This window comes from Oncorhynchus masou, chromosome 31 (assembly GCF_036934945.1).
Source record: "Oncorhynchus masou masou isolate Uvic2021 chromosome 31, UVic_Omas_1.1, whole genome shotgun sequence".
NCBI lineage: Eukaryota > Metazoa > Chordata > Actinopteri > Salmoniformes > Salmonidae > Oncorhynchus > Oncorhynchus masou.
In genome coordinates this window covers 44268617-44340705 of record NC_088242.1, presented here as the reverse complement: position 1 = coordinate 44340705, position 72089 = coordinate 44268617, and the positions used below count along the sequence as shown (strand labels likewise).

The 72089-nt window shown below is 40.9% G+C and overlaps 1 protein-coding gene across 2 annotated transcripts; it reads left to right on the top strand.

Annotated features, from left to right (window-relative positions):
- Positions 1–11898: 11898 nt before the first annotated feature.
- LOC135525204 (serine/threonine-protein kinase SBK1-like) lies at positions 11899–59315 on the top strand. 2 transcript variants are annotated; one of them, XM_064952936.1, is made up of 5 exons: positions 11899–12692; positions 12815–12936; positions 54399–54637; positions 56851–57053; positions 57439–59315. In XM_064952936.1, exons 2-5 carry the CDS (start codon positions 12899–12901, stop codon positions 58270–58272), a joined length of 1314 nt encoding a protein of 437 aa, XP_064809008.1. In that variant the 5' UTR covers positions 11899–12692; positions 12815–12898; the 3' UTR covers positions 58273–59315. The 2 variants fall into 2 exon arrangements, with proteins under 2 accessions (XP_064809008.1, XP_064809007.1); XM_064952935.1 differs by having other exon boundaries at positions 12810–12936.
- The last annotated feature ends 12774 nt before the right edge of the window (positions 59316–72089 follow it).

Sequence of the window (72089 nt, the reverse complement as noted above, 5' to 3'; positions counted from 1 at the left end):
GGAAACCATTACCAGTTTACAGACACTAAAGCACAGTACCAGCTGTAATTACCTGAGCCTGGAGATGAGCTCATCAGGGAGTTTCAGCCTGACTACAAAGGCACTGAGTAAAAAGAAAACAGAAGAGCATTTTATGCTATCAAATCCAAACTCAGCAATCAAAATATCCCCCCTTCATTCTGACCCAAATACTACTGTATGGTAGGGAAATATGGGGACCCATCTTTGATCATGACTTAAGCAAATGGCAAAAGGCTTCATTGAGACATTTGTGTTTGAATTTATCTAAAGTATTTTCAATTTCCACCGAAATACTCCGAACAACGCCTGCAGGGCAGAACTGGGACTTTTCCCTCTGCACATTCAAGTGCAGAATAGAGCATTTAAATTCTGGCAGCATTTAAATCAAGTTTACCAGAGCTCCATTAAATAGAAATAATTTTTGAGTAACAATTTCTCCCAAGAGGATGATGTCCTAGATCAGCTTGCTCTGCAGCTAAAAAAAAACAAAGACCAATCAAAAAACTGTTCCATTTCTAAAACCAAAATCAAACAAATTGACTACAAATTGAAAAACTACATTGAAAACTGGACAAACAAAATTATATTACAAACTAGACTTGATTGTTATCTGTCTCTAAATCTAAAAAGTACATTGGCAGAATATCTAAACCTCCAAGATGTAAAACGAAGAAAACCCTCTCTTTACCTATGTATTCTGAGAAGAAAATATCTAGGTATTGTAATTTACAGGAGGTAGAAACTGAGATGCCCTTTCTATGTTCCTACCCAAAATATGACAACATAAGAAGGGAAACATTGTCACGCTGTTCGTAATAATGATGGTCGGACCAAGGCGCAGCAGCGTATGATGAGTTCCACATATTTTAATGAAAGTGAAACTAAGCAATGACAAAAACAAACAATAAACTAACAATGACTACAGATATGCTATGTGCACAAACTCAAAACACATACATTCAAACAATATCCCATAACCCACAAGTGGAAAAAATGCAACTTAAGTATGATCCCCAATTAGAGACAGCGATTACCAGCTGCCGCTAATTGGGAATCATACACAAACCCCAACATAGAAAATAAACCTAGAACCCCACATAGAAATAATAAACTAGACTAAAACCCCTAGTCATGTCTTGACCTACTCTACCATAGAAAATATAGGCTTTCTATGGTAAGGACGTGACAAACATACTACCTAGATATAGAAAAATATATACATCAAACTTTAGACAGATCTCTGATGTACATAAACTCTCCAACCTGCAGCAGTCAGCTAAACTGGCAGCTAAATGTCAAATCAAATCAAATTTATTTGTCACATACACATGGTTAGCAGATGTTAATGTGAGTATAGTAAACTACTTGTGCTTCTAGTTCCAACAACACAGTAATTTTTTTGCTTTATTTAACCAGGCAAGTCAATTAAGAACAAATTCTTATTTTCAATGACGTCCTAGGAACAGTGGGTTAACTGACTGTTCAGGGGCAGAACGACAGATTTGTACCTTGTCAGCTCGGGGGTTTGAACTTGCAACCTTCCAGTTACTAGTCCAACGCTCTAACCACTAGGCTACCCTGTAATAACCAAAGTGTAATAAAACCTAACAATTCCAAAACTACTACCTTATACACAAGTGTAAAGGGATAAAGAATATGTACATAAAGATATATGAATGAGTGATGGTACAGAACGGCATAGGCAAGATGCAGTAGATGGTATTGAGTACAGTATATACATATGAGATGAGTAATGTAGGGTATGTAAGCATTATTTTAAGTAGCATTGTTTAAAGTGGCTAGTGATGTATTTTACATCAATTTCCATCAAATCCCATTATTAAAGTGGCTGGAGTTGAGTCAGTGTGTTGGCAGCAGCCACTCAATGTTAGTGGTGGCTGTTTAACAGTCTGTTGGCCTTGAGATAGAAGCTGTTTTTCAGTCTCTCGGTCCCTGCTTTGATGCACCTGTACTGACCTCGCCTTCTGGATAATAGCAGGGTGAACAGGCAGTGGCTCAGGTGGTTGTTGTCTTTGATGATGTTCACCCTTTGCCACAACCAGAGAGAGATGGGATGGACTTGTTAGTGTTTTTGTTTTGTATCATTTTGTTGTTTTTGTTCTCTTTTGTTTAATTTCCTTATTTAATTATTTGTACTCATTTATTTTCTGTACATCAAATAACATGTATGATACAATTATCCAAACACTCCTATCTGCACACACACCCATACAAAACCATGGGCACAAGTCGGTGTGTGTGCTTGCACAACACAAACACAAACACACACACACACACACACACACACACACACACTACTGACACTTGCATGCTCACCTACATTCCATAGATGATCTCATTGTGCCTATTCAATGTTGTTACACTTATGAATCGGATAATCGCAATTTAGTTGAAGATGACGCCGACACACATTGCAGCTCTTCTTCTAGCTACGAAGGAACTTTGCAGTATTTCTTACATTATTAGCCCAGAATGTTTTTTTGTGTTATTACATAGAGCCGGAAAGAACTTTTGGATATCAGAGCGACAGTATTGTGACCAGCATTACAACCAGGAAGGCCCCACCAGGGCAATTGAACTTATCCCAGAGGCTGCTCCAAGACGCCGCCGGTAGAGAAGAGGTATTCAGAGTGGACTTCCAGTCTGACTCAGGAGGCATGCACACCATCCATCACTTCTGAGTATATTACTCACTAATGTTCAGTCTCTGGACAATAAAGTAGATGAGCTCAGGGCGAGGATCTCTTTTCAGAGAGACATCAGGGACTGACTCTGTTTCACGGAATCATGGTTCTCTCCGGATATAGTGTCCCCATCCACACTGCCAGCTGGGTTCTCAGTACATGGCGCAGACAGGAATAAAGAAACCTCTGGGAAGAAGAAGGGTAGTGGTGTATGTTTCATGATTTACTTCTTGCGTCGAGCAATCCCTTATCCGGGAGCGTAATCATAGCCTCAAGCTCATTAGCATAACGCAACGTTAACTATTCATGAAAATCGCAAATGAAATGAAAGAAATCTATTCACTCACAAGCTTAGCCTTTTGTTAACAACACTGTCATCTCAGATTTTCAAAATATGCTTTTCAACCATAGCTACACAAGCATTTGTGTTAGAGTATTGATAGCTAGCATAGCATTAAGCCTAGCATTCAGCAGGCAATATTTTCACAAAAACAAGAAAAGCATTCAAATAAAATAATTTACCTTTGAAGAACTTCGGACGTTTTCAATGAGGAGACTCTCAGTTAGATAGCAAATGTTCAGTTTTTCCAAAAAGATTATTTGTGGAGGAGAAATCGCTCCATTTTCTTCATCACGTTTGGCTAAAAAAAAAACTGAAAATTCAGTCATTACAAGGTCGAAGTTTTTCCAAATTAACTCCATAATATCGACAGAAACATGGCAAACATTGTTTAGAATCAATCCTCAAGGTGTTTTTCACATATCTATTCGATGATAAATCATTCGTGGCAGTTGACTTTCTCCTCTGAAGCAAATGGTAAAATGCACGCAGCTGGAGATTACGCAATAATTTCGACGGAGGACACCAAGCGGGCACCTGGTAAATGCAGTCTCTTATGGTCAATCTTTCAATGATATGCCTACAAATACGTCACAATGCTGCAGACACCTTGGGGAAACGACAGAAAGTGTAGGCTCATTCCTGGCGCATTCACAGCCATATAAGGAGACATTGGAACACAGCGCCTTCAAAATCTGGGCCATTTCCTGTTTGAAATTTCATCTTGGTTTCGCCTGTAGCTTCAGTTCTGTGGCACTCACAGATAATATCTTTGCAGTTTTGGAAACGTCAGAGTGTTTTCTTTCCTAAGCTGTCAATTATGTGCATAGTCGAGCATCTTTTCGTGACAAAATATCTTGTTTAAAACGGGAACATTTTTTTATCCAAAAATTAAAAGAGCGCCCCCTATATCGAAGAAGTTAAGTACTCATGGTGTGATTATGATAACATACAGAAACTCAAGTCCTTTTATTCACCCAACCTAGAAAACCTCAATCAAATGCCAACCGTATTACCTCCCAAGATAATTATTTTCGATTATATTCACAGTGTGTATATTCCCCCACAAGCCAATACCACGACGGGCCTCAAGGAACTACACTGGACTTTATGAAAACTTGAAACCACATATCCTGAGGCCACATTTATTGTAGCTGGGGATTTTAACAAAGCAAATCTGCCAGTCCAGACATGATCCCTAGCCGAGTCCTCAGAGCATGCACAGACCAACTTGCTGGAGTGTTTACGGACATTTTCAATCTCTCCCTATCCCAGTTTGCTGTCCCCACTTGCTTCAAAATTTCCACCATTGTTCCTGTACCCAAGAAAGCCAAGGTAGCTTAACTAAATTACACTTATGTGATCATGAAGTGCTTTTAGAGGCTAGTTAAGGATCATATCACCTCTGTTCATTGACTAATCACCATTGCAATGCACACTGCCCTAACCCATCTGGACAAGAGGAATGACTATGCAAGAATGCTGTTCATTGACTATAGCTCAGCTTTCAACACCATAGTACCCTCCAAGCTCATCATTAAGCTTGGGGCCCTGGGTCTGAACCCGCCCTGTGCAACTGGGTCCTGGACTTCCTGATGGGCCACCCCAGGGGGTGAAGTTAGGAAACAACACACCTCCACTTCGCTGATCCTCAACACAGGGGCCCCACAAGGGTGTGTGCTCAGCCCCCTCCTGTTCACCCATGACTGCGTGGCTACGCACGCCTCCAACTCAATCATCAAGTTTGCAGACGACACAACAGTAGTAGGCCTGATTACCAACAATGACGAGACAGCCTACAGGGAGGAGGTGAGGGCGCTGGCGGTGTGGTGTCAGGAAAATAACCTCTCCCTCAATGTCAACAAAAGGAAGGAGCTGATCGTAGACTTCACCAAACAGCAGAGGGAGCACACACCTATCCACATCGACGGGACCGCAGTTGCTCTGCGTACACATCACTGACAATCTGAAATGGTCCACCCAGACAGACAGTGTGGTGAAGAAGGTACTACAGTGCCTATTCAACCTCAGGAGGCTGAAGAAATTCAGCTTCGCCCCTAAGACCATCAAACTTCTACAGATGCACAATTGAGAGCATCTTGTTGGGCTGTATCACCACCTGGTATGGCAACTGCACCACCCGCAACCGCAGGGCTCTCCAGAGGGTGGTGCGGTCTTCCCAACGCATCACCGGCGGCACACTTCCTGCCCTCCAGGATACCTAGAGCACCCGATGTCACAGAAAGTCCAAAAAGATCATCAAGGACATCAACTATCCGAGCCACGGCCTGCTCACCCCATTATCATCCAGAAGGCGAGGTCAGTACAGGTGCATCAAAGCTGGGACCGAGAGACTGAAAAACAGCTTATATCTTATGGCCATCAGACTGTTAAATAGCCATCACTAGCCGGCTACCATCCGGTTACTCAACCTTACACATTAGAGGCTGCTGCCCTATATACATAGACATGGAATCACTGGTCACTTTAATAATGGAACACTAGTCACTTTAATAATGTTTACATACTGCTTTACTAATTTCATATGTTATACTGTATTCTATTCTACTGTATTTTAATCAATGCCACTCTGCCATTCTTTTTCTTTAGATTTGTGTGTATTGTTGTGAATTGTTAGATACTACTGCACTGGTGGCCTCCCGGGATGTCCTTGTCCCATCGCGCTCTAGCGACGACTGTGACGAGGCTGAGCACATGCAAGCTTACACGGTCACCAGTTGTACTGTGTTTCCTCTGACACATTGGTGCGACTGTCATGTCCTGACCTTAGTTCCTTTTTATGTCTCTGTTTTCTGTCTTTGTGTGCACCAGACAGAACTGTTTCGTTTGTTCCGCTTTGATGTTTTTTTGTTCTAGTGTTCAGTCTCTTTAATAAATCTACCATGAACACGTACCACGCTGCACCTTGGTCCTCTTCACCTTCTTCCACCTACGACAACCGTTACAGCGGCTGGCTTCCGGGTTAAGCGAGCAGTGTGTCAAGAAGCAGTGCCGCTTGGCAGGGTCGTGTTTCGGAGGACGCATCGTTCTTGACCTTCACCTCTCCCGAGTCTGTACAGGAGTTGCAGCGATAGGACAAGACTGTAACTACCAATTGCTTATCACGAAATTAGGGAGAAAAAGGGGTAAAAAGTTTAAAAAACAAACTAAAATACAATTAAGAAATACCAAACTGTTGGAGCTAGGAACAAAAGCATTTCGCTACACCCGCAATAACATCTGCTAAATACAGTGCCTTGCGAAAGTATTCGGCCCCCTTGAACTTTGCAACCTTTTGCCACATTTCAGACTCCAAACATAAAGATATAAAACTGTATTTTTGGTGAAGAATCAACAACAAGTGGGACACAATCATGAAGTGGAACGACATTTATTGGATATTTATTGAACGACATTTATTCAGCCCCTTTACTTTCAGTGCAGCAAATTCTCTCCAGAAGTTCAGTGAGGATCTCTGAATGATCCAATGTTGACCTAAATGACTAATGATGATAAATACAATCCACCTGTGTGTAATCAAGTCTCCGTATAAATGCACCTGCACTGTGATAGTCTCAGAGGTAGGTTAAAAGCGCAGAGAGCATCATGAAGAACAAGGAACACACCAGGCAGGTCCAAGATACTGTTGTGAAGAAGTTTAAAGCCGGATTTGGATACAAAAAGATTTCCCAAGCTTTAAACATCCCAAGGAGCACTGTGCAAGCAATAATATTGAAATGGAAGGAGTATCAGACCACTGCAAATCTACCAAGACCTGGCTGTCCCTCTAAACTTTCAGCTCATACAAGGAGAAGACTGATCAGAGATGCAGCCAAGAGGCCCATGATCACTCTGGATGAACTGCAGATATCTAAAGCTGAGGTGGGAGACTCTTTCCATAGGACAACAATCAGTAAGATATTGCACAAATCTGGCCTTTATGGAAGAGTGGCAAGAAGAAAGCCATTTCTTAATGATATCCATAAAAAGTGTCGTTTAAAGTTTGCCACAAGCCACCTGGGAGACACACCAAACATGTGGAAGAAGGTGCTCTGGTCAGATGAAACCAAAATTGAACTTTTTGGCAACAATACAAAACGTTATGTTTGGCGTAAAAGCAACACAGCTCATCTCCCTGAACACACCATACCCACTGTCAAACATGGTGGTGGCAGCATCATGGTTTGGGCCTGCTTTTCTTCAGCAGGGACAGGGAAGATGGTTAAAATTGATGGGAAGATGGATGAAGCCAAATACAGGACCATTCTGGAAGAAAACCTGATGGAGTCTGCAAAAGACCTGAGACTGGGATGGAGATTTGTCTTCCAACAAGACAATGATCCAAAACATAAAGCAAAATCTACAATGGAATGGTTCAAAAATAAACATATCCAGGTGTTAGAATGGCCAAGTCAAAGTCCAGACCTGAATCCAATCGAGAATCTGTGGAAAGAACTGAAAACTGCTGTTCACAAATGCTCTCCATCCAACCTCACTGAGCTTGAGCTGTTTTGCAAGGAGGAATGGGAAAAAAAATTCAGTCTCTCGATGTGCAAAACTGATAGAGACATACCCCAAGCAACTTACAGCTGTAATCGCAGCAAAAGGTGGCGCTACAAAGTATTAACTTAAGGGGGCTGAATAATTTTGCACGCCCAATTTTTCAGTTTTTGATTTGTTAAAAAGGTTTGAAATATCCAATAAATGTCGTTACACTTCATGATTGTGTCCCACTTGTTGTTGATTCTTCACAAAAAAATACAGTTTTATATCTTTATGTTTGAAGCCTGAAATGTGGCAAAAGGTCGCAAAGTTCAAGGGGGCCGAATACTTTCGCAAGGCACTGTATGTGTATGTGACCATTAAAATTTGATGTGATTTGTACCAATAATACACTGAGTATACAAAACATTAATGTTCTTTCCATGACAGACTGACCAGGTGAATGGATCCCTTATTGATGTCACTTGTTAAATCCACTTCAATCAGTTTTGATGAAGGGGAGGAGACAGGTTTAAGAAGGATTTTTAAACCTTGAAACATGGATTGTGTATATATGCCATTCAGTGGGTGAATGGGACAGACAAAAGATTGAAGTGCTTTTGGATGTAGGGTAGTAGCAAGGCGCACAGGTTTTTGTTAAGAACTGCAACACTGTTGGGTCTTTCATGCTCAATAGTTTCCCATGTGTATCCAGAATGGTCCACCACACAAAGAACATCCAGTCAACTTGACACAACAGTGGGAAGCATTGGAGTCAACATGGGCCAGCATCCCTATGGGATGCTTTCGAAACCTTGTAGAATACATGCCCCAATGAATTGAGGCTGTTCTGAGGGCAAATATTAGGAAGGTGTTTTTAAAGGAATGGTTGACACATTTTAATTGTTATATTGTTTTGTGCATCTCTGAGTGATGTGCTATTGATTCCCTGGGTCATTTCATGTTTTCACGTGTATCTGAGCTATTGGCAATCAAGCACTCGGAAATCCGGCCTGTATGACGTAGAACTGTGATAAAGTCACTCACTACACTGGAAGTCAATAGGAATATGACTTTTACATTGCGATAGCATCTTTCATACATGTCAGATTTCAATACTGGGTGATGTCATAACTCAGGAGGATGTTTTCTCTGAATGACCCAGTGATCATATTTTTGCGATATTCCTACCTCGAGAAATGTTTAATTTAATGAAGGATCTTAGCACATTTTTCCTATTTGTCTGCCTCTTTTGTCCATGGTGCATTGCTTGGTGCCATTGCCAGAGAATGGATGAAGGAATGAAGGAACGTATGTAACCCCACCCAGCAGACTGTCAACCAATTGTGTTTAGGTTGTCATGCTGCGTCACGCGGTTGCTAAGCTCATCGTCCCACAATCCCTTCTCAAAGTCAGAGTATATGTCGACAAACTTGCCTATTTTTGTCAAAAGTACGTAATGTCACAATTCCAAAGCTATACTATATTACAGATAGCAAGTTACTGATCTCACATCTTGAAAACAATTTGTAATGTACATCTTGTTGACAAAATTCAAGCTGAATTGGGATTTTTGAGCCTGCGCACAATCAATAGACTCCCATGTTCAGAATGCACCGTGTGGCTCATTGACGTAGTACTGGCAACGCTTCTCATCTCCTCAAAAGTATATCTGTCGTTGCGAATGTCAGACTCCACTCTGTGAGGCACATCAATCTGCAGATTGAACATGGTATGATTGTAGACTGCTAAATTGATAGTGCAGTTCGTTTAGGTGATTTTACAGCTAACTAGCTACCTTACATATAGTCTGGTATTATTGTGTGTAGCTAAATTTGATAGCTACCAAGCTAGCTAGCCAGTGTGGGATTCTGTGTTTTACATTACAGCATTACCATATATATATATGATTAAATATTATCTGAATTTTGGCTGTGTGAAGTATCTGCATTTGTTCACTTGAGCATCATCATGAGATTAAACAACTGCTTGCTACATCTACTTGCCTGTTTGTGTGTGTGACAAGAACTGAGTAACATGGTGTGACCTGCATGTTGCAAAACTGTAGATAACAGCCCAGCAGATGCTTTGTCCTTGTGTGTGACAATATTGAGCACATGGTGTGACTTGCTGTATCTTACAAAGTTGTGGTTCATCAGGTATAGGGAGGGGTGGTCATCACAAGGTTTAACTGAGATGGAAAAATACTGAACAACACAATAGCAGGAACTGAGCAACTGTTATAACTAGGGGGTGATACCAAAACAGTAGAAATCTATACATCGACGGAGGGAGGACTCCAAGAAGCGGCAAGAGGCGGGGACCCGCTTGAGCGCCTGCGATAGGCTGAGCAAGTCTAAACCACGCTCAGCCTCTACTGTGATAGGCCAACAGACGGGTTGGAACAATGTCTATCAGAGTATAAGAACAACTGTTTACGTACATCCTGTAAGTTCCCTGTTCTGCCCTGCGTGGTATTACAGTGAGCCTGTATATCCGAAAGTTGCATTTGCCATTTATTACAATCGGTGGCTCATTGTCATATTTATCCTGATACCAGAATCGAATTTACACAACTCTAACACCAGCCGCCCCACAGAGAGCATTGCATTGTTGATTTTTTTTAGTCTACTTGAGCTGCAACAGATTTCCACAGCAATTTCCCATGTTGCTACCAACCGTATAATGCCAAAATGAAACAAAAAATATTGTTCTCACATATTATTGTTATTTAACACCGTAAATTAAAGGAATCAATGGTTTTGGGAGTATTTTTCCTTTAATATTTGGTATACTCAGTATATGTCTTATTATTGTAATTACTGTATATTTTTCTTTTTTAATTAACAAAGCTAAATGTTTTTTTAGATTATCACATATCACTATTTGTGTTTATTCATCTTATTTATATACATAAAAAACTATTGTAATATTGAAATATATTGTAATCATTCTCTAATCACCATCACTATTGTTATCATAATTAATGTTTGTACTGTTATGGTCATTATCTCACTTCGCTTTAGCAACAGTGGCTTTGTCATTCATGTTAATAAAGCTTATCTAGAGAGAGAAATCGTAAATAAAACTCATATTTATTTGGATTTGTAATGTCTTTATTCTTTTGGAACTTTTGTGAGTGTAATGTTTACTCTACATCTGTATTGTTTATTTCACTTTCGTTTATCATCTAGTTCACTTGCTTTGGCATTGAGAGAGAGAGAGAGAGAGAGGGAGAGAGAGCTGTTGCTCTATTTGTTTACACCTCATATGAACTTATTTGACCCACACCGCTCCCTGTTGTCATCCCACAGCATTTGACCTTCAACATGGTTTATGACAACCCGGTTCCCACGGTAACCCCGAGGAAACTCTCAGCCTCATTGCTTCTTGCCCAATTCCCAGAGAGAAATCTTGAACCTCTCAAAAGGTGACAACATCTAACTGATGATATCAACTAACTGTCTTTTCAGTACATAATACATAATATAATACCCTGATGGCACTGATATTGTTTCAAGATATAGGCAAGTCATATTCTTTGCATTGTCATAGTTGTTACCTAGACTGATGCTCCTTTTTCTTTCATCTTCTGTGTTTGCAACCATCTTATTTTTGACACCCTGTAGGCCTAGGCTGTCTGTCTTAGTTCTGGAGCAGTGGGTTTTGAGTGGAACAAGTGCCCTGCCTGAGGGGGATATTTTTTTTTTATTTGACCTTTATTTAACTAGACAGTTAAGAACACATTCTTATTTTCAATGACGGCCTAGGAACAGTGGGTTAACTGCCTGTTCAGGGGTATGATGAAGAGAGAGAGGGAGATGAAGAGTTGCCAGGGGTACGATGAAGAGTTCCCAACAGTTCAACTACTCTACTCATCAACCATTCTGATCCGTGATTTCTGATGATGCTCTCAAATAATTAGTGGAAGACTATGCTCTAAGGTTGATAAGGTTGTCCCTGTTATTCCAATCCCATTCCACCAATCCAATCTATTTGGGTTGACAAAGATGATTGGATGCTTTTGCCTGTGGTTAAACATGGAACCACCAACCAGTAGGCTAAATGAATTGAAAGTCATGCCCCAAATGTTACCTAATATGGACACTTGGCAAACTCACTGTGAAGAAGTACTTGAGGGCATAAGCTTCTGAATTATGCAACAGTCATTGGTGGAGTAGACTGCTCCTATTAAGTACAACTCATATACCAACTAGGCGCTAGGACCCAGTGCACGTTAGCGCTGCTGCTGCCAGAAGATGGAAACCAGACGGGAGGGAACAAGAGGAAGAGGCAAAGCAAGAGGATTTACTCCGCCCAATTCTGTCCTCGTGAGATAAGACCTTTTTGTTTGGACGTCTATGAGAGCGTTTCGGATTACGTGAAGCTTATTTGATCGAATATGCATTTCATAATGTTTAGGCTGTTGCAAATGTAATGATATAAGTGGATGAACGTGGCATTCCGGCAACTTTCAGAAAAACTACTTGGTTGTCCCTGTTGTTCACACGTGTATCTGCACTCTCATTGGCTAGAATTGTCCCACCTGATCTCGTCTGCCTTCAATAATTGAGGACATGTATTTCCATTGTTAGAGCGGTCCCTCGGCTATCTTGTAGGCTAAATAGAACATATCATCTTTGGGAACAATGAAAGAGCTGTCTGGTAGTGCCACAGAGAGATTGAGATTGTGAACAGTTGTGAAAGGGATAGTAAAAAGCGAACCACATATTCCCTTGCTTGGAGTAACAGACAATACCAGCCTGACGCATCGAGGAGAAATTGAGACACAGTGAATAGGTGCAGATAGAGAGTCGGGTCATTTTCCACGCATGTTGAAAAGTATGCTGCAAATGAATGAATTTCATGTGGTGCTGAATTGGGTCATGCAGACCACAAGAAAAGCGAAAGACACACACACCCGCCTCCTGTTGCCTTGCAGGTTGAGCGGTGTGCGCTTTCCATAGAGGAACGGAGCATCTTGCCACCCATTACCAAACCGTAGAAGATAACGGTGTCAATTCTCCAGTGGCACCGAATAATCCAAAACAGAAGAGTGCCTTTAAGCACGGAACCAATCCAGAGAATTACCAACACAGACGAGAAAACGAGACACAAACCCGGACCGCAATTCAGTACACAATGTAGGCTATACTTTTGTTCAGATGAAATGACACAGCGTAATTGTGCTTTTATTATAAACTGTCATATTATTGACTCATTCGTTAATGTTGAAATATGATTCATTTAATTTAAATCAGAATAGATCTAAAACAGGAGATATCGTCTACCAGACCCCAGTGAATCAACCGGTCAATTGAAGAGTGCAGGTGCTCCTTGCACCGCGCGAATGCAGGACCACGGAGGAGAGAGACAGGTCGCCAGCAGGTGAGTTTAGTTTCAACATCTGATCGGATTATGACACACAGATCATTTGAAAGTTACCTGATTAACATAGGCTATCATCGTGGACGATATGATGCAATGGCAACTTAAATAATATGAACCGTTATTTGTTGGTCAGTATAGGGTTTGTTTGTAGGCCTATGATGCTTTAGGCTATATACATCACAGAGAAAGATCCCTAATATTTTTTGAAAAAGTGCATATTTTTTTTGGTGTAGTCTAAAGATTTCCAGTGGACTTGATTGTGGAATATTCATTCAGCAGATTGGGGTCATTCGGCCTATTTCCCATATATTTAAGGAACATTTTCTCTATACTTTAACTATTCACCATGCAATGTGTTTTCTTTGAGGAAAAGGTGACATCTTCATGACAGATTTAAGGGGCAAGGGTATAAGGTCAGGTCCATGTAAAAGTGATCTCTTCTGAACCAAACTCACTGCAACAACATCACCATGCTTTTCATCCCCCAACATGTATTCATCTAGTGCCTGTACATTTTAAATCAGGCAGGATATCCTTTACCGGGCAGCACTCTGCATTTGCTATTCCTTACCATTATACACAAACAGATTAACGAAATTGGCACTCAGGAAGTATCATAAAGTGAGTGTACAGTCTGGTCAGTGGCGGTAATATCTCACTGGTAATGCCCTGAAATGCATTTAAATGAGTGTCTGACTCTATTGAACAAAAAAACAATCAAAGCCGCAAGCCTTCTGGGGAGTAATGCACTCTAAATGAAACATGATGACAGCGAAGAGTTGGACATGAATTTAATTCACCTTGTATTGCTTGATGACAAAACAATACTTCCTTGCCTTGACCTTGTATGGCAATAACAGTACCATACTTTGTTTAAACATTTACACATGTGGAAATTGGCCTATATGGATAGGGCCAAATGTAAATGTTTCTAACTGAATAAATATGGTAGCAATTGAAAGAGTACACTTTGGAGATTATGGAGAAATTATCAGACCAAAGGTGAGCAGACAACAGTTCTCCTGACTGAAGACTGCTTTCAAACATTAAAACTGTTAATTTTATGTGCATTTTACATTTACTGTTCTTTTTGCAACATTTGTCAATAATGGAATCTGAAAATACTCCGGATACATTCAGTAACATAATTTCAATATTCATGAAAATGTTGAGGTAGGTGCAACATTTAAGAAAAAAATATTACAAAGGTTTGAGTGAGAGGCCTAACTGGTGCCTCCAAGTGGACACACATCTGTCCAAACTGTGCACAGTTCCTTCGTAATTTCAATGCACTTTTATGACTCAGGGAAAGCGCCTTCAACTATAAAGGTGCTTTTCTTTAAGCTCCTAGCTTTGCCATTGAGGAACTGAAACAGGTAAACTTATCATTTTCTGTTTGGAACACAGCCCTGCATCCCCACCATCAAACAATTACTGTTGTTGTTTTGGCAATCCCACAAAAACGTCCATTATAAATCTCAGTCTGGGTCAGGTGGGCATCATTTGTGAACATGACTAGCTAAGATACACTAATATGATCTTACAGCGTTAGGCTTTCACAAGGCACTTCAACTAAACATATTGTAACTTTGGTGCACATAGAATGGACTCAGGAGTGCAAATTTCCTTCAAAATATGACAAACATAGGCTCATTCTGTTTAGGACAACCCAGGGTATGACGCATGTCATCCTTGTAACTGTAAATCAAACATAGTGATCATAAATGTTGATATTGTAAACGACATGATGTTGAAATATGGAAATGAGAAGTTCATATTTGGACTCACGGGTGTGTGGTTGGATCCAAGGTCAGCCATACAGGGATTGTTACAGCCAAACCAATGGTCAAGGACATCAGCTACACCTGCACATCTATGCAATATCATCAGACAAAATGAGAGTGAGAGAAAACCAAATAAAACAGACAAACAAGGAATATGCAATGACCTTAAAATACACTATACTCAATTCCAAGAATCAACACCTTTATTTATTATCATACGAAGAATGCCTGTGTAAATGGTTAGTGGGTTTGGACGCAGGTTAATGTTTATTGTCATAAGTCTTGTCCTGGAGGTAGAATGGAGCGATTTGAATAATTTTTTTATTTATTATAATATTTTTTTTAAATTCTCGTTAGTAGGGACGTCAAACGTTCAGCCTGCTGCATAGGACCTATGGATGCTCTAGTCTAGAGCACCTGGTTAAATTGGGCTTAGGAGGATGTTTTTGAATCTCTAAATGGTTAAACTTGTGAAATATTTGATAATTCATATATGCGAGTTTGCTTTATTTACTATCATCCTAAATTAAAATATTGAATTATTTTGTCATATCTAATTAATGTACAGTATATTACGCTACTTTACATGATGTGGACAGTATGTGATACTACATTACACAAGCTGAAATTTTGACCACATCGAATTGGGAGGGAAATTACACATCCTTTTTACCTCAGATTGCTGATGTTAGTATAAAAGCTTATAGTCACAATGACATGAGCAATTCCTTAAAACAGATCAATATCTTTGGCTTTGTACTGTTGATTTTGTCATACTCGCTGGGGGTCACAGGATGTAGAACGCAGCTATCATTTTCTTTCTGAAATGGAATGGATAATTTGGACGGTGTTTAAATAAATGTCGCTGACCACACACCAATACACAGATTTGAAAGTCAAACTTTAGTCACTGTTGATATCCTATGGCCAGTCTTGATTTGTTGAAGTGAACAGAAAATTTGTTTGCTCTCTTTTTCCATGATGGCGGTCACCCAAAATCAACATCTGCCATTCCAAAATGTAGATAGAAGCCTTCTACAAATTCTCATCTAACCAACATGCACAGTGGCTTGCGAAAGTATTCACCCCCCTTGGCATTTTTCATATTTTGTTGCCTTACAACCTGGAATTAACACAGATTGTGAAACAAACAAGAAATAAGACAAAAAAACAGAACATTTGAATGTGCATAACTATTCACCCGCTCAAAATCAATACTTTGTAGAGCCACCTCTTGCAGCATTTACAGTTGCAAGTTTCTTGGGGCATGTCTCTATAATCTTGGCACATCTAGCCACTGGGATTTTTGACCGTTCTTCAAAACAAAACTACTCCAGCTCCTTCAAGTTGGATGGGTTCCGCTGGTGTATAGCAATCTTTAAGTCATACCACAGATTCTCAATTGGATTGAGGTCTGGGCTCTGACTAGGCCATTCCAAAACATTTAAGTGTTTCCCCTTAAGCCACTCAAGTGTTACTTCACTTTAGCAGTTAGGGTCATTGTCCTGCTGGGAGGTGAACCTCCGTCCCAGTCTCAAATCTCTGGAATACTGAAACAGGTTTCCTCAAGAATTCCCCTGTATTTAGCGCCATCCATCATTCTTTCAATTCTGACTAGTTTCCCAGTCCCTGCTGATGAAAAACATCCCCACAGCATGATGCTGCTGCAACCATGCTTCACTGTGGGGATAGGGTTCTCAGGGTGATGAGAGGTGTTGGGTTTGTGCCAGACATAGAGTTTTCCTTGATGGCCAAAAAGCTACATTTTTGTCTCATCTGACCAGAGTACCTTCTTCCATATGTTTGGGGAGTCTCCCACATGCCTTTTGGAAAACACCAAACGTGTTTGCTTATTTTTTTATTTAAGCAATGGCTTTTTTCTGGCCACTCTTCCATAAAGCCCAGCTTTGTGGAGTGTACGGCTTAAAATGGTCCTATGGACAGATACGTCAATCTCCGCTGTGGAGCTTTGCAGTTCCTTCAGGGTTATCTTTGCTCTCTTTGTGGCCTCTCTGATTAATGCCCTCCTTGCCCAGTCCGTGACTTTTGGTGGGCGGCCCTCTCTTGGCAGGTTTGTTGAGGTGCCATATTCAATATTTTAATAATGGATTTAATGGTGCTCCATGGGATGTTCAAAGTTTTTGATATTTTTTATAGCCCAATCCTGATCTGTACTTCTCCACAACTTTGTCCCTGACCTGTTTGGAGAGCTCCTAGTGGTGTTGCAGACTCTGGGGCCTTTCAGAACAATTGTGTTTGTATATATACTGAGATCATGTGACACTCAGATTGCACACAGGTGGACTTTATTTAACTAATTATGTGACTTCGGAAGGTAATTGGTTGCACCAGATCTTATTTAGGGGCTTCATAGCAAACGGGGTGAATACATATTCTTGCACCACTCTTCCATTTTTTTATTTTTTTATTTTATTTTAAAAATAAAAAACAACATTTTACTACCTTTTCTCCCCAATTTCGTGGTATCCAATTGTTAGTAATTACTATCTTGTCTCATCGCTACAACTCCTGTCGTGGAAATTTCCTGTATTACCAAATCATGAGAGAGCAAACCACACACAAGTCAGAGTTACAGTGGGGCAAAAAAGTATTTAGTCAGCCACCAATTGTGCATGTTCTCCCACTTAAAAAGACGAGACAGGCCTGTAATTTTCATCATAGGTACACTTCAACTATGACAGACAAAATGAGAAAAAAAATCCAGAAAATGACATTGTAGTATTTTTAATGAATTTATTTCCAAATTTTGGTGGAAAATAAGTATTTGGTCCCCTACAAACAAGAAAGATTTCTGCCTCTCACAGACCTGTAACTTCTTCTTTAAGAGGCTCCTCTGTCCTCCACTTATTACCTGTATTAATGGCACCTGTTTGAACTTGTTATCAGTATAAAAGACACCTGTCCACAACCTCAAACAATCACACTCCAAACTCCACTATGGCCAAGACCAAAGAGCTGTCAAAGGACACCAGAAACAAAATTGTAGACCTGCACCAGGCTGGGAAGACTGAATCTGCAATAGCTTGGTTTGAAGAAATCAACTATGGGAGCAATTATTAGGAAATGGAAGACATACAAGACCACTGATAATCTCCCTCGATCTGGGGCTCCACGCAAGATCTCACCCTGTGGGGTCAAAATGATCACAAGAACGGTGAGCAAAAATCCCAGAACCACACGGGGGGACCTAGTGAATGACTTGCAGAGAGCTAGGACCAAAGTAACCATGGGGGTGGAAACATCATGCTTTGGGGCTGTTTTTCTGCAAAGGGACCTGGACGACTGATCCGTGTAAAGAAAAGAATGAATGGGGCCATGTATCGTGAGATTTTAGTGAAAAAACCTTCCCTCAGCAATGGCATTGAAGATGAAACGTGGCTGGGTCTTTCAGCATGACAATGATCCCAAACACACCACCCGGGCAATGAAGGAGTGGCTTCGTAAGAAGCATTTCAAGGTCCTGGAGTGGCCTAGCCAGTCTCCAGATCTCAACCCCATAGAAAATCTTTGGAGGGAGTTGAATGTCCGTGTTGCCCAGCAACAGCCCCAAAACATCACTGCTGTAGAGGAGATCTGCATGGAGGAATGGGCCAAAATACCAGCAACAGTGTGTGAAGACCTTGTGAAGACTTATAGAAAAGGTTTGACCTCTGTCATTGCCAACAAAGGGTATATAACAAAGTATTGAAATAAACTTTTGTTATTGACCAAATACTTATTTTCCACCATAATTTGCAAATAAATTCATTAAAAATCCTACAATGCAATTTTCTAGTTTTTCTTTTCTCATTTTGTCTGCCATAGTTGAAGTGTACCTATGATGAAAGTCACAGGCCTCTATCATCTTTTTAAGTGGGAGAACTTGCACAATTGCTGGCTGACTATAATACTTTTTTGCCCCACTGTATATCATAAAGTCCATATTTAATTATATGAGCTTCACCATAGCCCTATGACTCTCAGATCAATTCAGTGTCTATAAATGAATTCTCTGAGAGTGCTTACAAAACAGTTCTTAGTATCATTTATAGCTAAGACACACCCATCTCAACTCACATGACGAATAACAGATCTCAGGATCATTACACAAAGAACCTTTTACTTGAAAGAGGAGTATATTTATAGCATTAGCTATAAATTATTGTTCAGTTTAGTCTCCTAAACGAAGTTCTTATCTCGCTCTTGGTACAACATAGTACCAAACCATTACCTTATCCAATGGAATATATCAATTGTCAATTCTAGATATTCCCATCTCAAATACACACCCTCCTGGACAAGCTCACCAAGACAGTGAGCCTCTGAAGGTCATATACTAGATCAAGATAAGGGCAACCTCAGAGGGGACATGTAATAGTTACAGACACATTCCCATAAGAAGACAAGCCTGACCTCTCCCCTCTCTGGGCCCCTAGTGACTAAGCCCTAGCAGAGAAGGAATAACTGCAAACTGCCAACAGTATTATCCAAAAGAAGACATCCTAACATACAAATATCTCACCTAAGCATTATTATGTAAATAAAACATCTTATTTATGAATGTTACCTAACTATTTCTGATTCATCCCCAACATTCCCATCTCAAGGGACATTTTCCCTTCTGGAGAATCAGAACATTAACTACATAGTTAATATTTAAAATAAAAATCAAATCCCTTCAATGTCAAATACCTTAGCTGATATGTAAGCTTTCTCCCTTCTGAAACTAAATTTACAACCTTTATTCTACAAGACTGTCTTGCACATATTTAATAACACAGAATAATCCATTTGAGGAAAATAAAAACATAACATAACATTGAAATGCTCCCTAAGTTACATGAGAACCAGTATCTAAACGCAGGCCTCATCACAACATATAGGACAGTCTTCCCTCTAAGTCCTTATGCTCAGAGATGTAGTCAGGAATAGAGAATAGGTCAGGGAAATCATTCATATTCCAAATCATAATTAACAACCCAACTATTTATCCAACCAAAATTTAGAATGACATTCCTCAGTGATTCAAATTGGTCTTATCACTCAAAATAAAAAACTCAATTTAACACACATCAATATTAGCAGAATTTACATTCATATTAACATTCAGTATAATTATCCCATAATTCTACTATTAACTTTTAAAATCATGATTATAATACAGATCAGTATCTCAATGCATTCTTAATCTAAATTACTATCATTTTACATGGTGTAGACCTCTACAATCAACCTGATACCACAGAAGTCTAATTTCTTTTTATTGGCACAGTTGACCAACCCCCCTCTCCCAGGCACTAATTCTTCTGGTGTCCTTTTTGTTCTACTTCAGATAGCTTTACAGTTCAAAGTGGATGGCCCATGATAATGTCCCAATTTCAATGTCTCATCTTTACCACTCATTATGTCTTGTCCATTCATCAACCATGACCACGATCTCTCTCCATGCTCACTCCACATGGACTCCTCTCACGCTCCTGAGAGAAACATGAAAGAAAAGCAGTTGATAGCTTAGATCTGATACTGTCCACCGATTTCTGGCTTGGTTCCTTTTTCTCAGTAGAAGTGGTTTGGAAGGGCCTTATTCAATGCCTTTGTCACTCTTCTTCAGCCAGTTACAGGGGGTTTTGAGGTACACACACTTCTGTCCAAATATCTCTTCCATGCATTAAGATACCATCTGATGTCACTTTTCATGATCACCTCGAAAGAACAGATCAGAACAACAGTTTAGTTCAGTTCATTAACTACATGATAAATTATTACTTTTACCAATTATTCTTAATACACATATCTAAACATATTTCAAAGAGAAAATATATACTCCGCATCACACTGTCAACTCCATCGTAGAGCCAAGGATCAAGAAGTTAGACGTATATCCCCTCAGGAATAGCCCCTTTACTTTCAGTGCAGCAAACTTTCTCCAGAAGTTCAGTGAGGATCTCTGAATGATCCAATGTTGACCTAAATGACTAATGATGATAAATACAATCCACCTGTGTGTAATCAAGTCTCCGTATAAATGCACCTGCACTGTGATAGTCTCAGAGGTCCGTTAAAAGCGCAGAGAGCATCGTGAAGAACAAGGAACACACCAGGCAGGTCCGAGATACTGTTGTGAAGAAGTTTAAAGCCGGATTTGGATACAAAAATATTTCCCAAGCTTTAAACATCCCAAGGAGCACTGTGCAAGCGATAATATTGAAATGGAAGGAGTATCAGACCACTGCAAATCTACCAAGACCTGGCTGTCCCTCTAAACTTTCAGCTCATACAAGGAGAAGACTGATCAGAGATGCAGCCAAGAGGCCCATGATCACTCTGGATGAACTGCAGAGATCTACAGCTGAGGTGGGAGACTCTGTCCATAGGACAACAATCAGTCGTATATTGCACAAATCTGGCCTTTATGGAAGTGGCAAAAAGAAAGCCATTTCTTAAAGATATCCATAAAAAGTGTCGTTTAAAGTTTGCCACAAGCCACCTGGGAGACACACCAAACATGTGTCAACACAGCTCATCACAATGAACACACCATCCCCACTGTCAAACATGGTGGGGGCAGCATCATGGTTTGGGCCTGCTTTTCTTCAGTAGGGACAGGGAAGATGGTTAAAATTGATGGGAAGATGGATGGAGCCAAATACAGGACCATTCTGGAAGAAAACCTATTGGAGTCTGCAAAAGACCTGAGACTGGGACGGAGATTTGTCTTCCAACAAGACAATGATCCAAAACATAAAGCAAAATCTACAATGGAATGGTTAAAAAATAAACATATCCAGGTGTTAGAATGGCCAAGTCAAAGTCCAGACCTGAATCCAATCGAGAATCTGTGGAAAGAACTGAAAACTGCTGTTCACAAATGCTCTCCATCCAACCTCACTGAGATCGAGCTGTTTTGCAAGGAGGAATGGGAAAACATTTCGGTCTCTCGATGTGCAAAACTAATAGAGACATACCCCAAGCGACTTACAGCTGTAATCGCAGCAAAAGGTGGCGCTACAAAGTATTAACTTAAGGGGGCTGAATAATTTTGCACGCCCAATTTTTCAGTTTTTGATTTGTTAAAAAAGTTTGAAATATCCAATAAATGTCGTTCCACTTCATGATTGTGTCCCACTTGTTGTTGATTCTTCACAAAAAAATACAGTTTTATATCTTTATGTTTGAAGCCTGAAATGTGGCAAAAGGTCGCAAAGTTCAAGGGGGCCGAATGCTTTCGCAAGGCACTGTATCACTCAAGGTGTATAAACGTCAATCCAAAACTGCAAAAAACTGAATCCTCCCCCATGTTTTACACATATCTCTCCATGACTTACTGTAAAAAAATAAAACAAAATTTCAAATAACCTAATCAAATAAAAATCACTAAACTGAAAAAACCCATATGGTCATAGGAAAATAGACTTAAAGCAGCATACCCTTAGTTAAAAGCAATGCCCTCTCCTTCTTCACATTGGTCCAAATTACAGATATGGCGAAGAACTATAAACTCAAACATATTTATCAATAACACAAATTATCATGAAATCAGTATTACAAATGACCATAAATTCATTATCCAAATGGCCTTCCAATGAGGGTGATCAACCCACAACAGAAGGTCATTATAGAGGTCATACAAAACCTTTCAAATAAGTATTTTTTACTATATTAGACAAATGACAAAAATAGTCAATTATTTCCTACTTGCTTGTATCTCAGTTTCTCAGTACATTCCTTTATTTAAAGAATTAACGTGTTTAATTAAAACTCATAAAGAAATTCCATGTGCATGCATACCTTTGCACTAAAACAAATGGAAAACTCACCAAACCCAAAGGATTTTTTTAAACAAATCAAACATAGTATTTTTAAAAACACCAACAAATAGTCATAACAAATGTTTTATGTGTGTGTATTTACAAACCTTAATGAAAAAACAAAAAGTTCCAGGCCCTTTTCAATTTGGTAGTTTATGGACTCAATCTCACTCACTCTCCCCAAGATTATAGTCCCAGGAAACATTTCAAAGAGAGACCATGATACACCCATTTTCCCAGAAAAAACACAAAACACTTTGTTAGCATTCATTATACTACATCGATTCAGAAACTCAAGTGAACTATAAACCAAACCTAATGATAATTCCACTGTACCTCAAATCATTAATCATAAGTTTTAATCAACATCAATGCATATGTATGCTTAAATGAACATGCTACCCTTAGATACAATTATCCTGATATCATTACTATCTAAATATAGTACATTTCTCAGCATAAGGAATCAGTAATTTAATCCCAGGCATTTAATAAACATGTAAACGTGTTCTCCCACGGCTCATTCAATTTACATATTTTAGATGAAAGATATGAAAGAATCGTACTCAAACACATCAGATAACACAATGTTTAATTAAGTAAAATCAACTCCTAAAATCAACAATAAACAGTAAATAAATAAACAAACCCCTTTAATCAGCAATCTAATCATTTCAACCTGTTGATATACATTTAGTAAAAACTATCCTGATAAAAATCTAAACAAACTTTTTTCCACTCATATCCACAATGTTTTCATTCCCCAAAGTTTAATACTGTTCAGCTCGTACATTAATGATCTTCCTTCTGTCTGTACAGGGTCGGAAGTTCCAATGTATGCAGATGATACAGTGATAAATGCATGCAAATAACAAACAACAAACTTCACAAGAACACACTACAATAATGGTTCAGATGACAAAATTGCTCAGAGACTCATGTTTACATCTCAATCAAATAAAACACAGTCTGCATGTTCCTCAAAAAACAGCAATTGATGCCCCTGAGACAAATGTATATGTATCAGGGGAAAAGCTCCCAGTGGTATCTGATTTTAAGCACCAAGGCATCACCATGCTTCTACACCTGCATTGCTTGCTGTTTGGGGTTTTAGGCTGGGTTTCTGTACAGCACTTTGAGATATCAGCTGATGTACGAAGGGCTATATAAATAAATTAGATTTTTTGATTTGATAAATTTGATTCATACTTGATTTCAACCTCTCTTTTAAAAAGCAAATAAAAAAGGTAACTCAAATAACCAAATTCAACCTAGCTAATTTCCCAAAACATATGCAATTGGTTTTGACTATAGAGGTAACAAAACTACAATTCAAATATATGACACTCCCCCACTTAACATACTGCCTTACTAGATTGGCTCAAGATTGCTTTATAACATTAATACCCATTCAGTCCTCTGCCAACAGGCTCTCAATCTACTTGTTAGGAAACCCAATAGCTATAGAAAGCATAAGCTCCTGAGTTGGAAAAAATTGTATTCAAGATTCTAAATGTCCAGGCTCCCTCACTCTCAGTACTTTTATTGAAAAGAAAACCCAAACTTTATTTTAACAGTATACGAAATGACTGTATAGTTCCTTTAAAGAAAAGTACCTTTAGTCAATCTGCTTTCAGTGTGAGAGCTTCCCATGTCTGGGATACCCTGCCATTAGACACACACACAACTGTGATTAATGATGCACTGTCCCTGTAAAAATAAAAACTACTCAAACTGCAATCGACTTTAATGGCCTGCCATTGTTCCACATAATAGAAACAGATTATAATGTTAGACTACATGAACTTTCTTGCTCAAATTCACTGGTGTTCACTAAACAATCAAACCAAGAATCAATAACCATCAGAATACATTATCACAATGTTTCCTTACACACACCTGAATCACTTTCAGCTCAACATATCCTATTTCTTTTTTCCCAGTGGGCAAAAATGTAACCCCTCTCATTTCAACGTTTTTCCTTACCCCTATCGTAAGATTAAAACCAAACTTTTACAACTTTCTCTTCTCTTTCCTCTTCACACTTATGAAATGTCCAAGACTTTAAAAATAACACACACAGCGGCAAAATTATAACGTGTCAGTCAATCCATAAGAATGAAAAACATTTCGGTGGGCACCGCTCTATCGCCATTATCTCTCCGCTACTATTTAGAATTTCTTTAATTTAGGTAACTGTCTCCTCTATTGATACAGTCATTTAAATACGACTCAATTCTCAATACATTATTCCAGCAGATAATTTAGTGAACAGACACCGTCTTGCATCAACATTCGCTTCTCTATTATTTTAAGTTGAATGAACGAGTCTTTCAATTTGAACCAAACAAGCTATTTAAAACATTCCGTTTATATCTTCACCAAACACTAGCGACCGCATCTTTCCAGGCAAAACATACAAATAGTTTAATTACAATTCAGATTTTAGTTAGAGCATTGGCTGGGAACCAAACTCGGGCATCCAGCTTGGACGGCAGCTATGCTCACCACTATACCACCAACGCAATGTGAATGACTAAGATTTTCCACAAATAAACCCACTTTACAATTGTCTGTACTCGTAAAATCAAGAACCGTCACTGTCGGCAATTCCCAGAAAAATAGCCCTAATTTAAAGGCCCAAGCGTTACTCCGGGTATGATTCTCACATGCCAAATGAATAGATTAACAATCAAAGAATAAAATCAACATTTATAGACTAGGAAACAGATCTTGCGCGTTTTAGTAAAAGTAGATTGTTTTCTCTTGCAACGTATTTCAATTACTTTACTCCATCACATTAATCACGCAATGATAATTAGTTTGATGGAAAACCTTAGGCTTTGTATGACATCAATTACGTCTAGATTCCCTCTTAATTCGCACTAATTTATGGAAAACCGTTTATTCAATAAATCCCGCAACTCCTCTCATACTGTGAAGAAAAATGTAACATTTTCAGACCTTAAGGGCAGTTTTATTTCAAACGTTGTACCCAGACGGAAATAATCCAATAAAAGTTTTATAGTTACATTGTTAGGGTAAGATAACCAGATTCTAGAGCTCAATTTCACAGATTTTGTAGACTAGTTTAATAGTGCTTAAAATCTCATCTTTATCAAATTATCCATTAAAGATACCAACTCAAAACCTACATACGTCTACAAATGGGTGGTTTAAATTGTATCTAATTATATTCTCAGCATTACTTTATCAAATCTCTAGTAATTATTAATCATAATTTCAAATATTCACAGAATCCATATAAAACATAAGAAAATCTTAGGTACTCAGACAGAACTTTAAAGATCACCCACACAGGATTGGTCAGATGTTCACACAGAAATGGTCAGACATTCATACAGATCATCAGAACATACTTGAAAGGTTACCCACACAAAGTCAACCAACCCCGCTCACACAAATATTACCTAGTGATCCCATAACAAAATACTCACACAGTAACCCAGGGCATACCTGGCTAGCACATTTGAAATAATTGGAATTCACCACTTCTGAGGGTCATGTAGACAGTCACACATACACAGAATGAGGTCCTTCTTCCAATAGGGCTTCACCAAGTACCATGTTTCACACAGAACACACAGTCACCCTGGCCCCTCACCCCCACAGACCGCACCAATCCCCAGTGTGATCAATATTGTGTTTCAGAACAGCCCTTGGTCAATCGCAACCTGACAGTGGCAGAGTATCTTTGAGTCCACAAACTCTCAGATCACTCTCCTCTGACTTGGGCCTTGCTTACACCTCCAAGGTGTCCTCCTTACAAAGGAATTCACACTCAGAGTATACGTAACGGAGGCATATTTAAAAAACTCGACCTCAAGTGTGTGTGGTTCGCTCACCTCTTTGTTTAAAAAAAACTCAGTTTGAGATGTGGTATCCACTTGGCTCGCTTCCTCTCAGATCAAAGGTTGGTCCCTCTGCTTCATTCCCGAAGTGTGATTTCCCTAAGATCCCAAGTTTAGGGGATCCCTCGTGCACGATTTATTTACCTAGATCGTCAGGAACGGTCACCGAGTGAAGATTCACACCCTGTCCTCGTCGCCAAATGTCGTGGAAATTTCCTGTATTACCAAATCATAAGAGAGCAAACCACACTTAAGTCAGAGTTATATCATAAACTCCATATTTAATTATATGAGCTTCACCATAGCCCTGTGACTCTCAGATCAATTCAGTGTCTGTTTTTTGAATAAGGTTATTTTTTTCATTTCACTTCACCAATTTGGACTATTTTGTGTATGTCCATTAAATGAAATCCAAATAAAAATCAATTTAAATTATAGGTTGTAATGCAAAAAAAATGGAAAGCCACCAAGGGGGATGAATACTTTTGCAAGGCACTGTCTGATTAATATTGTTGCACATGTACTGTGTGTGTAAATATGTTTAGGTTTTCAATATACCACAAACAGTTTTTCATATTGATTGTTAATTTGGACACTTAACTGTATTTTGACATTGGGCTATTTATCAATATGTCTTGTTAACAGAAAGCAGCGAAAGCATCAAGTTTCATGAATATAAATCGAACTTTCAGGTTATTGTACAAAATCAAGTTAAAACTGCTGAATGAGTCCAAAAACATGCTGTGATGTCAAAATTGGCTATATTGTAAAAGTTCAGGATTTTTTGTTGTTGTTTCTTTTTGTTAGGGCTAGGCATTAGGGTTAGCAGTGTGGTTAGGTTTAAAATCAGATGTTATGTCTTTGTGGCTGTGCTAGCTAGTGACCTGTAAGAGATTTCTTCCATTGACGGAGAGGCGGACCAAAGCGCAGCGTGGTTACTTTGATTCATGTTTTAATAAATCACTTAACATGAACAAACTTACAAAAACAAGAATTGTGAAAACCCCAAACCATCCTATCTGGTGCAGAGACAGGAACAATAACCCACAAACACACAGTGAAACCCAGGCTGCCTAAGTATGATTCTCAATCAGAGACAACTAATGACACCTGCCTCTGATTGAGAACCATACTAGGCCGAAACATAGAAATACCCAAAATATAGAACAAACAAACATAGACTGCCCACCCAACTCACGCCCTGACCATACTAAATAAAGACAAAACAAAGAAAGGTCAGAACGTGACATGACCACTGCAGAGCTGCCTCCAGAACAAGATTCATGACGAGAAAAGCTGACCTGTAGTTTAGACATCCGTCTCACTCCAAAACAAAAATGTAACAGTTAAATAAGTAGTGTCTAATACAAATAATAAGCAGAATGTCAGGTGTTAGGGCTGGGCTGGAACAGAAACCTGCACAACCAGTAGATATCTAGGAGCAAGGTTGGCCGCGGATGTTCTAGGCCTATGCATTGTTACTTTAACAGAATTGTTGTAGTCCTACAACCAATTTGAACAGTAAACCAATGGCATGTACCAATTGAAGATATACTGTACCCTTCAGTCTATTCAGGACTTGGGACTTTCATTAGGACCCTTATCCGCAGACAGGTTTAGCAGCTTTCACAGGTCTGTGTATCTGAGATAAAGAAACATAAAAATTACACCAGGACTTGCTTAATTATTCTCAAGCGATATAACATTTGATATTTTGTTGCAATTCTGTTTTTGTATTGTCATAGCTTGTTCTCTCTTTGGGAATGGACATCTGTTCATTATCTAGTTAGCTTGTTAGCTAGGTAGCTAACATTGTTGTTTTTAGCAGATAAAGCTATGTTTGTGCCATAGAAAAATATTGGATGGCTGTCTATCCTATTTATATGTAGTTAGCTAGCTAACGTTACCTAGAATAGATGGTTAACTTGATAAACAACTTACCCATGTGCTACACATCATTGTGGCCTTCACCTCCTGCTGCTAACTTTACTATCAATTCAGGTACTTCATCCCGCTGCGATGCTTCTTTGGGACATCTATCAACTTTAATTTTGAAAAATGGATTTGTTCCCAGTCGTAAGGATCATCCCACCCTCGAATAATATGGTCAATATGCAAATTTTGACCTTGAGAAAACAACTAGACTAAGTTAACTATCTTAGATAGCTGTTTACAGCCACAATGGAACACTGTTGTTTACAAATGTACCAATAGTTATTTGGGTTTTAAGGTTCACTTGCGCTCCTCCTCAAAAAGCCTTCAAAAAGTTGTATTGAGATGTGCCTTTGTTAAGTAAATCAGGTGTTCAATGAGGGGAAAAGGAGACTGGAGTGCCACGTTAAGTGTTAACTAGCAGCTTTGTAAAGCCAATATGCAACTGTACTGTATGAATGAATCACAGCACAGTTTCACCTTATTTACAGGAAAATTGTTCAGTACCATACTATATTATTCATAGTAGCCTATCATACACCGGAGCATATGATACATAATAGAACACGCTGCACTGGAAACATTATACACACCACTGCCCTGTTTGGCAATTGTCATCTACTGTAGCCTATGTCCTGTGAAGGGGGCAGGTTGGACACGGGAGAGCTGGTAGGATGGTACAGCATGATACACTTTGGTGGCAGGTAAGGCGATGCACTTACAGTGTAGCTGCATGGATAGGTATGATGTTAGATCAGCTCCTGCAGTGGCTGCAATCCATTCGGAATTGACAAGGTCCCGAGGAAAGGGGAAGAAAGCGAGTGATAAGATTGGACTGGATTGCATTTGCAGCCCTTCTGGCTCAGCAACCAAAAGCAGTTGACACAACAGCAGGGATTGATGTCACCACAGGGTTGGCATTTGGTGGTAGGATCCCCCCATCATCATGGTAATCGATCAAGATCTGGTTACATTGGTCCCCTTCAGCAGATGTCTGAATGCTTGGCAAATGGCCAAATTCCTCCTTAGATCCTCCTCATCATATAAAACAGCCAAACCGTCTCTCTCCCAGCCCATAGTAGACTCCAGTCTACTCCAGTACAGCCTTGTAGTCAGAGTACCCCCATCCATCACACATCAAAGGGATGGATTCTCCTCCCTGCCTCGGGGATGTTGTGTTTCGCTCCCATTTCATGTCCTCAATTCTATAGTGTCAGTCATGACATTAAACATTCCTACACTGTAGAATACATGCAAGGTGAGGGGGTTCTATAATCTACAGTATATTTTCCTGTTGAGTGCAGTTTCTTGACTGTTGAGTGGTTTTGTATGTCTATGTCTTGTTAATTGCTTTTGTTTGATGTAGACTAGCTATTTCATGTTGAATGGTGCTCTGTAGCTCTACAATCAGTGTGCTCCAACAGGTCGATCGCGACCAGCCCACTTATGAGTAGCTCGCCAAACAATTCTGAAAGTGCATCTATTTTTCACGTGTTCCACCGCAAACTGTCATAAATACATCTCACAAGTATCATACACATCAAGCTCCCTGCTGCTATCGAATCAAATCCACATGAACATTATTCCACCCCTAGTTAGCCACAACTGGCTTAAAAAGCTAAACGTAACACAATATCTGCCAATTAATTTCCAGCAATATTGCCCCTGTATGTATGTGTGGTATGCGTGTCTACTATGCACGTAGTGTAGCAGAACTATATCATGATTGTATCAATCGGGTGGGCTTTTGTTTAGCAAACTCTGTCATGACAAATGTTTTGCAAAATGCACAATTAAAGGGGTATTGCACTCCATTTGAAAGCTGGGAAAAATGTACGATTAGCCCACGACATGTTTCAGAATTTAAGGTAGCATTTGTAGTTAGCAGTTGCACACTGCCTAGTCTAGTGTCTCTGAATCTAACTGCTAAACTCACAATAGAGCAATTGTAGATGGACAGTTGACTGCTCTCTGGTTGTTTATCTTCGGGGGTTAGGTTTCAGTTCTGCGGTCCATGTGGTCCGCTCATGCTGTTACGTTAGACGATTCAGTTATTTACTACTGAGTGGTGGACCGCAGAGCTATATGACACTCACTCAAGAACAGGACGCTCTGATTGAACAGGGTGTTTATTGAGGTTATATGGAATAAAGTGTTTAGTTGTTCCTCTCAAGCAGGTCCCCAGTGCTCACAAAGTGTTGATTGTGTGTGTGAGAGAGACCTTCACCTGTTGTGTGAGAGACAGTGTGACCCAATGTGAATGTCCTTGTCTTTGACGGGAAACTGTACACCGCTAGATCATTCTTAGCTGAGACGAGAGGTAGAGTCTGTTTGGGCCTGGGAGAGAGAAGTGAGTCAGACTATGAAATCAAATGATTTATTTATTTAGTCTACTGTTTACATTTCTCAAGAATTTTGGGGGAGTTGGACTGACAAAGCGCTGCAGAGAGCAATCTCTCTGTATTGATTTGCTGTTTAAGACACCCACTCCCCCACTTTTTAAAGTTATTATGCCATTTCCCCAAATGGAATGCAACGAACGTCCGTGTTGTTTCATTTCATTGAAGGTTTTTGACCCCTCCAACCCATCAGCACACATTGATGTTTGGATAAAACCAAAAAGGTTACATTGGCCTAAAATATACCTACAGTAATGATGATGAATGCAACTATGGTTGATACAAGTGAGCCACCCAAAATAGTGTCCCAGTTTAAAGGCAATTTTCCAAAGCTTTTAAATATAGTTATATATTTTTTATATCCATTATATTGGCTGATTTGCCTAAACTCAAGCATGCTAGCAGATACGCATAGACTTCCAGTCATTGCACTATTGCTAATTAGCATTGGCTCGCAAAACTAACTCTAACTCCCTTTGCACTGGCCACAGAGACATAACAATTATATCCCTTCAACCCTTAAATTTGAAATTTGACGTTTGGAGCAACTTCAAAATTTGAACGAGAAACGGAACAATGCTGAGTTCGATGAGCAACTCAGGTTGTCAAAAACATTTAGAAATTTGACGTTTAGAGCAACTTAGAAATGTGACTTTTGGAGAAACATGGATAAAGATCAGAATCTGAAGTCAAATTGGTAAAACCGTGAGGTACACTATACAGTTGAAATCGGAAGTTTACATTGCACTTAGGTTGGAGTCATTAAAACTCCTTCTTCAACCCCTCCACAAATGTCTTGTTAACAAACTATCGTTTTGGCAAGTCGGTTAGTACATCTACTTTGTGCATGACACAAGTAATTTTTCCAACAATTGTTTACAGACAGATTATTTCACTTATAATTCACTGTGTCACAATTCCAGTGGGTCAGAAGTTTACATACACTAAGTTGACTGTGCCTTTAAACAGCTTGTAAAATTCCAGAAAATATGTTTATGGCTTTAGAAGCTTCTGATAGGCTAATTGACAGAATTTGAGTCAATTGGAGGTGTACCTGTGAATGTATTTCAAGGCCTACCCTCAAACTCAGTGCCTCTGAGTCCACAGACGATGCAATCTCAACCACACTGCACACTGCCCTAACCCGTCTGGACAAGAGGAATACCTATGTGAGAATGCTGTTCATCGACTACAGCTCGGCATTTAACACCATATAGTACCCTCCAAGCTCATCATCAAGCTCGAGACCCTGGGTCTCGATCCCGCCCTGTGCAACTGGGTACTGGACTTCCTGACGGGCCTCCCCCAGGTGGTGAGGGTATGCAACAACATCTCCACCCCGCTGATCCTCAACACTGGGGCCCCACAAGGGTGCGTTCTGAGCCCTCTCCTGTACTCCCTGTTCACCCACGACTGCGTGGCCACGCACGCCTCCAAGTCAATCATCAAGTTTGCGGACGACACAACAGTGGTAGGCTTGATTACCAACAACGACGAGACGGCCTACAGGGAGGAGGTGAGGGCCCTCGAAGTGTGGTGTCAGGAAAATAACCTCACACTCAACGTCAACAAAACTAAGGAGATGATTGTGGACTTCAGGAAACAGCAGAGGGAACACCCCCCTATCCACATCGATGGAACAGTAGTGGAGAGGGTAGTAAGTTTTAAGTTCCTCGGCATACACATCACAGACAAACTAAATTGGTCCACCCACACAGACAGCATCGTGAAGAAGGCGCAGCAGCGCCTCTTCAACCTCAGGAGGCTGAAGAAATTTGGCTTGTCACCAAAAGCACTCACAAACTTCTACAGATGCACAATCGAGAGCATCCTGGCGGGCTGTATCACCGCCAGGTACGGCAACTGCTCCGCCCACAACCGTAAGGCTCTCCAGAGGGTAGTGAGGTCTGCACAACGCATCACCGGGGGCAAACTACCTGCCCTCCAGGACACCTACACCACCCGATGTTACAGGAAGGCCATAAAGATCATCAAGGACAACAACCACCCGAGCCACTGCCTGTTCACCCCGCTATCATCCAGAAGGCGAGGTCAGTACAGGTGCATCAAAGCTGGGACCGAGAGACTGAAAAACAGCTTCTATCTCAAGGCCATCAGACTGTTAAACAGCAACCACTAACATTGAGTGGCTGCTGCCAACACACTGACTCAACTCCAGCCACTTTAATAATGGGAATTGATGGGAAATGATGTAAAATATATCACTAGCCACTTTAAACAATTCTACCTAATATAATGTTTACACACCCTACATTATTCATCTCATATGTATACCTATATACTGTACTCTATATCATCCACTGCATCTTTATGTAATACATGTATCACTAGCCACTTTAACTATGCCACTTTGTTTACATACTCATCTCATATGTATATACTGTACTCGATACCATCTACTGTATCTTGCCTATGCTGCTCTGTACCATCACTCATTCATATATCTTTATGTACATATTCTTTATCCCCTTACACTTGTGTATAAGACAGTAGTTTTGGAATTGTTAGTTAGATTACTTGTCGGTTATTACTGCATTGTCGGAACTAGAAGCACAAGCATTTCACTACACTCGCATTAACAAAAATTTGATTTGATTTGATTTCTTTGCTTGACATCATGGGAAAATCAAAAGAAATCAGCCAAGACCTCGAAGACCTCCATTGTAGACCTCCACAAGTCTGGTTCATCCTTGGGCGCAATTTCCAAATGCCTGAAGTTACCATGTTCATCTGTACAAACAATAGTATAAACACCATGGGACCACGCAGCCTTCATTCCGCTCGGAAGGAGACACTTTCTGTCGTACTGTCGTACTGCCGTACTTTGGTGCGAAAAGTGCAAATCAATCTCAGAACAACAGCAAAGGACCTTGTGAAGATGCTGGAGGAAATGGGTACAAAATAATCTATATCCACAGTAAAACGAGTCCTATATCGACATAACCTGAATTGCCGCTCAGCAAGGAAGAAGCCACTGCTCCAAAACCGACATAAAAAAGCCAGACTACGGTTTGCAACCGCACATGTCCTCTGGTCTGATGAAACAAAAATGGAACTGTTTGGTCATAATGACCATTGTTATGTTTGGAGAAAAAGGGTGAGCTTGCAAGCCGAAGAACACCATCCCAACCGTGAAGCACGGGGTGGCAGCATCATGTTGTGGGTGCTTTGCTGCAGGAGGGACTGGTGCACTTCACAAAATAGATGGCATCATAAGGTAGGAAAATTATGTGGATATAATGAAGCAACATCTCAAGACATTAGTCAGGAAGTTCAAGCTTGGTCGCAAATGGATCTTCCAAATGGAAGAATGAGCCACACCCATTGCTGACGGGTTTATATAATCTAGCACACTGCCATGCAATCTCCATGCACAAACATTGGCAGTAGAATGGCCTTACTGAAGAGCCCTGTGACTTTCAATGTGGCACCGTCATAGGATGCCACCTTTCCAAAAGGTCAGTTTGTCAAATTTCTGCCTTGCTAGAGCTGCCCCGGGCAACTGCAAGTGCTGTTATTGGGATGTGGAAATATCTAAGAGCAACAATGGCTCAGCTGCGAAGTGGTAGGCACCACAAGCTCACAGAACGGGACTGTGGAGTGGTTAAGTGCGTAGCGCATAAAAATCATCTGTCCTCAGTTGCAACACTCACTACCGAGTTCCAAACTAACTCTGGATGCAACGTCAACACAAGAACTGATAATCGGGAGATTCATGCAATGGGTTTCCATAGCCAAGCAGCCGCACACAAGCCTAAGATCACCATGCTCAATGCCAAGCGTCAGCTGGAGTGGTGTAAAGCTCGCCACCATTGGACTCTGGAGCAGTGGAAATGTGTTTTCTGAAGTGATGAATCATGCTTAATCATTTGGCAGTCGGACAGACGAATCTGGGTTTAGTCGATGCCCGGAGAATGCTACCTGCCCGAATGCATAGTGCCAACTGTAAACTTTGGTGGAGGAGGAACAATGGTCTGGTGCGGTTTTTCATGGTTTGGGCTAGGCCCCTTAGATCCAGTGAAGGAAAATCTTAACCCTACAGCCAACAAAGACATTCTAGATGATTCTGTGCTTCCAACTTTGTGGCAACAGATTGGGGAAGGCCCTTTCCTGATTCAGCATGACAATGCCCCCGTGTACAATGTGAGGTCCATACAGAAATGGTTTGTCTAAATCAGTGTGGATGAACTTGACTGGCCTGCAACAGAGCCCTGACCTCAACCCCATCGAAAACCTTTGGGATGAATTGGAACGCCAACTGCGAGCCAGGCCTAATTGCCCAATATCTGTTCTTACCCTCACTAATGCTCTTGTGGCAAAATGAAAGCAAGTCCTCACAGCAATGTTTCAACATCTGGTGGAAAGCCATTCCAGAAGATAGTAGTAAAGAGGGAATAAACTCCGTATTAATGTCCGTGAGATGTTTGATGAGCAGGTGTCCACATACTTATGTAATCTATTTATTTAAAAAATACCATTGTTTCCAATTAAAATCACAGTAAGGTACTTAAAAATGTTACCCAGAAATGATTTGATATTGAAATAAAAACGGCTGCATTGGACATTTGAAAGTGTAAGAGAGAGATGACCACTTGAAGTTGCCAAGCTGCATCTATTATCGGAGGAGACAGTTCCCATGGAAATTTAATGTTAATTTCACACCAATATGACTAGAGATGAATAGACACTCAAACAGAACAGAATTGTAAGATAGATGAGACGAGGCAGGATGGATCAATTATAGATTCAAGACAAACAATGTCTAGACAAAACAATGCTACGTTTAGTAAATAACAAAGAGGACATAGAGGTAACTGCCGAAATAATGTAAACATTTTATTTTTGTTATATTTATTCATTTAAAAATAACATTTTAGGGGGTAGATCCGCTTTAATATTACAGATAGATTGTAGCTTCCATCAATGTAATTATCTGCATCACTTCCAATCCCCCATATATTCTATGGCATTTTATATATACACACACACAGTTGAAATCAGGAAGTTTACATACACCTTTCCCAAATACATTTAAACTCAGTTTTTCACAAACCTAGTAAAAATTCCCTGTCTTAAGTCAGTTAGGATCATCACTTTATTTTAAGAATGTGAAATGTCAGAATAATAGTAGAGTGATTTATTTCAGCTTTTATTGCTCAATTCGTATTCGGTAGCATTGCCTTTAAATTGTTTAACTTTGGTCAAACGTTTCGGGTAGCCTTCCACAAGCTTCCCACAATAAATTGGGTAAATTTTGGCCTATTCCTCCTGACAGACCTGGTGTAACTGAGTCAGGTTTGAAGGCCTCCTTGCCTGTTGTGAAACAAATGCCTCTCAAGTCCTCAACTGGTAGCTTCATTAAATAGTACCCGCAAAACACCAGTCTCAACGTCATCAGTGAAGAGGCGACTCCGTGATGCTGGCCTTCTAGGCTGAGTTCCTCTGTCCAGTGTCTGTATTCTTTTGCCCATCTTAATCTTTTATTTTTGTTGGCCAGTCTGAGATATGGCTTTTTCTTTGCAACTCTGTCTAGAAGGCTAGCATCACATCATCTTCACTGTTGACATTAAGACTGGTGTTTTGCGGGTACTATTTAATGAAGCTGCCAGTTGAGGACTGTTTCTCAAACTAGACACTCTAATGTACTTGTCCTCTTGCTCAGTTGTGCATCGGGGCCTCCCACTCCTCTAACTAGAACAGAAAGAAACAGTTTGCGCTGTTTTGTGATGGCTGTGTGTCCATAGGATCACAGTGCCCCCATCCACAATTGAACACGGTTGGGAGATTCTGGAGAGGCGGCTGAGACAGTATTTTTTTCCCATCCCCATCAACAAAACACAAAATTATAGAATTTCTTGTCAATTAATGGCGCCGCTTCCGTCCTATAAAGTTCCAGACACGTGTATAATCTATGCCAAGGTGCATTGATGCTGTTCTGGCTCGTGGTGGCCCAACTCCCTTTTGACACTTTATGTTGGTGTTTCTTTATTTTGGCAGTTAGCTGTACATGAGACAGATACACAAACTGGGAACAAAAAAAAGACCATTTTGCATTAGTCTCCCAGGATTCAGCTCTATTCTATTCTCAAGCCAAGAGTTTGTTCAGTAAAGGTTGTCTGGCTGTTCCACTAGCCATCTTGTGTCTATGCATGTGGAGGTCCAAGCTGTTACCCTTTTGATGTGTGTGTGTGTGTGTGTGTGTGCACGCGCACACTTAAACAGGTTCTGTCTGTTTGTTAATGTGAACCAGAGGAGGTTGGTAGGAGGAACTATAGGAGGACAGGCTCATTTTAATGGCTGGAATGGAATTAATGGAATGGTTTCAAACACATCAAACATATGGAAGCCACATGTTTGACTCCGTTCCATTTATACCAATCCCACCCTTACAATGAGCACATCCTCCTTTAGCTCCTCCCACCTGCCACGTCTGGTGCAGACTATTCTGGACCTTAAAGGGTATGTTTTTGTCCGTTAGGGGCATTCTGGGCTTTAAAGGGGATATCTTTGCAATGGGCACACCACGTCATTGCAACATGGAGAATTGGGTAATATTTGGCTAGATATGTTAATCAATGAGATACCAACCTATTTTGACACACTCAAAAAGACAGCTAAAAGTTTGTTGAATACCCAATGTGTTATCACTATGCTTTCGAACATCAAAAAGCACCACCAAATTCCAATGGAAAATCAATGTCTGATTTTTGGTTTACTTGTCACCTAAATGTGTTATCGCTGCACTTTCAACCATTTGTAAAAGGACAACAAAGTTAAAATGGGAATACAATGTCATATCTTGTTTATTTATACAACAACTTAGTGTTATCACTGTGCTTCATCTAATAACCAAATTACCTGGATTGCAGTTGAGATTACATTGAAGTACATGGTGCAAGTGATCAATGCCATTTGAGATTATGCACAGATTATTATAGCAATTGTGAAGATTTCCACAGACCTGCGACCCTGAACAGAGGCTTTCTATGTATATGATTACAGAAGACATTTATTGTTACAGTAATCTAAAAATGTGGTCATGGATGTGTTACTCATTTTAAGGTTGAATAAATACTGTTATATTAGTTTGTCAGGTATCCATAACATTGGACTATTTACTGTCTTACAAAAGTAATACTGAATTGTGCTTGGTTGTCAACAAACCAAATATCAACATTAGAAGGAGAAGTTTCTTCTGCTTGGAGAGCTCCATCTGTCCCACTGAGTCTGGTTATAATTCCAGTTTGTCTACAGGCTACCTAAGTATGGTTCTCAATCAGAGACAACGATAGACAGCTGCCTCTGATTGGGAACCACACCAGGACAAAAACAGAAATACAAAACATAGAACAAAACATAGAATGCCCACCCCAACTCACGCCCTGACCGAACAAAAGAGACATACAAAAAGGAACTAAGGTCAGAACGTGACACACGTTAATAATAAATATGTTGGATTTACTTCTCCATCTCAACCAAAAATCTAAGAATAGGATTAAATCAAATCAAAATATATTTAAAAGTGCCTTCAAGTTTGATTTGATTTAGTCTTATTCTTTAACTTAGATTTTAGGTTGAAAGGGAAACGGGAGTCCAACATATGAATTAAATTCATAAATCCAACATATTTAATATTAACGTGTGTCACGTTCTGACCTTAGTTCCTTTTTTTATGTCTCTATTTTTTGTTCAGTGAGGGCGTGAGTTGGGGTGGGCATTCTGTGTTTTGTTCTATGTTTGAGAACCATACTTAGGTAGCCTGTTCCCACCTGTGTTTGTGGGTAGTTGTTTTCTGTTTGTGTCTTCACCTTTGAGAACTGTTTAGTTTACTCTCTCGCTTTGTTGTTTTTTGGTTATTGCAGTGTTGAGTTTATTTAATCAAATTACCATGGACACTTACCACACTGCGTTTTGGACTGATCCTTCCTATTCCTCATCCGAGGAGGACAACGATCGTTACAACGTGTAGATTTCATTTGAAATCAACCAAAGCTAGAAACTCTCGGCCTACATGTATTGTCTATTTTTTGTTTAATCCTGGGATGAATTTAAACAATAGCTATTGATGACTTACCAAACGCTATACAGGCCTAAATGGCTTCATTGATGATGTATGATTTGATAAAGTATGGTTCCATTTAACTTGCTCTGTTGAACCTACCCTTTGGAATGACTTCGATAGGAACAGTACATTTATTAAGTGGAGATTTCTCAGCAATCATTCTCACGATAGCACATTGGTTATAGTCAGTGACAAATATCAAAGCTAAGAAGGGCTCGGTTAAAACCTTGAATGGGAGACCGAAGGGATAGCTGTAGATAAACTCTCCAGTAAGAGGTGCTGCCCAGCCTATAGTTTTTTCTTATGGTGGAATTTACATTGAAGTTCTGACATTGTTTCAAAGGTACAAATTCAACATATTTTATATAAGGTTTGTCTAGGTTGAAAATTGGTTACCATGAATGACACAATCCTGTGGTTGAAATTTTACCCTCAAAGCAAAAGTTTACGTTTATGACTTTTTTCAATTCCAATGTATTTTCCACGTCACAATACATTGAATCAATGTTTATTTTAACCAATGTCTGCATGGTGAGTTGTCTGTTAGGGTTATCAAGGGTAGTGCTGCGCTGACTGCTGCTGGAGAGGTTGTTTTTCAGTTCCCAGCACATGAAACAATAATGCAGAAAATATGTAATTGCTGCATATGGTGATCTCTAGAGTCTAGCAATGAGGGTTTAGAGGTGCTAAGAATTAAAAAAAATGTATGTATTATTTCACCTTCATTTAACCAGGTAGGATAGTTGAGAACAAATTCTAATTTACAACTGCTGACCTGGCTAAGATAAAAGCATTTCGACACATACAACAACCCATAGTTACACATGGAACAAACAATCAATAATACAGTAGAAAAAGTCTATACAGTGTGTGCAAGGGAGGTAAGGCAATAAATAGGCCATGGTGGTGAAGTAATTACAATATAGCAATTAAACACTGGAGTGATAGATGTGCAGAAGATGAATGTGCAAGATAGATAAATAAATACGGTATGGGGATGAGGTAGTTGGATGGGCAGTGATCTGTGAGCTGGTGCTTAAAGTTAGTGAGGGAGATATGAGTCTCCAGCTTTAGTGATTTTTGCAGTTCGTTCCAGTCATTGGCAGCAGAGAACTGGAAGGAAAGGCAGCCAAAGGAGGAATTGGCTTTGGGGGTGACCAGTGAAATATACATGAATAGGAAATGTGAGACTGGAGTAGATCTGCAATCCGCTCACCCATTTTTGATTGACATACCTATATTGAAGTGTTTTGATCCAAGTAGTGACATTTGTTCATGAATCATTTGAGTGTGCAGACTCTTTTCAGTTATTTTACTGGCTCAATAAACTCCGGGACATGAGGATCTCACACAAGTGAAATCCCTATATATCCATGCTGCCTCTCTTTTATACAGTAGGTGCTGAGGACAGAGTAGCACAGGGCAGAATGGGAGCGCAGTGGGGCATGTGGCCTTAGATGAACACTAATGTTGAGTCGTGAGGAAAGAGACCCGGTGGAGACGCTCGGCCTCCCTCACGCAGCGCCGCAGCTGCTCTCTGGAAGATATGGGAACACAATGGCCCTTTGATAGTGTCACTGCAGGACTGTGTGCACAGGGGCACACACACACAAACAAAAACATGCGGTACACACACATAGACCAATGTATGTGCAAACTGAGCTCACAGTCACACACTCAAACATTCACAACACATTCAGTGCACGCATTCATCCAAACTTAGACTCACACATAACCCTCTATCAACACACCCACAAAGCACTTTGCAGGATCCCCATTTCCCGGTTCCCATTTAGAACATTATACTGCAGCTGATGGCATCTCTCTTCCCCTCATCCCATTCTGGGTCTCTTAATAATGTTCTGCAAAGGAAATGAGGTGGTTGCGTCTTAGGTTCGGAGGTGTTTTTGTCTTCGTGCAGGCTGAGTAATGCAATTAGATTTGATGCCGGAGTGTTGCATGTTCCCCCCTGGAGCCCTACGCGGCTGCAACTACAGCTAGCCAGCTAGCGCTTAAGGAGTGCCAGTAAACAAACAGCCCCTCATCTACTGGGTTCATTATGATTGATGGGTCAGGAGCGGGATGGGGAGTCTGGTCTACTCAATCAGTTAAAACATTTTTTTTTAACCCAACCTGTTCAAATCTATTTTTTTTATAACAGCAAATGAGCTACATATACAATGAGTATACAATAACATTTTAAGGACACCTGCTCTTTCCATGACATAGACTAACCAGGTGAATCCAGGTGAACGCTATGATCCCTTATTGATGTCACTTCAATCAGTTTAGATGAAGGGCAGGAGACCGGTTAAAGAAGGATTTTTAAGCCTTGAGCCAATTGAGACATGGATTGTGTATATGTGCCATTCAGAGGGTGAATGTGCAAGACAAAATATTTGAACGGGGTATGCATTGTCTATGCAATATATACTGCATAGACAATGCACTGTACAGTTTTCACTCCTTGGCAGAAGACATGCTGTGACTTATGTTTATTTCTCAGTCTTGGCTCTAATCGTGACTGAGTAAAATAGCATATGTGTTCTGATAGAAAACACTTAGCGAGGCACACTTATATTTTGGCCTTGTTTAGTCCAAGCGTGTGAAGATCTGGCAGCTCCAAATAGTTGCACCCTATTGCAGTTTCTTCCCTCTAATTAATAATGTAATATTTATGACTTTCTTCCCACAAGATAGCTGAGTAATCTTAATTGGACGAGAGGAAGAACAAAGAACAAAAGCTGGGCTGTGGAGGGAGGGAGGGATGGAGAAAGAGCCTTCAGTGAACTAGTCTTTCTTTGTCTGTGTGTGTGTGTGTGTGTGTGTGAGAGAGATTGCTCGCTTCCCAATAGCCCATCTGTGTGGGAAATACACACTGATGGGGTGTGTGAGTGTTGTGATATCCATGCACAATAGATGACATCTCCGTGTGAGATCAGCCTTATCAAAAACCCTATCTGTGTGTACAATACGTAACCACACAGCACATAAAAACAGTCACACACAATGACAAGATTAATCCGTTAGTTTCTTTCTTTGTTAGGTCCGCCTTGCATTCCAATTAGCTCATCTTTTTATGATATATATATATGTATATATATATTTTTTTTTTTTCTGAAGTTTTACAAAAAGTTTTACAAAATGTACATCATTGTAAGTACCTTTGTATTTTCTTTTACCAGATCCATTGTTATATTCTCCTAAATTCAATTCCATTTCCACAAACTTCAAAGTGTTTCCTTTTAAATGGTACCAGAAATATGCATATCCTTGCTTCAGGGCCTGAGCTACAGGCAGTTAGATTTGGGTATGTCAGTTAGCCCCCTTTTTTTAAATGTTCACCTATCTTAACCAACAATGCAGTTAAAAAAAGTAAGAGATAAGAATAACAAATAATTAAAGAGCAGCAGTAAATAACAATAGCTGGGCTATATACAGGGGGTACCGGTACAGATTCAATGTTCGGAGGCACCGGTGTCGAGGTAATTTGTATTTTACCTTTATTTAACTAGGCAAGTGGGTTAAGAACAAATTCTTATTTACAATAACCCACTGTTCCTAGGCTGTCAACTGCCTTGATCAGGGGCAGAACAACAGATTTTTTACCTTGTCAAATCGGGGAATCGATCTCGCAACCTTTCTTTTACAGGCCCAACACTCTAACCACTAGGCTACCTGCCACCCCAAATTGAGGTAATATGTACATGTAGGTAGAGTTATTAAAGTAACTATGCATAGACAATAACAGAGAGTAGCAGCATCCTAGATGTTTTACATTTCTTTATTTCACCTTTATTTAACCAGGTAGGCAAGTTGAGAACAAGTTCTCATTTACAATTGCGACCTGGCCAAGATAAAAAAAAGCAGTTCGACACATACAACAACACAGAGTTACACATGGAGTAAAACAAAAATACAGTCAATAATACAGTAGAAAAACAAGCCTATATACAATGTGAGCAAATGAGGTGAGATAAGGGAAGTAAAGGCAAAAAAGGCCATGGTGGCGTAGTAAATACAATATAGCAAGTAAAACACTGGAATGGTAGATTTGCAGTGGAAGAATGAGCAAAGTAGAGATATAAATAATGGGGTGCAAAGGAGCAAAATAAATAAATACAGTAGGGGAAGAGGTAGTTGTTTGGGCTAAATCATAGATGGGCTATGTACAGGTGCAGTAATCTGTGAGCTGCTCTGACAGCTTGTGCTAAAAGCTAGTGAGGGAGATAAGTGTTTCAAGTTTCAGAGATTTTTGAAGTTCGTTCCAGTCATTGGCAGCAGAGAACTGGAAGGAGAGGTGCCCAAAGGAAGAATTGGTTTTGGGGGTGACCAGAGAGATATACCTGCTGGAGCATTTATTAGTTTTACTTGTATTTAAGAGCAGTTGGAGGCCACGGAAGGAGAGTTGTATTGCATTGAAGCTCATCTGGAGAGTTGTTAACACAGTGCCCAAAGAAGGGCCAGAAGTATACAGAATGGTGTCGTCTGCGTAGAGGTGGATCAGAGACTCACCAGCAGCAAGAGTGACATCATTGATGTATACAGAGAAGAGAGTCGGCCCAAGAATTGAACCCTGTGGCACCCCCAAAGAGACTGCCAGAGGCCCGGACAACAGGCCCTCCGATTTGACACACTGAACTCTATCAGAGAAGTAGTTGGTAAACCAGGCGAGGCAATCATTTGAGAAACCAAGGCTATCGAGTCTGCCGATGAGGATGTGGTGATTGACAGAGTCGAAAGTCTTGGCCAGGTCAATGAATACGGCTGCATAGTATTGTTTCTTATTGATGGCAGTTAAGATATCGTTTAGGACCTTGAGCATGGCTGAGGTGCACCCATGACCAGCTCTGAAACCAGATTGCATAGCGGAGAAGGTGCGGTGGGATTCCAAATGGTCGGTAATCTGTTTGTTGACTTGGCTAGATATAGGTCTGTAGCAGTTTGGGTCAAGAGTGTCCCCCCCTTTGAAGAGGGGGATGACCGCAGCTGCTTTCCAATTTTTGGGAATCCCAGACGACAGGAAAGAGAGGTTGAACAGGCTAGTAATAGGGGTTGCAACAATTTTGGCAGATAATTTTAGAAAGAAAGGGTCCAGATTGTCTTGCCCGGCTGATTTGTAGAGGTCCAGATTTTGCCGCTCTTTCAGAACATCAGATGACTGGAATTGGGAGAAGGAGAAATGGGGAAGGGTGGGCGAGGTGCTGTGGGGGGTGCAGTGCTGTTGACTATAATTGAGTGAAATCCACTTAATTATAAATCAAATCAAATTTTATTTGTCACATACACATGGTTAGCAGATGTTAATGCGAGTGTAGCGAAAAATCTTTGTGTTTCTAGTTCCGACAATGCAGTAATAACCAACAAGTAATCTAACTAACAATTCCAAAACTACTGTCTTATACACACAAGTGTAGGGGATAAAGAATATGTACATAAAGATATATGAATGAGTGATGGTACAGAGCGGCATAGGCAAGATACAGTAGATGGTATCGGGTACAGTATATACATATGAGATGAGTATGTAAACAAAGTGGCATAGTTAAAGTGGCTAGTGATACATGTATTACATAAGGATGCAGTAGATGATATAGAGTACAGTATATACAGTGCCTTGCGAAAGTATTCGCCCCCCTTGAACTTTGCAACCTTTTGCCACATTTCAGGCTTCAAACATAAAGATATAAAACTGTATTTTTTTGTGAAGAATCAACAACAAGTGGGACACAATCATGAAGTGGAATGACATTTATTGGATATTTCAAACTTTTTTAACAAATCAAAAACTGAAATATTAGGCGTGGAAAATTATTCAGCCCCTTTACTTTCAGTGCAGCAAACTCTCTCCAGAAGGGGGCCGAATACTTTCGCAAGGCACTGTACGTACATATGAGATGAAAAATGTAGGGTGTGTAAACATTATATTAGGTAGCATTGTTTAAAGTGGCTAGTGATATATTTTACATCATTTCCCATGAATTCCCATTATTAAAGTGGCTGGAGTTGAGTCAGTGTGTTGGCAGCAGCCACTCAATGTTAGTGGTTGCTGTTTAACAGTCTGATGGCCTTGAGATAGAAGCTGTTTTTCAGTCTCTCGGTCCCAGCTTTGATGCACCTGTACTGACCTCGCCTTCTGGATGATAGCGGGGTGAACAGGCAGTGGCTCAGGTGGTTGTTGTCCTTGATGATCTTTATGGCCTTCCTGTAACATTGGGTGGTGTAGTTTGTCCCCGGTGATGCGTTGTGCTGACCTCCCTACCCTCTGGAGAGCCTTACGGTTGTGGGCGGAGCAGTTGCCGTACCAGGCGGTGATACAGCCCGCCAGGATGCTCTCGATTGTGCATCTGTAGAAGTTTGTGAGTGCTTTTGGTGACAAGCCAAATTTCTTCAGCCTCCTGAGGTTGAAGAGGCGCTGCTGCGCCTTCTTCACTATACTGTCTGTTTGGGTGGACCAATTCAGTTTGTCTGTGATGTGTATGCCGAGGAACTTAAAACTTACTACCCTCTCCACTACTTTTCCATCGATGTGGATAGGGGGTGTTCCCTCTGCTGTTTCCTGAAGTCCACAATCATCTCCTTAGTTTTGTTGACGTTGAGTGTGAGGTTATTTTCCTGACACCACACTCCGAGGGCCTACAACTTCTCCCTGTAGGCGCTTCTTGTCGTTGTTGGTAATCAAGCCTACCACTGTTGTGTCATCCGAAAACTTGATGATTGAGTTGGAGGCGTGCGTGGCCACGCAGTCGTGGGTGAACAGGGAGTACAGGAGAGGGCTCAGAACGCACCCTTGTCGGGCCCCAGTTTTGAGGATCAGCGGGGTGGAGATGTTGTTGCCTACCCTCACCACCTGGGGGCGGCCCGTCAGGAAGTCCAGTACCCAGTTGCACAGGGCGGGGTCGAGACCCAGGGTCTCGAGCTTGATGACGAGCTTAGAGGGTACTATGGTGTTAAATGCCGAGCTGTAGTCGATGAACAGCATTCTCACATAGGTATTCCTCTTGTCCAGATGGGTTAGGGCAGTGTGCAGTGTGGTTGAGATTGCATCGTCTGTGGACCTATTTGGGCGGTAAGCAAATTGGAGTGGGTCTCGGGTGTCAGGTAGGGTGGAGGTTATATGGTCCTTGACTAGTCTCTCAAAGCACTTCATGATGACGGAAGTGAGTGCTACAGGGCGGTAGTCGTTTAGCTCAGTTACCTTAGCTCTCTTGGGAACAGGAACAATGGTGGCCCTCTTGAAGCATGTGGGAACAGCTGACTGGGATAGGGATTGATTGAATATGTCCGTAATCACACCAGCCAGCTGGTCTGCGCATGCTCTGAGGCGCGGCTGGAGATGCCGTCTGGGCCTGCAGCCTTGCGAGGGTTAACACGTTTAAATGTTTTACTCACCTCGGCTGCAGTGAAGGAGAGTCCGCATGTTTTGGTTGCGGGCCATGTCAGTGGCACTGTATTGTCCTCAAAGCGAGCAAAAAAGTTATTTAGTCTGCCTGGGAGCAAGACATCCTGGTCCGTGACGGGGCTGGTTTTCTTTTTGTAATCCGTGATTGACTGTAGACCCTGCCACATACCTCTTGTGTCTGAGCCGTTGAATTGAGATTCTACTTTGTCTCTATACTGACGCTTAGCTTGTTTGATTGCCTTGCGGAGGGAATAGCTACACTGTTTGTATTCGGTCATGTTTCCGGTCACCGTGCCCTGATTAAAAGCAATGGTTCGCGCTTACAGTTTCACGCGAATGCTGCCATCAATCCACGGTTTCTGGTTTGGGAATGTTTTAATCGTTGCTATGGGAACGACATCTTCAACGCACGTTCTAATGAACTCGCACACCGAATCAGCGTATTCATCAATGTTGTTGTCTGACGTAATACGAAACATATCCCAGTCCACGTGATGGAAGCAGTCTTGGAGTGTGGAATCAGATTGGTCGGACCAGCGTTGGACAGACCTCAGCGTGGGAGCTTCTTGTTTTAGTTTCTGTCTGTAGGCAGGGACCAACAAAATGGAGTCATGGTCAGCTTTTCCAAAAGGAGGGCAGGGCAGGGCCTTATATGCGTCGCGGAAGTTAGAATAGCAATGATCTAAGGTTTTGCCATCCCTGGTTGTTCAATCGATATGCTGATACAATTTTGGGAGTCTTGTTTTCAGATTAGCCCAGCTACAATGAATGCAGCCTCAGGATGTATGAATTCCAGTTTGCAAAGAGTCAAATAAAGTTCTTTCAGAGAAATCGATGTGTCTGCTTGGGGGGGAATATATACGGCTGTGATTACAATCGAAGAGAATTCCCTTGGTAGATAATGCGGTCGACATTTGATTGTGAGGAATTCTAAATCTGGTGGACAGAAGGAATTGAGTTCCTGTATGTTTTTGTGACCACACCACGTCTCGTTAGCCATAAGGCATACGCCTCCGCCCCTCTTCTTACCAGAAAGATGTTTGTTTCTGTTGGTGCGACGCGTGGTCCGATAGCGTCTCTCCAGTGAGCCATGTTTCTGTGAAGCAAAGAACGTTACAGTCTCTGATGTCCCTCTGGAATGCTACCCTTGCTCGGATTTCATCAATCTTGTTGTCAAGAGACTGGACATTGGCGAGAAGTATACTAGGGAGTGGTGCACGATGTGCCAGTCTCCGGAGTCAGACCAGAAGACCGCTTCGTTTCCCTCTTTTACAAAGTCGTTTTTTTGGGTCGCCGGCTGGGATCCATTCCGTTGTCCTGGGTGAAAGGCAGAACACAGGATCCGCTTCGCGAAAGTCATATTCTTGGTCGTACTGATGGTGAGTTGACGCTGCCCTTATATTCAGTAGTTCTTCTCGACTGTATGTAATGAAACCTAAGATGACCTGGGGTACTAATGTAAGAAATAACACGTAAAAAAACAAAAAACTGCATAGTTTCCTAGGAAGGCGAAGCGAGGCGGCCATCTCTGTCGGTGGTGACAGAGTTCTTATTCTCCATGGACTTTACAGTGTCCTAGAACTTTTTTGAGTTTGTGTTGCAGGAAGCAAATTTCTGCTTGAAATTGGCAGAGTGTGCTAAAGCAGTGAATAAAACAAAATTAGGGAGGAGGCTTCTAATGTTAACATGCATGAAACCAAGGCTATTACGGTTACAGAAGTCATCATGTATTTTTTTGTGAAGAATCAACAACAAGTGGGACACAATGATGAAGTGGAACGACATTTATTGGATATTTCAAACTTTTTTAACAAATCAAAAACTGAAAAATTGGGCGTGCAAAATTATTCAGCCCCTTTACTTTCAGTGCAGCAAACTCTCTCCAGAAGTTCAGTGAGGATCTCTGAATGATCCAATGTTGACCTAAATGACGAATGATGATAAATACAATCCACCTGTGTGTAATCAAGTCTCCGTATAAATGCACCTGCACTGTGATAGTCTTAGAGGTCCGTTAAAAGCGCAGAGAGCATCATGAAGAACAAGGAACACACCAGGCAGGTCCGAGATACTGTTGTGAAGAAGTTTAAAGCCGGATTTGGATACAAAAAGATTTCCCAAGCTTTAAACATCCCAAGGAGCACTGTGCAAGCGATAATATTGAAATGGAAGGAGTATCAGACCACTGCAAATCTACCAAGACCTGGCCGTCCCTCTAAACTTTCAGCTCATACAAGGAGAAGACTGATCAGAGATGCAACCAAGAGGCCCATGATCACTCTGGATGAACTGCAGAGATCTACAGCTGAGGTGGGAGACTCTGTCCATAGGACAACAATCAGTCGTATATTGCACAAATCTGGCCTTTATGGAAGAGTGGCAAGAAGAAAGCCATTTCTTAAAGATATCCATAAAAAGTGTCGTTTAAAGTTTGCCACAAGCCACCTGGGAGACACACCAAACATGTGGAAGAAGGTGCTCTGGTCAGATGAAACCAAAATTGAACTTTTTGGCAACAATACAAAACGTTATGTTTGGCGTAAAAGCAACACAGCTCATCACCCTGAACACACCATACTCACTGTCAAACATGGTGGTGGCAGCATCATGGTTTGGGCCTGCTTTTCTTCAGCAGGGACAGGGAAGATGGTTAAAATTGATGGGAAGATGGATGGAGCCAAATACAGGACCATTCTGGAAGAAAACCTGATGGAGTCTGCAAAAGACCTGAGACTGGGACGGAGATTTGTCTTCCAACAAGACAATGATCCAAAACATAAAGCAAAATCTACAATGGAATGGTTCAAAAATAAACATATCCAGGTGTTAGGATGTCCAAGTCAAAGTCCAGACCTGAATCCAATCGAGAATCTGTGGAAAGAACTGAAAACTGTTGTTCACAAATGCTCTCCATCCAACCTCACTGAGCTCGAGCTGTTTTGCAAGGAGGAATGGAAAAAAATTCAGTCTCTCGATGTGCAAAACTGATAGAGACATACCCCAAGCGACTTACAGCTGTAATTGCAGCAAAAGGTGGCACTACAAAGTATTAACTTAAGGGGGCTGAATAATTTTGCACGCCCAATTGTTCAGTTTTTGATTTGTTAAAAAAGTTTGAAATATCCAATAAATGTCGTTCCACTTCATGATTGTGTCCTACTTGTTGTTGATTCTTCACAAAAAAATACAGTTTTATATCTTTATGTTTGAAGCCTGAAATGTGACAAAAGGTCGCAAAGTTCAACGGGGACAAATACTTTCGCAAGGCACTGTATCTTTCCCGTCCAACTCATTAAAGAAAAGCTCTTCGACTCCGGGATGCTGGCCTTCTTGGCAGAGTTCCTCTGTCCAGTGTCTGTGTTCTTTTGCCCATCTTAATCTTTTATTTTTATAGGCCAGTCTGAGATATGGCTTTTTCTTTGCAACTCTGCCTAGAAGGCCAGCAACCCGGAGTCGCCTCTTCACTGTTGACGTTGAGACTGTTGTTTTGCGGGTACTTTCATGAAGCTGCCAGTTGAGGACTTGCGAGGAGTCTGTTTCTCAAACTAGAATTACACCTGGACTCCTTTCTGAAAGTATTGCCTTTCTCTAGCATTTCATAGATGATGAACAAAATAATAAATAGAAAACGCATTGTTTTTTGTTTGTATTATGTTCTAGCAGATCTAATGTGTTATTCTCCTACTTTAATTTCACATTTCCACAAACTTCAAAGTGTTTCCTTTCAAATGGTATCAATAATATGCATATCCTTGCTTCAAGTCCTGAGCTAAAATGCTGTCATTTTAGGCAGAAATTGAAAAAAGGGTCTGATCCTTAATTAAGCCAATTATATTACTGTTGCCTGCCGTTTTAGTTTAATGTGATGGTAATGACATTTGTTTTGGATGATTATTATTAGGTGGAGGTTGCTAGCTAAATTATCTTCAACCTAGCTTAGACTTTAGCTAGCTAGCTGCTCTGCAAGCTAGCTTGACATGCTAGAAAGTTAGAGAAACAAGTTGTGGAACAAGTCACTAAACTAAACATGTTTTATTATCAACTGAAACAATATGTTTCTCCTGTCGTGAATGAAAAGGTTATATTTTCCCTAAGTAAATGTGATAAACGAGAGACTCTCCTCCATCTTGTCTTGGGTTGTGAAACTCTCCCTTTGGTCTCTGTCCAGAGAGACTTAAATATTACATACAGTATGGTGTAAGGAAATGCATCACGATGTGTACGGGGCATAATTATTTACATACAGGTAACTGCCAAAATAGGGCGCTGGGTGACCATGAGCCATCAGAACAGCGTCAATGTGCCTTGGTATAGATTCTACAAGTGTCTGGAACTCTTGGAGGGATGTGACACCATTCTTCCACAAGAAATTTCAGAATTTGGTGTTTTGTTGATGGTGGTCGAAAACTGTCTCAAACATCTCTCCAGAATCTCCCATAATTGTTCAATTGAGTTCCTTGCTCAGAACATGAGAACATATGAAAGCTGGTGGTTCCTTTTAACGTGAGTCTTCAATATTCCCAGTTAAGAAGTTTTAGGTTGTTGTAATTATAGGACTATTTCTCTCTATATCATTTGTATTTCATAGACCTTTGACTATTGGATGTTCTTATAGGCACTATAGTATTTCCAGCCTAATCTCGGGAGTAGATAGGCTTGAAGTCAAACTGAAGGCAAATGCAGGAAAGACCTGTTTGAATGAATGCTTACAAGCCTGCTGCTGCCTACCACCGCTCAGTCAGACTGCTCTATCAGATAATAGACTTAATTATAATATAATAAACACACAGCAATACAAGCCTTAGGTCATTTTTTATTTTACCTTTATTTAACTAGGCAAGTCAGTTAAGAACAAATTCTTATTTTCAATGACGGCCTAGGAACAGTGGGTTAACTGCCTGTTCAGGGGCAGAAGGACAGATTTGTACCTTGTCAGCTCGGGGATATGAACTTGCAACCTTAGTCCAACGCTCTAACCACTAGGCAACCCTGCTGCCCCATTAATATTGTCAAATCCGAAAACTATAATTTTGAAAATGAAACGTTTATTCTTTCTTTGAAATACGGAACTCTTCCATATTTTATAGAACGTGTAGCATCCCTAAGTCTAAATATTGCAGTTACATTGCACAACCTTCAATGTCATGTCATAATTATGTAAAATTGTGGCAAATTAATTACGGTCTTTGTTAGGAAGAAATGGTCTTCACACAGTTCGCAACGAGCCAGGCGGCCCAAACTGCTGCATATACCCTGACTCTGCTTACACTGAAAGCAAGAGAAGTGACACAATTTCAGGCACCGCATTGATTATATGCAACCCAGGACAAGCTAGTTAATTAAACTGGTAATATCATCAACAATGTGTAATTAACTAGTGATTATGGTAAGAATGATTGTTTTTTATAAGGTAAGTTTAATGCTAGCTAGCATTACTTACCATGGCTCCTTGCTGCCTGCACTCACGTAACAGGTGGTCAGCCTGCCATGCAGTCTTCTCGTGGATTGCATTGTAATCGGCCATAATGCCGATTACTGATTTGTTATGATAACTTGAATTCGGCCCTAATTAATCAGCCATTCCGATTAATTGGTCGACCTCTAGTGGAAGCACCTGCTTATGATGTACTTTTTTATCCCTCATTTACTCAAGTGTTTATTTTATTTTGTCAGTGAATATTGCACATGGGGTCATGGGGTCAAAGACCGTACTTTTTGGAGAAATGTCCTTATATAATATATAACTGTTTGGCCATAATGACTATTGTTATGTTTGGAGGAAAAAGAGGGAGGCTTGCAAGCAGAAGGACACCATCCCAACCATGAAGCACGGAGGTAGGAGCATCATGTTGTGCGGGTGCTTTGCTGCAGGAGAGACTGGTGCACTTCACAAAATAGATGGCTTTATGAGAAAGGAAAATTATGTGGATATATTGAAGCAACACAAGACAATAGTCAGGAAGTTAAAGCTTGGTCGCAAATGACCTCAAGCATACTTCCAACGTTGTGGCAAAATGGCGTAAGGACAACAAAGTCAAGGTAATGGAGTGGCCATCACAAAGCCCTGACCTCAATCCTATAGAGAATTTGTGGACAGAACTGAAAAAGCGTGTGCGTGCAAGGAGGCCTACAAACCTGACTCCGTTACATCAGCTCTGTCAGGAGGAATGGTCCAAACTTCACAAAACTTATTGTGGGAAGCTTGTGGAAGGCTACCCAAAATGTTTGACCCATGTTAAACAATTTAAAGGCAATGCTACAAAATACTAATTGAGTGTATGTAAACTTCTGACCCACTGGGAATGTGATGAAGAAATAAAAGCTGAAATAAATAATTCTCTCTAATATTATTCTGCCATTTCACATTCTTAAAATAAAGATCCTAACTGACCTAAAACAGGGATTATTTTACTAGGATTAAATTACAGGAATTGTGAAAAACTGAGTTTAAATGTATTTGGCTGAGGTGTATGTAAACGTCTGACTTCAACTGTATATCTATTTCAGTAGTACTGTTATTAGCCTTCTAAATCACTGAATGACAGATTCTAGAGTAGACCCATTTTGGCATATCAAAACATAAAAAGAAACAACGTATTTTAATTTGGGATTGTTCATCTTCAATTTGGAACGGTTGAAACTTCCCTTTGGGGTGGCGATGAGCCCTGCCTCTGTCTTTTAAATGTTCGAGCAATCACAAGTCATCACAAGTAAAACCTTCCTCGTGAATGACCTCATTTACCGAGCGCAATGTTGATTGGATGTTTCTCACATGTAAAGTGGCGTTTAAATACAAAACAAAATTGACAATACAACTTTCATAACAGTTGCGCACCAATAAAAATAATAAGAAATAAGAAATTAAATAGCAAGAACTGATGAGAAGTTTATGTGCCCTAGCCTACCACGCAAAGGCACTATGGATTTATTTTCCCTGGTTGACACAGATATGCTCAGCAAAATTAAATCACAATTTAAGCCTTCTCGAACCTATCCCCAACACTCTCTTCAAAACTTTTTTAAGTTTTCTGATTAAGTGCTGAGACTGGGACGGAGATTTGTCTTCCAACAAGACAATGATCCAAAACATAAAGCAAAATCTACAATGGAATGGTTCAAAAATAAACATATCCAGGTGTTAGAATGGCCAAGTCAAAGTCCAGACCTGAATCCAATCGAGAATCTGTGGAAAGAACTGAAAACCGCTGTTCACAAATGCTCTCCGTCCAACCTCACTGAGCTCGAGCTGTTTTGCAAGGAGGAATGGGAAAAAATGCCAGTCTCTCGATGTGCAAAACTGATAGAGACATACCCCAAGCGACTTACAGCTGTAATCGCAGCAAAAGGTGGCGCTACAAAGTATTAACTTAAGGGGGCTGAATAATTTTGCACGCCCAATTTTTCAGTTTTTGATATGTTAACAAAGTTTGAAATATCCAATAAATGTCGTTCCACTTCATGATTGTGTCCCACTTGTTGTTGATTCTTCACAAAAAAATACAGTTTTATATCTTTATGTTTGAAGCCTGAAATGTGGCAAAAGGTTGCAAAGTTCAAGGGGGCCGAATACTTTCGCAAGGCACTGTATGTTACCTCTTGGCAGCATTATCAGAAAGCACAGCATTGATTTTCACTGCTAAGCAGACGATACACAACTTTACATTTCTGTGTCACCAAAGGATTTTAGCTCCACTGATAAATTATTAGAGTGTACTAGTGATTTAAATACTTTGATGGCTCACAACTTCCTCCAGCTAAATCAAGACAATACTGAGGTACTTATTGTTGGAGCCAAAGCACAGAGAGAGAATCAAGCCGCATATTTTAATTCACAGGCAATAAAGATAAAACACCAGGTAAAAAAACCTAGGTGTTATTTTAGATTCTGAACAAAATTTCAAATCACATATTAGGAATGTGACCAAAATATATTTTTACCACCTGAGGAATATTGCCAAGAGCCGGCCGTTTCTCTCTCAGGCTGATACAGAGACTTTATTACTGCAGGTAGCCTGGTGTTTAGAGCGTTGGGCCACACACACTGAATGACATTCAAGGTCAAGTTGTCACATTTATGTGTGTTATCGCCAATAAGCCTGCTGTATTTAGCGTATCACAGTTTTTCTTGTCTCAGACACATGAATTTATGTTGTCTGTCTGTGTTCTGTTCTGTCCCTAGTTTGCCCCACAGCGTCAAGGTGAGCCTGTCTCTGTTGGGGCCGGGCCGGGTGGGTGGTGGAGGCTCTCCCAACTCCAAGGTGGGCTACTGCGGTGGTGGAGGAGTGCCTGTGGAGGACATGCAGGCCCTGGCCATTACCTCCCTGCCAGGTGCAGACGTGGCAAAACACTACGAGCACATCCGCGAGCTGGGCAAGGGCACCTATGGCAAGGTGGACCTTGTGGCACACCGCACACAGGGTGAGTCAGAGAGCATGGCTGTGGTGAAAGGACATTGTTGGCGGCAAAAGTTTCCATAGAGTCAACGGTCAATGAAAAAGGGCACTACAGTGACAGGGCATTGTGAGGTCAAAGGTCACCATGAAAGGGCTCTTCAGGTTGAAAGTTAAATACAAGGTTACATGCCATTAAGCTGAAGAGGGCATTAGACTGGGTAAAAGTGAAGGCCTTAATGCTCAAATTAGTTTTGTTTTTCAAATCCATTTTGGACTACTGATTGTCCAAACAGCAAGTTACAAGGGACCAAATCGGATTTGTGTGTGTTCAGACCGCAGTCATTTGCTGAGAAGGCTACCATAGTAATGACGGGTATGTGTGCAGTGGTGTAGGCTGATTGGTGGTGGTGCTCATGCTTCCTCTCACTCAGAAGTTATGTAGCAAGCTAAGGTGACAATGCCTCCAATGGACGTTTCCCAGTTGCTTTGAATGTTCAAAATCATAGGGTAAGAACACTTTCAAAGCCTCAAAGGATGGTGATCCAACTTTCAAAACAAGTCCTTTTTGGCTAGCCACAAATGTCAACAATGCAGCTAAGTAGCTGTTTAGCTTTCTAGCACGTTCAGTAATTTGTTTTTTTTTTAACAATTAACAAGTCAGTTATCTACCACATGTTCTTGTCAAACTGTCAACAGAGTAGCTAGCAAATGTCAAGATGTGCGAAATAAGAGTCAAAAAAACACTTGAGGGCAAATAAATCAGATTTGACCATTCAGTCACATAGCCAGGAATCAGATTTCTGACGTTAAACCACCTATGAAGGTGGTTTGAAATGTGGCTTGAAATATCCGATTCCATGTGCTTTTTGGCTATTCAGGCTGTGGGAAAAATAACAGATTCAAATCGTATCAGATACACAGAATCAGATAGAACAGGCATATTTAGGTCAGTTAAGTTTATATTGCCTTGCCTAAGATATTTATCTGATACTGATACAGCAAGGTTATAATAATAAACTGAAACAAAGTAATCATGAAAAAAATATTTATTAAACTGAAATAAAATAATTAACAAACCAGTTTGAAAAACGGAAACTATACTGAAACTATTATCTTTGTTTCCAAAACAAACTAAAATAACATTTTAGTTTTTCTTATAAGCTTTGGGGAAAAAAAAATCTAATGGGGTTTTCAAGCTACTGAATCTGACAGGTAAATGCTGCCAGGAGATGCCAATGTTTCAAATAGGTCTAGTTTGTATCACTATTGGTCTCTCTAGAAAGATCGGTTATAATACTTCAAGGTCTGGGATATCCGAGATGACATCACACTCACTTGAAAAAATCGTTAGGTTGCTAACTTGATTCTTCTTATATGTCCTACTGAGGTGAAAAAGCATTGGATTGGTGTAAATATGGGCGAGAGAGAGTTTCCTTCCACAATATTTTTTTGCACCAGTTTGAGCACTGTTCCGTTTAAATCCTAGTCACATTGATATTTATTTTATCATTTAAAGAGCCAATCAGCAGTAGAAAAATAACAAAGCATTTTCCCCTCCACAAGCTGAGGGATGGCTCTGGAGAAATGTAACCACTTTCAAATTCATAGACGGCGCTATGGAAACAAGAACTGACCGTCCATGATATCAAAATTATAGATTTAACCATGCTTTAATGCTTTGTTTATAAACATTGAAGTAAAACAAGCTTATATTTTGGGTTCTGATGGGGAATAACAGAAAGTTAAGCTCATGAGGCTCATAAGTTATATTATTCATTAATTTAAGTAAAAAATGTATTAAGCAACTGCTGATTGACCCTTTAAACCTGACCTGATCTATCACCTTATGTATTGCTGCCCCCTGGAAAAAACACACACACAAAAACTATACAACACAAATGGCTCCTAGCCGGGCCAAAGCATACTTTCTGTCTCTAACACTAAAACTGTAATGAAATAATATAAAAATGAAATAATAATTACTGAAACTAAACTGAATTCCAAATACAAATCCCAACACGAATATAAAAAAAACTTTAATAATCTTGCTATACAGAATGTTGATACAGTATGTGAGTTGTAATGTTATTAACTCAGGCGTGTGTGAGCGTGTGCTTGCTTCTGTGTGTGAGCATATGTCTGCCTGTCTATCTTCTGAAATGTTGCCAAACAAATTTCCCTATTGGACATTAAATTATTAATTCATTAATTCTGTCCATCACTGTGTGTACATATCAGGCACCAAAATGGCTCTGAAGTTTGTGACCAAGAGCAAGACGAAGCTGAAGAGCTTCCTGAGGGAGTACAGCCTGACGGGAACACTGAGCTGCAGCCCATTTATCATCAAAGTCCTGGACATTCTCTTCGAGACCGAGGATAGCTACGTCTTTGGACAGGAGTATGCCCCCGCTGGAGACCTGTTCGACATCATTCCTCCCCAGGTACTGGGTACTGGTACTGGATCGTACTTATCTCCACACCAATCACTGTTCTCCCATACCCTAGCCAATCAAGCACAATGTTTCAAAGCCCTGTGGTTCTGGGATTGGAGCCTTGAGCTGCATACTCATTTAGTGTACTGTAGAGCTCTCGTTTAATTTCAGTGGAGGGACTGGTACCCAGACGCAAAGGTTCTTATTCTAGGTTGTTAAAGATGAGTGCAATATTATGCTTAACAAGAGCCACTTTGTCCCACTTTAGTCCCTCTACAACTCTTCTATTTCTTTCTCATTTCATTTATTGTACCTCGTTTTCCTCCCCTACTGTAAAATCTAAAACTAACACCATTTTCTCTTTCTTCACTCCTTCCTCCTCCCCTCCCTGTAGGTGGGTCTTCCGGAGGAGATGGTGAAGCGCTGTATGCAGCAGCTGGGTCTGGCTTTGGACTTCATGCACAGCAAGAACCTGGTTCACCGTGACGTCAAGCCCGAAAACGTGCTCCTCTTCGACCGCGAGTGCCGGCGCGTCAAGCTGGCTGACTTCGGCATGACGCGGAGAGTGGGCTGCCGGGTGAAGCGCGTGAGTGGCACCATCCCGTACACGGCGCCGGAGGTGTGCCGCGCCAGTCGTGCCGAAGGCTTCCTGGTGACCACCAGTCTGGACATCTGGGCGTTCGGAGTGCTTGTCTTCTGCATGCTGACCGGTAACTTCCCCTGGGAGGCAGCGCTGCCTACTGACGCATTCTATGAGGAGTTCCGGCGCTGGCATCGTGCGGGGTGTCCCACGGCGGCCTACCCATCCCAGTGGCGCCGCTTCACTGACGACGCCCTGCGCATGTTCCAGCGGCTGCTAGCTGCCGAACCTGAGAAGCGATGCGGCGTGAAGGACGTCTTCTGCTTTGTCAAGTACGAGCTGGTCAGCGAATTCCGACGCCGTGCCTCCTGCCGAGCCAAGCGAGGCGAGAGGTCCAGTTCATCTGGTGTCTGCCCTGCAGGCTGCACCTCTACCTCCTCTTTGTCCTCCTCCTCATTGCGCTCCCACAGACACCCAGAGCCCTCCACTCCCCCAGGAACGACCTCACTCTTGCGCCCAGCGCCCCTGAAGAGGAGCGTCCTCTCTGACCCCCAGTCCCCTCAGGAGGAGTCTCCTGGCCAGCACCACTCTTCTCTGGGTCGAGAGAAGACCAAGGTGATGGCTACTGCCATAGAGATTTGTGTCTGACAGAGACTGGATGAGCAGCGGTATCTGTGGGTGTTACCATGGCGATAGGAACCCAAGGTACTTGTAATGGCCATTTTGACTGGAGTTGAAGGTTGACGCTGCTGAGAAGAAACCCAATATCGAATTCTTGACTGTGACACAGATTGGTATCAGCACTCACGGCAGTACACTCTTGGACAAGTCATCACTCGTGCATGCGTTTGTTATTTTGATTTATGACCTTAGACTGTTTTCTGAGTTGGAGAAGAGACATTCAAGAGTCCACTGACTGACGTCGTTTTTTTCACAGCAACACGTTCCACTGTTCAGCTATTTTTCTTCTTGGTACACACATTAACACGGGTAATGATGCTAATAGAAACAGTTCTAGCCATTTCTAAACATTGGGTTCAGTAGACAACACATTTCCATTCTGCCTCCCTTCTCCCTAATGTCTCTTATTTTTATATTTCTTCTTCTGCTTCTCTCTCTATATACATGAATACATTTGACCTGGGGAGGCCCAAACCTTAGCTGATCTAGTGACATGCTTTAGAAGATGAGCTGATCAGAGGGCCAGCGATCCAATAGGTCAAACTGATCTTCTGCCTGACTGACATATCGCTGAACGAATGGGATTCCATGGCAGTTCCGGCCATTTCCAAAGTGTGAAAATGGCTATGGACATAGGGGAGAATGATTGTTTTTCAAAAGGAGAAAATATGTGAAGGTGACTCTCCAATGTAGCAGTTACTATGACAATGGGACATTTCTCATCTAGACTGTCTGAACTGAGACAGGACCCTGCTGTCAGACATCTCAGGACATCTCAGCGGTTACTTCCTGTCTCAGAGTAACTTCCTGTTGAGGGTTACAGGTGATTTCCTGTAGTAGAACACTGTCTAAAAGGACACATTTCATTCTGTAATAGTGCCTAATTAGTTCATACAGGCATCTTCCAATGTGAAAAGAAATGAGAAAATATATAATTGCTTCTGTTGAAATTCAAATGCTTGGAAACTGTTATAGAATAGAGGGAGTGTTTATTTTATATTTGCTGTGTGTGTGTGTGTGTGTGTGGGGTGGGGGGGTTGGTGGGTGTTTGAACAACTAAAACACAATCTCTTTGTAAAGGGGGAGAATTAAAAAAAAGTGCATTATAGATATTTACTACGTTAAGCGCCACACTGTATTATTGTCAGGTAGTTCAACCATGTAGCTCTATTAATATTGTTTACTACTGGGAGAGGTTACAGGGATCAACGCACTGAATGTAGCAAAAATAATATGACATGTACAGTATATGAACATTATAAAATTATAATGCTCTATGGTGGTGCCAAAAATGGGGTGGACAGTAGCAGCCTTTAGAGTATGGTTGGGATGGGACCAGGGCCTATTGGAATAGTACTGTTTAACACTTGTGTGATGTCTCTCCCTGAGCACATTCTGAACACTGTGACCTTAGCCCAGCTTAACCATCAATAGTCCCCTTCCTCTGTCAATACAACTCAACTCAAATCAACCAAGTACTTTACTGAGTTACTGCTTTACTGCACACATGCATCCTGTATAACATTACCGAAGCAATTCCAATATAATTGATCATAGATCCCATGTTCGCTCCAGGCTCCTCAAATTCCCAGCCAACCAATCTTCCTCCACTCTTCGTCCTTCATCTATCTCTCACTCACTCGCTCTCTTCCTCCCTTCCCCATCTGCTTGTCTTTCTCCTGCACTTGAGCCATTCTGTGTTGTCTGGTAGGATGACCTCTCTCTCCCCCCTTTGGCATGCTGTGGGCTGATGATCAATTGAGGCCGCCACACCGCGAGTGTCTCAGCTAGCGAAAAAAGAAAACAAATGATGTAAGCATCTAAAAAGCGCACTGTGTGCTGCTTTATCAAGCGTTCATCTCTATTTATCGGCTAAGTTACTGCTACTGTTATGTCAGACAGGTGTGTTTTGTGCGTGTCCCACCCTTTCCTTCTTTCCTTTCCCCGATGACAGCCCATCATCCCTGTCGCTATAGTGACAGTCAGTGTTTTTATGGTTAGTTTCTCAGCTCCTGTCCACTCCCGAAACATCAAACATAATTGTCTGGTCTGGTCATTCTGCAACAACACCAGTATTATTAACAACACTGCCCTGCTAGCCATGAGTTCTCATAGCAATTGCCTTCCACATATAATGTGTAGTATACAGTATGTCTGTTCTACTATGTCGGCAATGTCAGTCTCATTCTATCACATATACTATGTACATACATCTGTTGTACTATTTACATTTGTCAAAATCACCTTCCTTCTTCCTCCATCGTCTCTAGAACACCTACCTGCTAGTCATGAAGTCAGTGCCCTTGTCATATGTCACACTTTAAGGATGACCGTAGTCAGAGGAGAATGGTAGTTCATTGACCTCAATCTGGGCGGAGATTTTCTGTGATCACTCATAGGGTGAATGCGTGCATAACTTGCATATGTAGCCTCTACTTATGACAAGATGCATACACTGTTTTGCTGTGTGAATTGTGAATATTTATAGTTTTGTTCGATATTGCACAACCGTATACATCAGAACAGTGTTATGTCAGTTGTCATAAGTGTCAAGGTGTTGTCAGACTGTTATAATAGGTTATGTAGGCATTATGATCACATTGTGTAATGTTCATTTTAGTTTTGTAGCCTACTGTTTACCTCAGTTATGTCCTGATCCTACTAGCTGGTCTCCACCAGCAAGTTGCATTATGTAAATGTACAAATGTATTAAGTCTTTAACACAGAAACAAATAAAATGTTTAATATTGTGTTCAAATCAAACTTTGTGTACCAGAACTGATACAAACTTGTATTATTTTTAGCAATATTTTAAAATGACCAGTGCATTAACATCTATAAATGGCTGAATGTCTTGGTTTATCCCCTCCCCCTTTTCCCCGCATTTAATTCTACTCCACCTATATGTGTATGCAAATCCAGTCCAGCTCTAGGTGTTTCCTTTCGACTGCACATTAGCTGAAGGTCAGGTCAAAGCGGGTCTCATTTCCTGAGTCTTTGGTCTGGTGCATGTGCAGACTGCTTTAATAAGCTGACTTCCTGCTGAAAGACCAATTAACACATCCGTAGATAAGTTATCTGGCGGTCCTCAAAAAAGTGGGATGAGAGCGAGGCAGTGTGAATATCCCACCACAAACGAGAACAATTATCAGCCACCCCCTTCAGCGAGTGTTAATGTTGTCTTCACTGAGCTGAGGCATTAGCAGTATAGCCATAATGGGGCTGAATTGGACGTCTGGGAAATGGTGGGTTTTAGCGGCTACTGTGTTAAGCTAATCAGGTCAGACAGTACAGAAGCACTTGAACGGTCTACGTGGCAGAGAAAGAGAGATAGGGTTAGCATGTGGAATCTAGCCATGTGCAATAGCCTGTTCTCCTGCTCTTTGAAGGACTGGTGACCTGAGGTAACTAGCTACAGTAGCGACTGAATTGCAGGTTAATTGAGTTAGTATAAGATGCTCTAATAGCCTATACCTCAGATCTGGCTGGAGAGAAATATGATTTCTAAACCAAGGCTGTGTGGAGCTGATAGGCAAAGGTGGATGGAGCCTAGATGTTTCATGGATGGATGGAGTTGTCAAGCTCAGCAGAGGTGCTGTGGTGTTAAGCCCTGGCTTTGTGGAGATGCTAGCTAAATCGCTAGGAGGGAGAGGCGGCTGGTGGGAGGAGCTATAGGAGGACAGGCTCATTGTAATGGCTGGAATGGAATTAATGAAACGTGGTCTCCATATGTTTGATGTGTATAAGACAGTTCCATTTACTCCAATGAGCCCGTCCCCCTATAGCTCCTCCCACCAGCCTCTTCTACAAGTAGCCAGTTAGCAGAAATGGAAGACTGGTTTGTGGTCAAAGGATGATATTTAGCAGTGTTGTAGTACTCGAGTTCAGGTCTCGAGACCACATATTGAGTGTCTAGGTCTTGCTTTGGTGTCGGACACATTTGTACTCAGTCTCACAGTGAGGACTAGTATCAGGAATCAAGGAAAGACCCAGATGCAGACTGTCAAAGGAACATTGTTTATTGTAGCAACAAGGGCAGCCAAAAACAGGTCAAGGCAGGCGGGGGTTGAAAATCCAGGGTAAGGCAAAGGAACAGGCAGGGTTCAGTAATCCAGAGGTGGAGCAAAGGTACAGGACGGCAGGCAGACACAGGGTCAGGCAGAGAGGTCAGGCAGGCGGGTACAGGGTCAGGACAGGCAAAGGTCAAAACAGGGATGACTAGCACAGAGAGGCTGGGAACCGATAGGCGCTGAAAGGAAAACCACTAGTAAGCTTGAACAAAAAAGACGAACTGGCAACAAACAGACAGAGAACACAGCTATAAATACACAGGGGATAATAGTGGAAGATGGGCAACACCTGGAGGGGGTTGGAGACAAGCACAAGGACAGGTGAAACAGATCAGGACGTGACACTAGTAATGTATTCCCGTAACCAGCCAAGACCAGTAGAGTAAAAAAACTCATAATTATCAGCTTTCATTCAGTCAGTGCATAAAACCGCTTCGCCAAGCCAAATATATACTCTTTTCTTTTTAAACATGAATATCTTAACAGCCTTTATATCTTTTACAGATATGTTTGCACAGTGGTGGGACAGGTTCATGATTCTGAAAGGACAGCAAACGTAATACCAGCACACTCATGTAGGAGAGTGCACTTTTGGTAAAACACAAAGAGCCAGTGGTGTAGTGTTTTTTTCAGTGGGCATTAATCTGTATTGATTGCGTATCAAAGTAGTGGAGGTATACGACTTAGCAATTATGTAGTACGATACAGAGGTCATACACAAAGTAGCCTTCACAATCGCAAAGCACGTGAAATATATTCACATGCGTGCCGCACCCAGCCTAGTTTCAGCTGAATATCAACTGCAGTTTGCAGCTCTCAATTGTTTTTGTGGGTTGTTTTTCTTTTATTTTTTTCCCACCTTTATTTAACCAGGTGGGCAAGTTGAGAACTAGTTCTCATTTACAATTGCGACCTGGCCAAGATAAAGCAAAGCATTTCGACAGGTACAACAACACAGAGTTACACATGGAGTAAAACAAACATACAGTCAATAATACAGTAGAAAAATAAGTCTATATACAATGTGAGCAAGTGAGGTGAGATAAGGGAGGTAAAGGCAAAAAAGGCCATGGTGGCGTAGTAAATACAATATAGCAAGTAAAAAATAAATAAACACTGGAATGGTAGATGATAGTTTTGGTATGGAGCCGCTCACAGAAGAATGTAATCGGCAGGGTAGGAAAGATGTCTCAACTCATCTACCAGTAAATGCTAACTAATTCAACACTGGGTATGCAAACCAGGTATTGAAAAAGTTTTGTCCGATGTCTTGGTTAGTAAGTAGGCTATTTGTGACCAACCGTCTCGATTCAATCTTGTCGCAAAATTTTAAATGGTGTTTTTTACATTTGATAAAAGTAGAAACTCAGAGGTAGAAGATGGTATATCAAACACTACAGTTGAGAAACGTTTAACCTGCACCTGCTTCTCAACTCACAGTGTCTCCATTACAATACCCAAAGGGCTCCTAAAATTCTAAATCAAACAGCTAAGCATATGCTAATTTCAACTTGAAAACATCATAGAATATGTATTGATGTGATATTGTGGTAATATTACCTCAATGTTTGAAAAATGCACCAACGACTAAACTGGAGGCTTGCTGGTGAAATGTGAATGCATCTGTAGCCATACAGCTGTTGTGTCTTTGAGGCCTCGTAACCTGGTTTGCGTCAGTAAATATCCAGCTGTATGGATTATGTGTTAAATGTGAGTGATTCACTATGGTTAAAAGGAAATAATTAGCAGCTTAGTAAATGCAAATCGTATTATTTCAATGTTTTCACAGCACGTTTGGGTGAAGCACAGGATGTTTAGGTGAAACGTAGTTACAAATATGTGATGGAGATGGTATTTTATAGGAATATTTTGACATTTCCACAACAGTGGAACACACTGTAGAAACTAGACTCCATCTCTGTGGAAAAGAGGGCACAATAATTTGCCATAGCAGTAGGAAACCCTGATGAGAAATGAGTTGATTCCATAAGTCACCAGACCCTCATATCTAACCAAGCCACCCAAGCAGACATGGAGAGTGACAACCTGTCCCACCTGTCCAAGGCTTTTAGGATTATCTCCCTATTGGAGGTAGAAGTGAAGAGGTGAGAGGACAGTTCTGAAGTAGGATAAGGTGGCAACGGCCGAGAGCATCATGAGAGCGGTGGCTGACATCAGGGAGGAGCTACAGAAAGAGTTGTCAGTAGTCATAGAATTGCTTCAATACAAACACCACCATCCACACTCTAAGAGAACACAATCTCCACTACCACACCCTCACATCCCCTCATCAGCGGTAACACTGCTGCTCACTGTGACCCTCTGGAACTCATACATACTCATACTGAGGAAGACACTGAAAGGCCACCTGTGGTCCCCACCGCCTTCCCTCCAAGGAACATCACAGACAAATGAAATCCAATTGTATTTGTAGACTAACAGTGAAATGCTTACTTACTCATTGTGTATTTAGTCCTTGTGTTGTGTATATATATATATATATATATATATTATCATTTTTCTTCTGTGCATTGTTGGGAAGAACAACAAAGAGAGAAAAAGATTGAAAAATAGAAATACCACAAGGAATAAATATAGAAAGAGTAACTAACTTGGCTATATATAAAACAGTAGCAGCAGCATGTGATGAGTCAAAAGAGTTAGTGCAAAGAGGGTCAAAGTCTGATGACTTGGGGTTAGAAGCTGTCCTGGGTCCTGTTGATTCCAGAAATGGTGCATCGATACCACTTACCATGTGGTAGCAGAGAGAACAGTCGATGACTTGGGTGACTGGAGTCTTTGACAATTCCTCCAACACCGCCTGGAATAGAGGTCCTGGATGGCAGGGAGCTCGGCCCCAGTAATGTACTGGGCCACATGCACTACCCTCTACAACGCCATGCGGTCAGTTGCCAAGCAGTTGCCATACCAAGCGGTATTGCAGCCAGTCAAGATGCTTTCAAAGGTGCAGTTGTGTACATTTTTGAGGATCGGGCACATGCCAAGTCTTTTCAGCCTGCCTTGGTGTGTGTGGACCACAACATCAGCACCCTATCTAGCTAACAAAAACATTCCCACTACTTTCGAGAATGTTCGTTCCCTTAAGAGTCTCATTAGGTCATTACCTAACATTTTTATAGGAATGTTCCAGTGATGTGCAAGACTAACTATGGTATAGGAAACCTACAAAAGAATAGCAACAACCCCCTCTGCAGTTTAGAAAATGCTGTCATAATGCTGTGCTGATAAACATTTGCAATACATGTCAACAGTCCAAGAGACCATTTCCTTAATTCTTAGGGCTCGGGGACAATATCCTGAATTTCCGCCTGACTGACGTGCCCAAAGTAAACTGCATGTTACTCAGGCCCAGAAGCCCGGATATGCATATAATTGGCAGCATTGGATAGGAAACACTCTAAAGTTTCCAAAACTGTTAAGATAATGTCTGTGAGTATAAATCCTGTTAAGGCTCGGGACAATACTGCCCCCTTTGGATGAATTGCGTGCCCATAGTAAACTGAAAAGAAATCTGTCCAAAATTGCTAATATATGCATATAATAATTCTTATTGTATAGAAAACACTCTAAAGCTTCTAAAACCGTTTGAATTATGTCTGTAAGTATAGCAGAACTGACAGGGCAGGCAATCTCCCAAACTAGTTTTGGCAACCTGAAAGTTGGGGCAACTTTACGTCATCGCCCCCACCCTTCCCAACCAGTTATGGATCTGGGAACACTTTCTATGTCTTCCACTAGATGTCCTCATTCAGTAGAGCATTTAACTGTGCAAATCCCGCTAGCTTTGACCCTTTGGCAGGCAAAATAGTGGGTGTCGCGAGAAAATACATGCGCGTTCGGACGCACTTTGGGCACGGAGCTTCCTTTGTTCCAGCTTGCCTGAGAAGAAGTATGATTGTCCGGTTGAATTGAGAATTGTTTTGTACGTTTATAACATCCTAAAGCTTGATTCTGCACTTAGTTTGACCAGTTTAGTCGACATATAATATGTAATTTTGAAGTTTTGATTCGCAACTGTTCGGGACCAGAAGTCATTTTGGATGCATTTCAGCTGGAACTTGTTGCATGTGCTAATACAAAGACACACGACTTGAAACCAAACAATGTATTGGGTAAGTATGACTCCTTCCACTACATTCTGATCGAAGACCATCAAAGGTAAGGGAATATTTATGTTGTAATTTTGTATTTTTGTTGACTCCAACATAACGGAGAAATATTGCTTACGTCTGAGCGCCGCCTCAGATTATTGCCTAGTGAACGAATTCTGTAACGTTAAAAATAAATGTTACACAGCGGTTGCATTAAGAAGCAGTGTATCTTTCTAACTATATGTAGAACATGTATATTTAGTCAAAGTTTATGGTGCGTATTTCTGTTATCTGGCGGAGCTTTCTATAATTTCTCCGGACATTTTTTGAACATGGCGTCAATGTAAACGGAGATTTATGGATATAAATGGCATATTATTGAAAAAAACATAAATGTACTGTGTAACATGTCATATTACTGTCATCTGATGAAGCTTTTCAAAAGGTTAGTGAATGATTTTTATTTTAATCCTGCGTTTGTGATTGCAACTTTTGTTCGACAAAATGGCTGCATATTGTCTGTGTCTTTGTGGTGGTTTGACATAAATATGTGCTATGTTTTCGCTGTAAAATATTTTAGAAATCTGACTCGCTGGGTAGATGAACAAGGTGTTTATCTTTCATTTGAGCTTTTGGACTTGTTAATGTGTGGAGGTTAAATATTTCTAAGAATATTTTTGCATTCCATGCGCCACCGTTCCAGCTGAATGGGGGGAGGTGGCGTTCCCCGAGGGGAATACCTGGCGTCAACAAGATAACAGAACACATATGTCAGGTGAAAATAGGAAGAAAATCCGACCAGAATTTATATTTTTTCAGCTCCCAGGCTCTTATTATGGAAACCTATTGCTTTAACATATGTCCGTCACCCAAATTGCAATTCCTATGGCTTCCACTACATGTCAACAGTCTTTATTCAAGGTTTCAGGCTTCTTTTTGAAAAACAAACAAGTATTTGGAGTTTTTGTTAGGAGAGCACCTGAACCAAATCAGTCTTTCTGCACGTGAGGGAGAAGGTGAGCGCTTACGAATTTTACTTTCCTATTGAACATAGTACTTTCCGTGTGACGAAGTTGTACCGGTAGCTTTTAAATTATATAAGACTGTTTAATATTACAAATATTTATTTTTATTTGAAATATTTATTTTAATTTTCTATATTAATGTTCTAGACACGTTTCTTTGGAATGTTACAAACATTTTCCAGAGTTCAGTATTCTGAGGGTTAAAAACAAAAAATGCTATTTAGAGAACAGCAAAAGCAACAACAAAAAATGACCCCAAGTATTAATTGTCACCGCAATATTAAGTTTAAACGTCCGTAGAACTGCATGTACAATGTAAACAACTACTCAACCTCATCATGAATTGACACATTTAGGCTACTTTTGGAAAGGTGCAAACATTGCAACATGAAATACTGAAATATAGATGCACAATACACACTGTCTCAAAAAGAATGACTTCAAATGACGACATCAATGCGAAAGTTACTGGTGCATTAAACAGCTGACTTTGAATGCAAACTATGCCAGGTAAATGCTACACATGCATTGAAATAAAAGGTATAGCCTTACATCAAATGATGTACTTAGAACTACCATCGACAAGGACACATGAAGACAAACAAGCTCAACCAAAGAATCACGAAATACAAAAGAAACATCCTTTTTAAAACCACAGCTGAAGGGACAGTGCCTCGGTAACCTACAGGTTGGAATAGTGGAGCTCTGTGGAGTGGTTCTGAATGGACAGCGCCTCTGACTCATTTACATAAGTATTCAGACCCTTTACTTAGTACTTTGTTGAAGCACCTTCGACAGTGATTACAGCTTTGTGTCTTCTTGGGTATGATGCTACAAGTTTGGCACACCTGTAATTGGGGGGTTGCTCCCATCTTTCTCTGCAGGTCCTCTGCACAGCTATTTTCAGGTCTCTCCAGAGATTTTAGATCGGGTTCAAGGACATTCAGAGATTCGATCCTGACTAGTCACCCAGTCAATGCCCCTGAAAAACATCCCTACTGCATGATGCTGCAAACACCATGCTTCACTGTAGGGATAGTGCCAGGTTTCCTCCAGTCAGGACTCTTGGCATTCAGGCCAAATAATTCAATCTTGGTTTCATCAGACCTGAGAATCTTGTTTCTTATGGTTTGAGAGTCTTTGTGCCTTTTGGCAAACTCCAAGTGGGCTGTCATGTGGTTTTCACTGAGGAGTGGCTTCCGCCGGGCTACTCTTAAGGCCTGTTTGGTGGTGCTGCTGAGATGGTTGTCCTGGAAGATTCTCCCATCTCCACAGAGGAACTCGAGAGCTCTGTCAGAGTGACCATCATGCTCTTAGTCACCTCCCTGACCAAGGCCCTTCTCTCCCGATTGCTCAGTTTTGCTGGGCGGCCAGCTCTAGGAAGAGTCTTGGTGGTTCCAAACTTCTTCCATTTAAGAATGATGGAGGCCAGTGTGTTCTTGGGGACCATCATTGCTGCAGAAACTTTTTGGTACCCTTTCCCAGATCTGTGCCTCAACACACTCCTGTCTCAGAGCTCTACAGACAATTCCTTCAACCTCATGGCTTGGTTTTTGCTCTGACATGCACTGTCAACTGTGGGACATTATAGACAAGTGTGTGCCTTTCTAAATCCTGTCCTATCAAGTTGTAGAAACATCTCATGATCAATGGAAACAGGATGCACCTGAGCTAAATGTTGAGTATTATAGCAAAGGGTCTGAATACATTTCTAAAAACCTATATTCACTTTGTCATTATGGGGTATTGTGTGTAGATTGATGAGAAAAAAAATATGTCATCCAATTTAGAATAAGACTGTAATGTAACAAAATATGGAAAAAGTCAAGGGGTCTGAATACTTTCCGAATGCACTATATATGAAAATCCTAACTTGCACGCAGATCTTTAGAAATGGTAGTTTCAATTTTAAACTGGCACTCCATTATGAAAAAGGTTGCCGAACTCCTGCTATAGGCTATATGAAGCCACCCTTGTGGAAAGTACTGTGACAGTGTCGTTGTCTCCTGTGCTTCCCACCAACATTGTCTCATGCACTTCAATATATTTTTTTTATTTGTCTGCTGCATTATTCGCCAGGAAAGGGAAACATTCTGCGAATATTGAAGCATTGTATCAACAAGGTGGCTCTGAGAATATTGTAACATTGTATCAACAAGGCAATGCCGAGAATATTGAATGTGGGCGGCTCGCGCATTTCCCCCAGGCTAGCTTGTCTCGCGTCTGATATTATTGTTGCCTACGCAGTAGTTGCACTCTCTGGTGATTATATACATATACCATATAGCTAAATAACCTAGCAATATTTAATTACGTTTTGCCAGCAATATTGATCTGTAAGAATTCCTCATTTTAATTGAGGAAGATGGACAAGCAATACTGATAGAGTGAGAGGTGGAAATTCATTATACCAGAGGCAGGTGATGAAGTATGTGTCACGCCTGCTCCCGCTCTTCCACCCTGATGCTCAAGGGCGCCAGGCTGCCCTGCATTACGCACTCCTGCCACCATCATTTACGCACACCTGCCTTCCCTCGTCACGCGCCTCAGCGATATTGGACTCACCTGGACTCATCCAATCACCTGTTTATTACCTCCCCTATATTTGTCATTTCCCCATCTCTGTTCCCCGCTGCTGCATTGATTGTAATTTGTTTCTGTCTCGTTCTATGTCCGTTCCCTATTCAATGTTTGACTCCCTGTACTTGCTTCTCCTCTCCAGCGTCATCCCTTGACAGTATACCTAAAAAGTTAGCCCAACTAAGTAATCATTCATGATTTGGATTATCTCAATTATCATTCTGTCACTGCATGACAATGTATATTTGTTATAGCCTAAAATTGTACTGTCTTCGAAGACAAAACCAGGACATGAATTTTGTGGAAATGCTCTAAATAGCAAGTTGTTCAGTTGTGTTTATTTTTATACTAATACATAACACCAAGTTTGCACTAGCCTAATGGGCAAATAAATTAAATTAGTAATTAGGTTTACAGCTAACACAGCTTATATTTTAATAGCCATAAAGTGATTTTCAGTTTTGAATGGTCACCAACAATGCAGGCTTCCCCACCTCCCAATTCCCAATTAAATGAACAATAAAGGGAGATGGGTGGACAACAGTGTTGGGGGCTGTAACAATTGTGAGGTGTAAATGTCAGGATAACTTAATGAAATGTCTCAGGCTGGACACATTGGCAGTCAGGATCTCTAGTCTCTACCAAGTTTTCTTAACACACCATGTTCCCCTTATCCTACAGTCAGTGGACAAATCAACTTTTGAGTGTTCAGAGATAAAAACACTTAATTTCTTCTGACTAGCATGGAAGTGGCTTGTCTACAGAGTTGTAAGGTTAATTAGGAGTCTGAAAGTAGGATGTTTGTTAGTGTAAACAAATACATGTATTTTCTTGGTGACCTGAACTTAGACTGGTTATCATCGAGCTGTCCTCTCAAGAGGAAGCTTCTAACTGTGACTAATGCCTGTATTGTGACCCAGGTTATCACTCATCCAACTACAGTGTCGGAAAGTATTAGTGGATCTGTGACATCCACTTGTATTGATCATATATTCACTAATGTTGCAGAGCTTTGCTCCAAAGTAATATAAGTTCCCATTGGATGTAGAGTCATTCCATATCATTTCAGCAGCAATGACACCCACCATCTCAGATTGCTCTAAATCCTCAATCCTGTAGTTAGAAACAGGTAAGATTTGCAATCCAAGCATATTATTTTGCTGAAATTGTATTTCATTTAGGAGAAATTAAGGTAATTGATTGCACTCAAATTGGCTATTTGAAATTAATTCATGCTTTTGTTGCATCTAGGTTAGACTACTACAATGCTCTACTTTCTGGCTACCTGGATAAAGCAATAAATAAACTTCAGTTAGTGCTAAATACGGCTGCTAGAATCCTGTCTAGAATCAAAAAACAATATCATATTACTCCAGTGCTAGCCTCCCTACACTGGCTTCCTGTTAAGGCAAGGGCTGATTTCAAGGTTTTACTGCTAACCTACAAAGCATTACATGGGCTTGCTCCTACCTATCTCTCTGATTTGGTCCTGCCGTACATACCTACATGTACGCTACAGTCACAAGACGCAGGCCTCCTAATTGTCCCTAGAATTTCTAAGGAAACAGCTGGAGGCAGGGCTTTCTCCTATAGAGCTCCATTTTTATGGCATGGTCTGCCTACCCATGTGAGAGACGCAGACTCGCTCTCAACCTTTAAGCCTTTACTGAAGACTCATCTCTTCAGTAGGTCATATGATGGAGTGTAGTCTGGCCCAGGAGTGTGAAGGTGAACGGCAAGGCTCTGGAGCAACGAAACGCCGTTGCTGTCTCTGCCTGGCCGGTTCCCCTCTCTCCACTGCGATTCTCTGTCTCTAACCCTATCACAGGGGCTGAGTCACTGGCTTACTGGTGCGCTTCCATGCCGTCCCTAGGAGGGGTGCGTCACTTGAGTGGTTTGAGTCACTGACATGGTCTTCCTGTCTTGGCAGCGTGCTGCTGTTCCAGGTTCAACTGTTCTGCCTGTGGCTATGGAACCCTGACCATTTCACCGGAGTA

What these genes read in the sequence shown, in the direction of transcription:
- LOC135525204 (XM_064952936.1), top strand. Translation starts at nt 12,899, where the DNA reads ATGCAGGACCACGGAGGAGAGAGACAGGTCGCCAGCAG. An exon ending in GAGAGACAGGTCGCCAGCAG is followed by an intron (nt 12,937 to 54,398) that starts GTGAGTTTAGTT and finishes TTCTGTCCCTAG; the next exon opens with TTTGCCCCACAGCGTCAAGG. An exon ending in TGTGGCACACCGCACACAGG is followed by an intron (nt 54,638 to 56,850) that starts GTGAGTCAGAGA and finishes TGTACATATCAG; the next exon opens with GCACCAAAATGGCTCTGAAG.